Source organism: Hypanus sabinus, chromosome 6 (genome assembly GCF_030144855.1).
Source record: "Hypanus sabinus isolate sHypSab1 chromosome 6, sHypSab1.hap1, whole genome shotgun sequence".
Taxonomy (NCBI): domain Eukaryota; kingdom Metazoa; phylum Chordata; class Chondrichthyes; order Myliobatiformes; family Dasyatidae; genus Hypanus; species Hypanus sabinus.
This window is the reverse complement of record NC_082711.1, coordinates 95337810-95404605: the sequence shown is the minus strand read 5'-3', so window position 1 is coordinate 95404605 and position 66796 is coordinate 95337810. Positions and strand designations below refer to the sequence as shown.

General features: G+C 41.8%; 1 long non-coding RNA gene across 1 annotated transcript; it reads right to left on the bottom strand.

The window, feature by feature from the left end:
- Positions 1–11552: 11552 nt before the first annotated feature.
- On the bottom strand, positions 11553–37685 carry LOC132395034 (uncharacterized). The gene is made up of 3 exons (XR_009512500.1): positions 37583–37685; positions 32490–32589; positions 11553–11794 (listed from the first exon to the last, which is right to left on the bottom strand). It is a non-coding gene; the product is annotated as an uncharacterized LOC132395034 (long non-coding RNA).
- Between the last annotated feature and the right edge of the window lie 29111 nt (positions 37686–66796).

Below are 66796 nucleotides of genomic sequence, written 5' to 3'. Positions count from 1 at the left end.
CCTTTTTAAAAAAGTGGGATAACATTAGCCATTTTCCAATCCTCAAGAACTGATCCTGAATCTAAGGAACATTGGAAAATGATTACCAATGCATCCGCAATTTCCAGGGCCACCTCCTTTAGTACCCTAGGATGCAGACCATCTGGACCAGGGGATTTGTTAGCCTTCAGTCCCATCAGTCTACTCATCACCGTTTCCTTCCTAATGTCAATCTGTTTCATTTCCTCTGTTACCCTATGTCCTTGGCCCATCCATACATCTGGGAGATTGCTTGTGTCTTCCTTAGTGAAGACAGATCTAAAGTACTTATTAAATTCTTCTGCCATTTCTCTGTTTCCCATAACAATTTCACCCAATTCATTCTTCAAGGGCCCAACATCGTTCTTAACTATCTTCTTTCTCTTCACATACCTAAAAAAACTTTTGCTTTCCTCCTTTATATTCCTGGCTAGTTTGCATTTGTACCTCATTTTTTCTCCCCGTATTGCCTTTTTGGTTAAGTTCTGTTGTTCCTTAAAAACTTCCCAATCATCTGTCCTCCCACTCACCTTAGCTCTGTCATACTTCCTTTTTTTTAATGCTATGCAATCTCTGACTTCCTTTGTCAACCACTGTGGCCCCTTCCCCCCCCCCCTTTGAATCCTTCCTTCTCTGGGGGATGAACTGATTTTGCACCTTGTGCATTATTCCCAAGAATACCTGCCACTGTCTTTTCTGCTAGGATATCTGTCCAGTCAACTTTGGCCAGCTCCTCCCTCATGGCTCCATAGTTTCCCCTATTCAACTGCAACACTGACACCTCTGAGCTGCCCTCGGAGGAGGTACAGGATCCTGAAGACACACACCCAACATTTTAGGAACAGCTTTTTCCCTTCTGCCAGCACATTTCTGAATGGACATTGAACCTACGTACACTACCTCAATATTTGTTTGCTTTTTTCACTCTTTTTGCACTATTTATTTGATTTAATTAAAGGATATATCTTATTGTAATTAATAGTTTTTTCTAATTATATTTTGCAATGTACTGCTGCTGTAAAACAAGTTTCACATTATCATACGAGAGTTATAATAAACCTGATCCTAATTAAAATCAGAATCAGAATCAGGTTTATTGTCACCGGCATGAGTCATGAAATTTGTTAACTTAGCAGCAGCAGTTCAATACAATACATTAAATAGAAGAATAAATAAATAAATTACATATATGTATATTGAATAGATTAAAAATCATGCAAAAACAGAAATAACATATATTGAAAGTGTGAGGTAGTGCCCACAGGTTCAATGTCCATTTAGGAATCAGATGGCAGAGGGGAAGAAGCTGTTCCTGAATCGCTGAGTGTGTCCCTTCAGGCTTCTGTACCTCCTACCTGATGGTGACAGTGAGAAAAGGGCATGCCCCGGGTGCTGGGTTCATTAATAATGGATGCTGCCTTTCTGAGACACCGGCCCTTGAAGATGTTCTGGGTACTTTGTAGGCTAGTACCAAAGATGGAGCCGACTAAATTTATGCCCCTTTGCAGCTTCTTTCAGTCCCGTGAAGTAGCTTCCCCACCCCCATATCAGACAATTATGCAGCCTGTCAGAATGCTCTCCACGGTACACCTATAGAATTTTTGAGCGTTTTTGTTGACATACCAAATCTCCTCAAACTCTTAATGAATTATGGTCACTGTCTTGCCTTCTTTATAACTGCATCGATATGTTGGGACCAGATTCGGTCCTCAGAGATCTTGACACCCAGGAACTTGAAACTGCTCACTCTCTCCACTTCTAATCCCTTGATGAGGATTATGACATTATACTGTGTAATAACTAATTCAAGTGTTCATTTTATAATCTACATTCATGTGTTGAAAATGTCTTCTAATTATCAACCATTTTAAAATGACATCTTTTAGTTTAAGTAGAGTTTTGTAAACTGACACATATCTGGGATACAAATTTAAGAAGACAAATTTAGAAAAACTGAAAGAAAACCTCAAGCAAATGAACAGCCTCAGGGAGAATGATTGCAGATTGGTGACCAATTATTTCTCATTTACTCTTTATATATGCATTACTCTACACAATACACTTTAATTTTTAGTAGTAAAAGCCCTTCTTTTATCAGAAGGAGTTGCTGCAGTTTTTTTTTAATAAAACACTTCTGGTTGCTGTACAGTTGTTTGCTGTGAGTTTTGTGCCCCAGCCCAGCTGCAACTGGTTAGATGAGCTGAGCGGGTCAATAAATAGTCAGAATTTCAGCACATTAGACTTAGAAGGAGCTATCAGGGAAAATCTGTTTTAAAAAAACAGAAAGTGGCATGGGTCATTGAACGTGATGTCCCTCCAATCATTCAGTTGGTACCAAAAGGTACCCAAATTCATCCCAAATTCCCCTCGAAGTATAAGAGTCTAAGCTGTGCAATGGGAGCATACAATTAATGGACAATCAATACCATAGGTTCCTTCCTGTCCTAATCCCCAGCTAGCTATTTTATCTGCCCTTCCACCAATGGTGCCGGGTGGTTGTAGTGTATATCATCTACATAGGATGTAGCTGGAACTTGCAAACACTTAGAAATATATTGTCTGAGAAATTTTTGCTCTATAATGGATTAATGCCTTTGTTTTGCACTAATCTAGATCAAATCCATGGGTTAATAAATGTCTTAGGTGCAAGTCTATGTTAGCAGAAATATTAAGATTCTCTGGCCTCCTGCAGTTGGAAAACCAGCCATATGTAAAATAAGAAATATGTCTCTGTATTCCTTCTTTCTCTAGAGTGTTGGAGGCTGAGGAGTGACCTTACAGAGGTTTATAAAATCATAAGTGGCACAGATAAAGAGAATAGGCAAAGTCTTTCCTCAGGTACATGGGTTTCCATATTCAGAGGGCATAGACTTAGAGTGAGAGGAAAAGATGTAGAAAGGATCTGACAGGCAAATGGGATCAGATCAGTTAGGCATCTTGGTCAGTACAATCACACTGAGTCAAAGGTCTTGCTTCCACTCTGCATAGCGTTATGACTCTATGGCTCTATATTCTTGCTTGTAATTATGAGGCCTGTTTGGGACAGGTTTGACCAGCTAAATGATGGGAATGTGATCTATGATGCCAAAAGGCACTGAAGATACAGTATTGTTTGCCTCTAATCTCTAAAGAAAGGAAAGACTATCAAAAGCTTGGTTGGGGCCAGAATAGGCCATCATCCTGTGGCAACGGTTGCTCCTGCACTTAAGGCCCGCATAACTTCTCAAGCCAATATTTATGTCACAATTTTGCTGATGCCAATCAAATCTTCTTGACGCCTTCTTGGGTCCTTAATGATAAAGTGTGTTATGTATATGGAAGTACGATTTATCTCAGGGTAGAGACTCCCAGCAGTCTAGTCCTGATTTTAAAGTGATTGTATTAAGCAACATGATAGAGGTTCTGGTACCCTTACATTAAAATGTGATGGAAGGTCTACACCCCATTTACCTAAAAGCAAAATACTTTCAATGCTCAAAATCAGAAATAATAAAAGAACAGAAAATTTTGCAATCAGAAATTCAGGCAAAAACTGAAGAGAAGGAGAAAAAAGCAAATTCAGCATCTTAGATAGAAGATCATCCTGATGAAAACTCTCCCCATTGATGCTGATTGAGGACGAGGTAGTTTTTTTTTTGATTTCTATTATTCATGCATGATATTGCACTCTGTCTGGATAGAGATAGCATAAATTTACACATGATATTTCACAAAGAAGGTTCTGCTATAAATCAAGCAAAGTTTAAAGTATTACCTAAACTAATGTTGACAGCTTTTGATGAGCAATACTGTGTGAGCAGCTTGATTACACCATTATGCTAAGTATGCCAGACAGTCCTCCTTTTTTATTCCATGAAAGTTGATAAGGCTTATTTCTCTACGGAATTGTGTGTAAACTATCTGTGGGAAGAAATTGTAATAGCAGCCAAAGGCAGATATTTGAATTTGTTTGAGTTGGATTAACATTCACAAGATGCTGTTGTTCTACAGTTATTCTGAATATTGGCAATGTGCTGCCCATAACATTTGTCATTGAAAACTGATAACTGGATTCCAAATTCCTGGTGCTATTTGGAAGTATTCTTTTGTTATTGTTTCAAATAGAAAACACCACTCTCAATAGCTCATAGAAATGGACTGATGATGGGCAAAGAGTTAAAGATTGTATCATACAATTTCATTCATTTAGGTCGATTGTCAACCTGATAAATCATAATAGCAGTGGACAAATTCATGTGATCAAAATTAGACATCGTAGTGTCCTCCTGTCCCCATCTTTCTGGTGGGCCTCTAAAAGCACAGTGAGGAACCCTGCTTAAATTTACAACAAGTCTGAACCAACATAAATGGCCACTTATGCAGGAACTCTGTGTTAGTCAAATATTTGTTGTTTCAATCTGCTACTTCTCTCGAGCTAGAGGATAATTTAAACGACAGTCAAATGCAGTGAAGTGCAAGAATGTGGGAATGCCCATGTTTTAAAGGTAGAAATTCTGCAAAAAAACCAGAAATCCTTAAGAAAAAATGGTGTGAATTTCAGGTTCTGCAATTTTCTCAGTATTTCTACTGATGTTACAGAATTCCCCAGATGTCAGAGAACAGTTGCCAAAGTGATCTGTTTACTTCTTTTTTTCTCTCTTTTCTGTAATATGGATATGAATTATTCTCATAATAAGTTCTGGAGCAACTCTGTTAATAACTTTGTCCAATCAATCTTGGGAACTGTGAAGCCAGTAGTTGCAATTTTCACCTGAATACAGGATTTACTCCCAGAGTGGAAGACTACCTATACTTTCTGCAGCCTTTATATGTACTTATATGCAATGCCATGGTAACGTACTAGTTAGCACGTGCTATTACAGCTCGGGTAATCAGACTTCGGAGTTCAATCCTGGCATCTTCCTCCCCATGTATTGTAAGGGATTCCTCCAGGTGCTCTGGTTTCCGTCCACAGTCCAAAGATGGTTAGTAGGTTAATCAGTCATTGTAAATTGATTTCTGGTTAAGTTAGAATTAAATCAGGGGTTGCTAGCAGCATGGCTTGAAGATCCAGAAGGGCCAATTCCATGCTGTATCTCTAAATAACTATAAATGCGTAAATAGATTTGTGTAGTGATAAACCTTTACTTGCAGACGGTCCACCATTTCATTGACCCTTCTTCTAATACCATGTCCTGGGAGGTTGCTATTTGTCATTTTGCTTCTGGTGAGACGTTTTCCACCTTTCATTGGGAAAACCCTTTAAAATCAGAACCAACAAGTAAGTCAGATTTTCACACACTTTAAATGTTGATATGCCCAGGGGTTTGGCTGTCCTTGTGCATAAGTCAATGAAACCTAACATGGCTTCAGGTTTAACATGGTGTTACTGAAGAAAGGTGACAGCTTACTGGTGGTTCAAAATCAAGAAATACGACTGAATACTTTATTAATAACATTTTTTCTATGGAAAATTGTGGTAGATGATCTCTGCAAACAATGAAGAGGTGAGCTAAGGCAAGAATGATTTGAGGACTGAGGTGTAAGGGTGCAATGTGTGAGGTGTAAGTGGCAGATGGAGTTCAACTGGAGAAGAGTGAGGTGGTATACTTTGGAAGGACAAACTCCAAGGCAGAGTGGAGGAGCAGCGGGATCTGGGGGTACATGCCCACAGATCCCTGAAAGTTGCCTCACAAGTAGATAGGGTAATTAAGAAAGCTTATGGGGTGTTAGCTTTCATAACTTGAGGGATGGTGTTTAAGAGATGCGAGGTAATGATGCAGCTCTATAAAACTCTGGTTAGGCCACACTTGGAGTACTGTGTCCAGTTCTCATCCCTCACTATAGGAAGAATGTGGAAGCTTTGGAAAGGGTACAGAGGAGGTTTACCAGGATGCTGCCTGGTTTAGAGAGTATGCTTTATGATCAGAGATTAAGGGAGCTAGGGCTTTACTCTTTGGAGAGAAGGAGGATAAGAGGAGACATGATAGAGGTGTAGAGGTGTATTAAGAGGAATAGATAGAGTGGATAGCCAGCGCCTCTTCCCCAGGGCACCACTGCTCAGTACAAGAGGACATAGCTTTTAAGATAAGGGGAGGGAAGTTCAAGGGGGATATTAGAGGAAGGTTTTTTACTCAGAGAGTGGTTGGTGCGTGGAATGCACTGCCTGAGTCAGTGTGGAGGCAGATACACTAGTGAAGTTTAAGAGACTACTAGACAGGTATATGGAGGAACTTAGGGTGGGTGGTTATTTGGGAAGCAGGGTTTGAGGGTTGGCACAACATTGTGGGCCGAAGGGCCTGTTCTATGTTCGAATGCAAAGTTGGAGTGTGGTCGAGACATAGCCAAGATGGAGTCAGGGTATGTGAAGCTGAGAAAAGTCAGAGGAGAGGAATCTCACAGCCTGTCTGCCTAAACTGTAAGTGAGCTTGAATTAATCTAAGCGCCTGGCCGATTTGGAAAGGTCGGACACAGGTGGAGTCAGGTCCAGAGCGTACTGAAGTGACAGGGCAAAGATCCTAAAGTAAGAGACAACCTGGTGTGTGGACGAGCCAAATGGATTGAAAGGGCAGGGTGCTGGGATCGGAGGTGAGGGCCAGGTTGGTTCTGCTTGCTCTTTCGTAATGTATATACCACCCTCTGCTACCTTGAGGCTGAGACTGTGGGCCTGCTGCTCCGAGCTTCATGTCTGCAATCTCAACGCCACCTTGCTTCGCTATGTGATGAATTGAGGCTGAGGGCCTGCTTCCGCTGTTCCACGCCTCATGTCTATGGACTCACTTTCATTCTGAATGCTGTTTGCTTACTTTTACTGTTTGCATGATTTGTGTTTTTTTTTAATCTCTGTACATTGGGAGTTTGTTGGTAATTTTTTCATGGGTTCTTTTGGGTTTCTTGTTTTGTGGGTGCCTGTAAGGAGACAAATTGCAAGGTTGTATAATTTATACAAATTTTGATAATAAATGTACATGAACTTTATTTAATGGCAGTACAGTCTTGGGGGGGGGGGGGATGGTATCAAAATAATATATTCCTGCTGCTTTTTTTTGATGGTCTAATGACTGACATTATGAGATGAGGTCAGTTCCACATAATTAAGTAAAGATACAGGATGAGGAAGTTTTCTTAAACATCACACTTACACAAAACAGCACATGGAGCATATTAACTCTCTCACTCCATTGTGATGAATGAATAACACATATGTAAGCATAACAGACGTTACCTCAATCTATAACTTGACTGAGAACTCTTAAGTCACCAGTTTTCTGTTCTACTGATTTAGAGAGTTAAAGTGTATAAACAATGATGGAATAAAGCAGATCCATCAATATCTGAAGAGATAAGTCAGTGTTTCGTAGAGACCCCTAAATGAAATCAAAAATCGTACTTATCCTTTTACCTTTCAGAAGAAGATGAAAGCCTATTTGTATATCCTTATTCTTTTAAATTACAATTCTAGCTTTTAGTTTCACGAATGTAACTTTGAAGGCTTAGATGCACAGTTCAATGATTGATATCAAGTGTCTGTAGGAAGAAATGTATCTGTTTATCTCTGATATTGCTGCTTTTAGAGATAATCAAGTCTTACAGAACAAAATAAGCAAATGAAGACTTGCATTAATGTCCTCTAGAATGCTTTTTAAAAATGACTGGTGTAAGGCTGTTGAACATTTAAAGAGATTATTTCAGGATTTGTACAGGGAAGAGCTGAACAACTGAAACACTGCCAAGAAATTCAGCTGTTCAGGTTTTTTTATGACAACTAGGTTGCACGGAATGAGAGAGCCCTTCCCAGTTGGAGTCACCGCATCTTCTCCAGAACCATCAAATGCAACAATCCCTATCACCAGCAATATGACCACATGAAAGTAATAACTAAATGCAATTCAGGGACAATAAGGATGAATTTTGCCGCACCAATTATTAGCCAAACAGGCATGTCACAATATCCCTCAGAGTCTAAAGGTAATTTTGTAATAAACTATCTTAATTGATTGCAGAATGACCAGAGCCCAGTGCAACAGCATGCAGGAAAATGGTCATGGGATCAGCAATAGTTTTCCTTAAACTGAGAGTGCCTACCAATGTCCTGATGTGCTTTTTCTCCTTTCATCATGTTGTTAGATAGGCACATTATGTTGAAAGTGTAAATGTGTGTGCAGTTCGGCAGTCCAGTATTCCAGATGTCTCAGACTATTAACTTGATCAATAAAAGCCAATGATGGAGCATCACCTCCCCTCAAGACCCTGTGACAAAAAATGAAGGCAGAATCAGAATTATTGATGAATGCTTGACAGGATATCATTAATAACCTGAAAATGAGATCTTCACACTGCTGGAAAAATGTTGCATATCCATGAAATCAAAAGTTAAATGGTGTGCATGTTTGGTTCACTGTCTCTTAAGCCTTACAATCTAACATTATCTCACCATATTGAAATACAATCAATGGTCATGGGATTTGAAGGTGGAGAAGTAATTGGATTACTTCTCCAAATGCATTAATATGCCTTCTGCTGAATGTAAACCAATGACAGTCCAGACACTGCTTCAGACTTCTGAATCCCCTAAAGATGAGGAACAAAATAATGGTGGCATGATCCAAATCAAATGGTCCTTGTTCCCTTTTTCTATCTGAACCATTGAGAAACAGAAATGAAACTTTCAAATTTCTGTAGGCTGAACTGGATGTCAGAACAGACACCCATAAAACAATGCTTGCATTAAGTATAACAAAACAATATCAAGAACACTTATTAGTTTGCAACACAAAATGGCAACAAATAGCAACCTCCGGATGTTATTCGTTTAACGTAGTGGAAGTGTGGTCCATGTGAGAGCAAGAACCATTGAAAACAGCAAGTCTCATTTAGACTAATAAAAAGAAGAGAGGTTTAATCTGTGCGGCATTCCGGAAGAAGCCATTGTTGGAGTGTGTAGAATTAGAGTTTTGAACTGAGGCTTTGGCTCAAGAGGTTTTGGCAAGAAGAGGCAGAGGTCATTTCGGTTGTCCATTGTGTGATTGGGCTGGTGAAGCAGTTCAAGACCTAAGGCATTGGCAAGGAAGTAGGTAAGCAGCAGGTAAGATCAAGTAAGCGTGTTTTTATATAGTAGTTAACAAAAAAAATACCAAATTACAACAAATTAAATAAATAGGGATGCAGGAGATATGTTTTAACTGCATTATGTGGGAGCTGGTGGGCCCCATTTTGGTTCCTGGTGACCACATCTACAGTAAGTGTTGGTTCCTCGAGGAACTGAGGCTCTGATGCACCATCAATAACTCACTCTGAGACGTAAAGGCGAGATATCGGCTTTTATTGACTGGAAGAAGGAACAAGCAGTGAGTGACCACCATACTACTTCCTGGAAACTGAGAGGCTGGGCTCAGGCCTTGATCGCCTTTATACAGGGGTCTGTGGGAGGAGCCACAGGAGCAGTCAACAGGGGGCATGTCCAGACAGGTATATGTAGTTCACCACAGGCTTAAAGCTGATGATTTAAAAATCTGAACTTGAAACACTGATGCATCTGGGAGGGGGAGTGTTATCTACACATTGTGTACGTATTAAATGAACTATTTCCAATTCAATCTGTTGCCAGGGACAAAGGAGTGTGGCTGCCAGTGAGGCAGGTAGGGGGTCCAAGAGTAAGTACTGGAGGAACCTCAGTCCTTGAGCTTGCCCAGCAGGTCTGAGATTGTTGCTCCCTGTGAGGATGAGCAACCAAACCATTCCACTATGGTTCAGGAAACCATTTGATGGTGGGGGAGGGGAGAAAAGTAAAATGTACTTCTAACTGTATAGTGAAAGGTAGAGACACAATTCTCTGTCAGGGGAGGAGAGTCCCGAAGGCTGTGTTGCCTGCCTGGTGCCAGGATGAATAACATCTCATTGACCTGCAGAGGAATTTGGAGTGGGAGAGGAAAGATCCTGTTGTTGTCATCCATGTGGGTGCCTAAATTAAAGAAGACACTAAGCTAAAAACACAGAAACAAAAAGATAATAATGCCTGGATTTTTACTTGCGACAGGCAAATTGGCTCAAAGATTGGAGTGGGAGAAGTGGGTTTGAATTTGTAAGCATTGGGGAAGCAGGGAGATATTCCAGTGGGATGGGCAGCAGCAGAAATGTGCCGGGGCCAGGATCCTGGTGAATCATGTAGCTAGGGCTGTGGATAGGGTTTTAAACTAAGTAGGAGGGATGTGGGTTCAACAGGTTGGAAAAGTATGGATTAAGTAAAAGGGATGGAGTTACAGGAAAAGTCACAAAAGTCTATTGAATAAAGATACCTCATGAAATCTAATCACTCATTTGTATGCAGTTTATTACCTGGTTTTAAGCTGGTGGGCTTTAATTACCATAGTCCCTTTGCTTGCCTAAACCATTATAATATATTATGCAATGTTAAAGATTAAAGTTTAGATTTCTGTTAACCTAGACCAGCATGAATCCTTTTGATTCTCTGCTATCAAGTCTCTCAATCAATTGTTCCTTTATAATTACTTTTATAATCAAAGGATGAAGAAAAACTGGGGTATTGTACTAAATTTACAATACTGACTTTGCTGTCTAATTATCTAAGAAAACAACGGGAAGAGAATGGTAGTCAATGGATCCTTTTCTAACTGGAGTGATGTATTTAATGAGCCTAGGGATCAAAATTATGAGCAATTTTAGAAGTATAAATCACCAGATATTTCACAATTCAATACGTGGCACATTATAGGAAAAGGCAGCTTTCAGATGACTTACCAATATGAAAGAAATGACTAATTTCATAATGGTTGCTGCTTGTTGTGGAAGAACTGTGAAATGTTGAATGTTAGCGGGAATAATGTGGGGTGGCAATATAATCTATATAATGTCACAGTGAGGAGTATTATCTGTTGATGTTCGCTAGTAAGTTACAAATCTTTTTTCATATTCTTCCCAGACAAAATTTTTAATTTTTCCTAGCTCTTTTTTTCTGTATCTCAAAGGTCTGAAGCTAAATATAATTTATGGTTAAACAGTTCATTCTTACGGGTTAGTGTGGGAAGTTTCAATGTTTTCTGTAGAGCCCATCATTTTGTTTTTTGATAAGCTCAAATGTCCTGCCTTTGCCCTCCTTTTTCCCACTTCTGTAATGCAAGTTCTGTGCTAGGAATGCCATTCTCGTAATTATCCGTTACCTGCCATTTTTATTTTCAATCAGTGACGTACTTTGGAGGTCCTATTGGTATAGAACGCATATGCATTGATATGCTCTTGCCCAAGGGTTCCCGTTCACAAATGCAAACTGACACGGTAGTTAACAAACTATATGGTGCATCTGGCTTTTTTAAATGGGGGATTAAGTGCAAAAATAAGGAAGTGTACTTGTTATATATAGATTGATATATCTTTAAGAATAATAGCCTGAAAGTTTTATAACCTGCCAAATTCAAACTCTTCCCAGAACTCTCTACAATCCCTCCCAGCAGGGTTATGTACCCGCTGCTGTATCACTGCAGTTCTGGTCAAGGACACAACTGACAGCATATGTCAGAATCAGAATCCAATTTATTGTCACTAGCATACACGACGCTATTGCAGCTCAGGGTGTTGGAGTTCAGAGTTCAATTCCAGCGTACTCTGTCAGGAGTCTCCGTGAATGTGTGGGTTTCCTCTGGGTGCTCTGGTTTCCTCACACAGTCCAAAGATATACCAGTTAGTAGGTTAGTTTGTCTTTGTAAATTGCCCCATGATTAGGCTGGGGCTACATTGCTGCGTTGCTGGCACGGCTCCATGGGCCAGAAAGGCCTGTGTATCTCTGCAAAAAAAAATTAATAAACATGTCATGAAACTTGCCATTTCGTGGCAGCAGTATAAAAGAATTACTGTAAGTTATAATCTTTCAATTGGTGCAATAAATAAAGAAATGAATGAATGAATAATAAATAAATAAACAAATAAACAGTGCAAAAGATGAATAGAAAGGAAGTGTTCATAGGTTCATGAAGAATTCAGAAATCTGATGGCAGAAGGGAAGAAACTGTTCCTAAAACATTGAGTGTTGGTCTTCAGGCTCCTATACCACCACTCTGATGGTAATAATGATAAGAGGCATGTCCCAAATGGTGAAGGTCCTTTATGATGGGTATCACCTTCTTGAGGTATCAACCTTCGATGAGGTCCTCGATAATGGGGATAGAACTGGCTGAGTCTACAACCTTCTGCATCTTCTTTCAATCCTACTCACTGGAGGCTCCTTATCAGGCAGTGATGCAACTAGTTAGAATGCTTTTCAGTATACATCTGTAGAAATTTGCTAGTCCTTCATGGCACACCAAAATCTACATCCTCTGTGATGAGAGGCTCCGAGAGTATGGTCATGAAGCATATTGACTCAGATTTGTGGAGTGACCTTGGTCCATTCCAATTTGCCTACTATCCAACAGGTCAACAGCAGATGCCATGTCATTGGATCTTCACTCAGCTCTGGAACATGTGGACAATGAAGATGCACAAATACTTCACCAGCTCAATATTCAAAGTTCTAAATTCTAAGTAAATTTTATTATGAAAGTACATATATGTCACCATATACAAGCCTGAGGTTCATTTTCTTGTGGGTATACTCAATAAATCTATGGAATAATAGCCATAACAGAATATTCAACACTACCATCACCTCAAAACTTATTACCAAAATCTAAGTCCTGGGCATCAATGCTTCCCTGTGCAAATGGATCATTGATTTGTTCACTTACAAAACCCTCTGAGTATGGATTAGCAACAACATCTCCTCCACACTCACCATCAGCACAAGTGCAACACAAAGCTGTGTGTTTAGCCTCCACTTTACTCACTTTATACCTATGACTATGAGGCTAAGTACAGCTCCAATGCTGTATTTAAGTTTACAGATGACACCACTAATGTTCACCGAATCAAATCAGAGATTAATTGGTGTATAGGATGGAGATTGAAAAACCTGGTTGAGTTGTGCCACAACAACAACCTCTCACTCAGTGAAACCAAAGAGCTGATTTTTGATGATAACACGAGGAAGAATCTGGAGAAGCATGAGCTTGGAAATTAGAGATAGAGAGGGTCTTTAAATTCCTTGGTATTAACTCCTCCTGGGATCAGTACATAAATGTCACAACAAAAAAAGGCACAACAACACTCCTACTTTCTTAAAACTTTGGGTAGACTTGACAAGTCGTCTAAAACTTTGATACATTTCTATAGGTACATGGTGGAGATTATTGTGACTGGTTGCATCATGGTCTCCTATGGAAACACCAATGGCCAAGATCAGAAAAGTCTACAGCTCTGTCCATACAAGAGTTTTGGGCACAAAATGCTGTCACTTGATTTGTATGAGGCCCAGTTTGCACTGTGAGGAATCTCTACCACCAACACCAAATTCTACAATGTGGTAACTCCACGGCTGCGAGAGTGGTGAGTCTGCTTGATCTCCCGCCTGAACACGATAAATACCCATCATTGAAAGCTCACCTTTTAGAGACTTCTGGACTATTGGAGTCTGAGCAAGCCAAGCAGTTACTCTTCTTACCTGCTCTCGGAGATGGTCAGCCCTTGGAGCTAATAGACCACATGCTGTCCCTCCTGGGAAATTACCATCTTTGTTTAATTTTTAAAGAACCCTTCATGCAGCAAATGCACAGAATGAATGCACATATCCCTTGCTGATGCAACCATGAAGGACTAAAGGGAGCTTGCTCAAATGGCTGACAGTCTATGCTCAGCTAGGTAGTGGTGAGCCATTCCTCCTCCATTCTCTACCTGAATAAGCCCAGTAAGCAAAGTCCCCAACGTAAGGATGCCCACAGCTGCGAAACAGACAAAGCTAGACCTGTGCATTTATCATGCTCCCTTTGGTATGAATGCTAGGAAGTGTCAACTGCCTTACAGTGTGGACAGTGCCAGCACATCAAGACAGCAAAGGTCCGTGAACACCATGGGTTCCGGCTGCCAGAGATGTCCACTGTTCATTACGACCACCCTTTCAGGGCAATGCTTCCTGTGTGACACAGGTGCTCACATCAGCGTGCTGCCAGCATCGTCTATTGATGAGAAGGCAAAGAGCGACGAATCCTCACTGTCATGGTACTTCTGTTTAACCATTCCGTGGGTTAACAATAAAGAATCATCTTCTGGAAGAATTAGAGAACCTTTATTTACAGAAATAAACAAACACATCTTAACCCTGCCACATGCTGCTACATTCTGGCAAACCCCACGCATGCTCAGTGCTTTCCAATCAGGAACTGGCACTGGGATCTGTTTTGGGGTAAGGATGAATTGTACAAAGGAGACGGGTTGCACCTTAACAGGCGGGGGACCAGCATTCTAGCAGGCAGGTTTGGCACTGCTACACGGGTGTGTCTAAACCAATGTGGGGGGGCGGGGGGGCGGGGAGGAGATGAACTGGAAATATAAGGATGAAGTTAAAGGGAAAGCGAGAATAAGAAAAGTGAAGAAAGACAACAGAATTAAAGGGGCAGAAACCTCAGGAAGGGATTGGAGAGTATGGCCAAGTGCAATAGGGATCGATGTGAGAAGCGAGGGGAGTAATGGATCAAAAGTATTATATATAAATGCACCAAGTATAAGAAATAAAGTGGTTGAGCTTGAGGCTCAGTTGGAAATTGGCAAGTATGATGTTGTAGGAATAACAGAGACTTGGCTGCAAGAGGAAAATGAATATTCAAGGGTCTATGTCCTATCCAAAGGACAGACAGGTGGGCAGAGAGGGTGGGGTGGCTCTGTTGGTGAGGAATGAAATTCAGTCCCTTGCGAGGGGTGACATAGAATCAGGAGATGTAGAGTCAGTATGGATAGAACTGAGAAATTGTAGGGGCAAAAAGACCCAAATGGGAGTTATCTACAGTCCCCCAAATAGTAGCCTGGATATAGGGTGCGTTGAATCAAGAGTTAAAATTAGCATGTTGCAAAGGAAATGCTACGGTTGTAATGGGGGATTTCAACATGCAGGTAGACTGGGAAAATCAGGTTGGTACTGGACCCCAAGAAAGGGAGTTTGTGGAGTGCCTCCGAGATGGATTCTTAGAACAGCTTGTACTGGAGCCTACCAGGAAGAAAGCAATTCTGGAACTAGTGTTGTGTAATGAACTGGATTTGATAAGGGAACTCAAGGTAAAGGAGCCATTGGGAGGCAGTGATCATAATATGATTAAGTTTTAATCTACAATTTGAGAGGAAGAAGGGAAAATCAGAAGTGTCAGTATTACAGTTGAATAAAGGGAACTATGGAGCCATGAGGGAGGAACTAGCTGAAGTTGACTGGAAGGAGACCCTAGCAGGGATGACTGTGGAACAACAATGGCAGGTATTTCTGGGAATACTACAGAAGGTGCAGGATCAGTTCATTCTAAAGAGGAAGAATAATTCTAAGGGGAGTAGGGGTGACTGTGGCTGACAAGGGAAGTCAAAGACAGTATAAAAATAAAAGAAAAGAAGTATAACATAACAAAGATGAGCAGGAAGCCTGAGGATTGGGAAACTTTTAAAGAGTAACAGAAGATAACTAAAAAGGCAATATGGGGAGAAAAGATGAGGTACGAAGGTAAGCTCACCAAGAATATAAAGGAGGATAGTAAAAGCCTTTTTAGGTATGTGAAGAGGAAAAAGTTTATTATGGGGAACAAGGAAATGGCTGATGAGTTGAACAGGTACTTTGGATCCGTCTTCACTAGGGAAGACACAGACAATCTCCCAGATGTGATAGTGGCCAGAGGACCTAGGTTAGTGGAGGAACTGAAGGAAATTCACATTAGGCAGAAAATGGTGTTGGGTAGACTGATGGGACTGAAGGCTGATAAATCCCCAGGGCCTGACGGTCTGCACCCCAGAATACTTAGGAGGTGGCTCTAGAGATTGTGGACGCATTGGTAATCATTTTCCAATGTTCTATAGATTCAGGATCAGTTCCTGAGGATTGGAGGGTAGCTAATGTTATCCCACTTTTTAAGAAATGAGGGAGAGAGAAGCAGGGAATTATAGACCAGTTAGCCTGACATCAGTGGTGGGAAAGATGCTGGAGTCAATTATAAAAGATGAAATAGCGGCACATTTGAATAGCAGTAACAGGATCAGTCCGAGTCAGCATGGATTTATGCAGGGGAAATCATGCTTGACTAATCTTCTGGAATTTTTTGAGAATGTAACCATGAAAATGGACAAGGGAGAGCCTGGACTTTCAGAAAGCCTTTGATAAGGTCCCACATAGGAGATTAGTGGGCAAAATTAGAGCACATGGTATTGGGGGTAGGGTACTGATGTGGATAGAAAATTGGTTGGCAGACAGGAAACAAAGAGTAGGGATTAACGGGTCCTTTTCAGAATGGCAGGCAGTGACTAATGGGGTACCGCAAGGCTCGGTGCTGGGACCGCAGCTATTTACAATATACATTAATGATTTAGATGAGGGGATTAAAAGTAACATTAGCAAATTTGCAGATGACACAAAGCTGGGTGGCAGTGTGAAATATGAGGAGGATGTTAGGAGAATGCAGGGTGACTTGGACAGGTTGGGTGAGTGGGCAGATGCATGGCAGATGCAGTTTAATGTGGATAAATGTCAGCTTATCCACTTTGGTGGCAAGAACAAGAAGGGAGATCACTATCTGAATAAAGTCAAGTTAGGAAAAGGGGAAGTACAACGAGATCTAGGTGTCCTTGTTCATCAGTCACTGGATGTAAGCATGAAGATATAGCAGGCAGGGAAGAAAGCTAATGGGATGTTGGCCTTCATAACAAAGAGAGTTGAGTATAGGAGCAAAGAAGTCCTTTTGCAGTTGTACAGGGCCCTGGTGAGACCACACCTGGAGTATTGTGTTCAGTTTTGGTCTCCAAATTAGAGGAAGGACATTCTTGCTATTGAGGGAGTGTGGTGTAGGTTCACGAGGTTAATTCCCGGGATGGCCGGATTGTCACACGTTGAAAGATTGGAGCGACTGAGCTTGTATACACTGGAATTTAGAAGGATGAGAGGGGATCTGATTGAAACGTATAAGACTATTAAGGGATTGGACACACTAGAGGCAGGAAATATTTTCCTGATGTTGGGGGGGGGGGGGGGGGTCCAGAACCAGAGGCCATTGTTTAAGAATAAGGGGTAGGCCATTTAGAACGGAGTTGAGGAAAAACTTTTTCACCCAGAGAGTGGCGGATATGTGGAATGCTCTGCCCCACAAGGCAGTGGATGCCAATTCTCTGGATGCTTTCAAGAAAGAGTTAGATAGAGCTCTTGAAGATAGCGGAGTCAAGGGATATGTGGAGAAGCCATGAACGGGGTACTGATTGTGGATGATCAGCCATGATCACATTGAATGGTGGTGCTAGCTCGAAGGGCTAAATGGCCTACTCCTGCACCTATTGTCTATTGTCTATTGTCATTGCACGTGATATCACCACATCTTCCCTTCCTAAAAAGAAGAACAATTAACATTAATCAAAACAAATGCGTAATTCAACAAGTCCCTATCAGTCTCTCTTTGGGTTTCCTTGTTATAATTCACATAGTTTGTCTCATCTTGCATCCTTTAACTGAATCTCTGAAGATTCACATCTTCTTTTCCTTAAAAAGAAAAACAAATAACAACATTAACCAATAAACAAATCTGTATCAGCTAATTGAAACTCTGAAGTTGGCTCTTCACTATCTCAGCCATGACACTTCTGGTGCTTCTTCTTTTTCGTCTTCTTTTCTGCTTTAAACTTTTCTTCATGTATCTCAACTAAACTTTTTGGTATACTCTCCTATGTCTCCTGGTTAGAATCTGGAATTTCAGGGAAACAGTTCACACTATCCTCCTCAGCAATCTGCTTCCCTGCTTCTGTTTGGACTGTAACTTCCCTAATTCCTTCCACTTCCATTTGTAATGAAATACAAATTTTCTTTTCTTCATCTAATTCATTCATTAACTGTAAAGGTTTTTTTCCAATTTCTCTTTATAATCGATCGCCGATTAGTACAGTTCAAATTGTTGCTTGAATATCCTCTGATTCTCAGCTACATTCCCAGTCAGCTGCAGCTTTTGTGGGGGTTGTAAACCTTCCATTTCACCAATTACTTTTCAAACTTTTTCTTCCTTTTTTTCCGATTATCTTTAACTCTCGATTCTCGATTCTCCTGTATTATTCTTCCAAAAGCACTTCTGACACCATGTTATGTAACATCTGTTTAAGCATTCCATGAGTTAACAATAAGGAATCATCTTCTGGAAGAATTAGAGAACCTTTATTTACAGAAATAAACAAACCCATCTTAACCCTGCCTCATGCTGATACATTCTGGCAAACCCTGCGCATGCTCAGTGCTCTCCAATCAGGAACTGGCACGTCATTGCACGTCAATCAGGAACTGGCACGTCATTGCACGTCATTGCACGTGATATCACCACACTCACTCACTGGAGGCCGCCAGTGGAAGCAGGGTCCAGATTTACGAGACATGACAGATGGCGCTCTGTTTCACTGGGCGATGTTGCAAATGGGACTTAGTTGTGGCTGAAGGGGCTGGACCTCTGCTCGGTGCAAAATTCCAGTGTTCCTAAGGAGTATTAGGAAGTCTTAAGAACTGCAGGCTTGTGGATGTCAAAAGCTTTACGCTGTTACCCTGGTCCCCTGCCCCCCTGGTAAGTTCCCCTCAACGACTCTGTCAAGTACATACACCACTTCATGTGAGTTTACTTGACTGCTGGCTGAATTCCCAAACCTCACCAAGCCACATTCTCCACTACAGTCACAAAACATGGGATCAAGCACCACATTTCTACACTGGCCCGCCAGTCCATGTCTGTGTGCGTGGACTGGACTAGAAAAGCTGACAGCCACAAAGGCTGAGTTTACTAACATGGAAAGACTTGGCATTAAACAACAGTCGAATAGCCTCTGGGCTTCGGCCCACAATATGGTCACTAATTCCAATAGTAGTTGCTGCTAATGCAGTGATTACCAATGCTTTAAAGATGTTACCACTCCTGATCATTATCTGGTCCTACACATCTAAAACTTCTAAAGTCTACCATCTGGTACCTGTGTGCTTGGAGGACATTCCCAAGACAGCAGTCATAACCCCATTTGGCCTTCTTGAGTTTCTGCGCATCCCACTTGGGCTGAAAAATGTAGCACAGAATTTCTGACAACTGATGGACTCTGTATTAAATGACATAGATTTTCTTTTTGTTCACCTGGATGTTATACTTGTGCTAGGACATCCAAATCTGAACATGTATCTCATTTCTGCATAATTTCCGAACACTTAAGCCTGCACGGGTTGATTGTTAACCCGGCTAAATTCCAGTTTGGGTTGTCAACCATTGACTTTCTCAGCCATCACATCTTGGCATTAAAAGTAGCTGCTATTATGAACTTCTCAGTGCTCTGCACTTCTAAAATGCTACAGGAGTTTTAGGCATGGTGAACTTCAATCACTACTTCCTTCTGCAAACTGCTGAACTTATGCTCCCCCTGTGCACCTAAAGGCAGTATCGCTAATCAAGCGCTTATCTGGCCAGTGGACATGACCAGGGTATTTGATGATACCAAATGAGCTCTTTCTAATGCCGCTCCCCAATGCATTCATAGCCGTTACTACTGACACTTCAGACTATGCTGTGGGTGCTGTACACAAACAGTTGGTTGGAGGTGTGTGGCAGTTGTTTGCCTTCTTTAACCGCCAGCTCTGCCTTCCCGAAAGGAAGTACAGCACGTTTGACTATAAGCTTCTCTGTCTCTATCTGGCTGTCTGCCATTTTCATTTTCTTCCAGAGGGCTGCCATTTCGCAGTGTTCATTGACAACAAACCTGTCGTGTACATGATGGCCAAAATATCAGACCTTTGGTCTGCATGGTAGCAACACCAACTGGCCTACATTTCAGAGTTCACAACAGATATGCAACATATCAATGGGGAAAACAATGCTGTGGCTGACTGCCTCTTATGGCCAGCCGTTGAGGGGTCGACATGGCAGCCAACAAAGTTACTGACCCAGAGGTCAGGGCTTACCAAACAGCAGTCACGGGCCTGCAAATAGCTGACATTAAGTTCCGGAACTTTCTTTCCTATGTGACTTCACAACTATTCGCCTTGCACCATTGTGATGGATTGTTTTTGACTCCATTCATGACCTCTCGCATGTGGGCTGGGGGCTTCACAGAAACTGGTTGCTCTAAAGATTCTGTGGCAAGGGCTTTGAAAGGATGTGGTTGCTGAAAAGATTTGACTGCAGTTTGTGTGGAGTACCAGCAGGCAAAAATTACCTGTCATGTTCAGGCGCCATTGGCACCTTCTGAGGTCCCTGAGCGATGGTTTGACTATGTTGATGTGGATCTTGTTGGTCTTCTTCTCCCCCTCCTACAGTTTCACATACCTTCTTACCACGGTGGACCGTGCCACCAAGTGGCCAGAAGTTGTCCTGCTAGCATCGAGGGTGGCCACAGACATGCTTCGGGTGTTCATCAGCGACTGTGTTGCTTGATTTGGCACACCATCTGATATTTTCAATGACCGTGGTCCCCAATGCGTATCAGTCCTCTGGACTGTGATAGTCCAGAACCTCAGTGTTAGGCTACATCACACCACAGAATCCACAGTCCAATGGCTTATGTGAACAGATCCTCAAAGGCTGCTCTGAGGGCTCCCCGATCAATGAGTATTGGCATGATCGTCTCCCATGGGTCCCGTTGGGACTCAGAACAACTCCAAAAGAGAACCTGCAGTCGTGTTGTGGCTGTGCTGGTATACAGATAGGTGTTATGAGTGCCAGACGATTGCATTCCTGACACCAGAACCACTTGATACGTATTTCAGTAGCACTCCACTCACCTCAGTAAATTCAATTCCTTTTCACCTCTTCCTGCCTCCCAACATGCCATACAGCTCTCCTGGGTTCCTGTTGGCCTACATTCTACCTTGTTTGTTTTCGATGCTCACATACATCCCTTAGGACCCCTTACAATGGCCCGTTCTGCATTTTGGAAGAAAAGACTCTTATCATTGATAAGAGGGATGAACCTGAACGGATTTCTGTAGGTTGCCTTAAACCAGTACACCAAGATTTTAGGGATTCCACTACAATGGCCCTGATGCCACTGTGTGACCATGAACTTGTCAGCACAGCTCTGGATGAGCCAGAGTCACCTGCTGTTCTTCCACAACAGGAGCCAAACTGGACAGCTCATCCGAATTCCAGACAGACTCAATGCTGGTTTTCCTGAATTCTCCGGAGGCCGAGATGGGTAATGTATTCAGTGAAAATATACATAACTCACAACCATTGACATTGAGTTGGGGTTCACTTTAAAAAGCTGCTCTGACATGTTAATGCAATTACATAAAGGGTTTTTTTTAATGTGCTTTGGATTCAGTTTTAGGTTTTCAATAAATGAATTGCTACAGCTTTTCTGAAACGTAAAATATCTGCTTCTTTATTGGTAAAAACCTACAGAGTTGAGCACAGAGCTGTATTCAATAAATACCAGACTGTTGTATACTCCAAAGCCAAGTAGAGGGCTAGTGATAAAAGATAATCTACCCCAGTCTGTCTTCTAAATTTCTCTACAGCCATCAATATGGTCAACAATGCTATTTCAGTCTGCAATTATCACCTGATTAGATGGAACCAAAGTTGCCTGATTCCATTCTTACTTGTCCTAACTTTATGCATAATCACTGGCAATGGCTTCTCCTCCCTCACCTGTACAGTTAACTCAGTGGTTCAGAAAGACCATAAGCCAAAGGAGCAGAATTAGACCATTCAGCCCATTGAGTCTGTTCTGCAAGAACTATTGTTTGATTCCTTCATGACTTTGGCCATCACTATCTCTGAAATTTCTACTGGAATTAGAATTCTCTGAGATTATTGACTCCTTCAATTCAGGCCTCCTGAAAACCCTCAAATTTAGAAAATTCTTTGCTCAGTTGCCAAGGCCCTAGGAATAGAATTCCTTCCTCTCCACCTCCCTCTCTCTTTCTTCCTATAAGATACCCTTAAGACTGGGTCCAAAATTTGCTCATCTGGCTTAATATTTTGTTTACATGTCATGATGTCAATGTTTATTTGACGGCATTCCACTGAAATAACATGGCCTCCTTATTGCTGCTCGAAACATGCGAGTAGAACGTATAACTTTAGAAGAGGGCTCACTTGGTAAGTTATGGGGTAAATGTTAGAATGTGTGTCTAAACTGAGTAGTTGTGTCATAAACTTGGCAGAGATATAATACACCAAATGGTTTTCTTCAGTGCTGTATAAATCCATGATTCTACAGTATAAATATTTCCTACAGTTATAATATTGTAAGATTGGCTTGAATGATTACATTTTTCCTGGTTGTTAATGCAGTCAAAGTCATGCCATGGAGGAGTTAAAAATTCCACTACTGAATGAACAAGGACTTAATTCAAACTAGTATTCACACATTGCCAAAACAGTCCAACACTTCAGTGTGTTAAACAGGAAATCTGTAAAAATTTATCCTGGCATTTGGTAATATAATCCAGCTGGTTTCAACTGGCCCTTATTGCCCAACTGGCTGGGTGAGAGATAAAAAGTTTCTGCCAACTATACCTCATCAGCTGACTTAGAACCTTGGATGGAAAGACAAAAAAAAAATCTACTATGTTTTAGTGATATATTCTTAATTCTTTTAAGCATATCAAGAAAAAGCAGAAGTTTCTGGCTCCTTAAATATCTCCAGATTTAATCAATTCACACTGAAATTTATGTGTTTAGTTATCAACATTCCAGGCTTTAAAACTGGGAGGGGAGTGGGTGTAATTCAAGACAAGTGACCCAAGTGACCTTCTCTCAGACTTACTAATTGTTATGGGCAAAATCTTTATATTACAACATTAATAATGAACAAGTAATTACACTGAGTACACCAAGAAATGAGGTTGTCTGGCAGTTTCCTATCTAATAATTGAATGGTCATCAACTTTTCAATAATAACTTAATAATGAAGAAATTACCAAATTTCGCCAAGTATCTCCTGAACCACACCAGCTTTAGCAGGAGAACCGATGGATAGATATCACCAAACCTTCAACCCATCATGTCCATGCCAAAGTTCTTGCCCCTTGGCAGTAATCCCATTTACCTTCATTAGGACTGCATCCTTCTATGCCTTGCCTATTTAAGGGTCTCTTGGACAAAGTAATTGGATAGGACGGTGGTGAATGTAGGTAGCTCTGGTTGAGGCATTTGATGTTGCAGCGTTCGGCAAGCTCAGTAGTTGGCTTGTGGACATTTCATGACCAGCCAAGGTGAAGTCCTCAGTGCGCAGTTGTTGTTGTTTCTCTCTTAGAGTGCTTGCCTCGGTCCTGATTGGCTACCCCTTCAGTTGACCTTTGAATTCTATTGGCTCACGTTTCTTTGGCTCTTAGGGGTTCATAAATGGCATTTATTTTGATACTTATGTGTCTGATTCATCCACTTCCTCTACATTACTGGTATCAACCACTCTTGTATAAATCTTACTCTTCTGATCTCCTTTAACCCACTATTTTCTCAAATTAACACCATATCAATGGGTCTTTGATATTGTTATCAAACCCATATCACAAAGCAAAAGTCTATAATTTTATGTACACATATCAGCTCACCACTTAGCCCAAGAAAACAAGCCTAGTCTGCTCCATCTCTCCTTGTAGCTAAAGTCCTCCCATCCAAGCCCCAGCTTGGCAAATCTTCTCTACACTATCTCCAGTTTGCTTTTACAAATAATGTTTATATATACTTATTCTCTCAGGTATTTCAAGTTCCTTATAGCTAAGTTATTTCAGTGTCTGTTGTATTTCAGTCAGTGCTTGGAGGAGTCCATTCTCTGGTCATGTCTTACTTTATTCTTTACTGACTGCTGAGGGGAAACCTGGTGAAAAACTACCATCTGGGATAGCCACTTGTTCCATAAGGAGGTGACTGCCCAGAGTAAGGAAGGCAAGAGAAAGGAAGGTAATGATGTCTAATCTAAAGGCTCTCAGACCTCTACAACAGCTTTTGCAATGTCATATGCTTTTTCTTTCAATGTGATAGCAACAGATTGTACATCCTCTCACAGGCATTTCTTTCTCATTCGAATTTACCTTTGCTCAGAGTTATGAAATATTTCTTTAGTTACCTGTCACCGGTGACCCACTTTTTGCTCTATAATCTGTTTTCCAATTCACTTTAGTGATATCAAGAAACACTTTGGCTCTAGTGAAAATAATTATATTAGTTTTAAAATAGCAATGGAAAAGATTAGAGCAGGTCCACAGGTTAAGTTCCAAACTGGAACAGGGGTAATTTGTGGGAATTAGACAGGATCTAGTAGAGGCCGATTAGCTAAACCTGTTTGTAAGGAAAGAAATGAATGGCAAGTTTGAGGTTTTTAAGAGTGTGACATCAAATGTCCAAGAACAGCATGTTCCTGTTAATGATTAGCTTTATTTATTACATGTACATTGAAAAATGCGCCATTTTGCATCAACTATCAACACTGTCTGAGAATTGTGCTGCAATTGACTGCAAGTGTTGCGACACCTCCAGCGCCAACAAAGCATGCCCACAACTCACTAACCCTAACCGTAGTTCTTCGGAATGTGGATGAAACTGAACCACCACTTATGGGGTGAACATACAAACTCATAATTGCTGATCGCTGGTACTGTAAAGCTAATGCACTAACCGATAAGCTACCGTAGTGAAAGGTAAACCGGGCAAGGTTAGGGAACTTTGGCTGATGAAAGGTATTGAGGCTCTGGTCAAGAAAAAGAAGGAAGCATACATTGGGTTTAGGTGGTTGGGATTGAATGAACCTTTTAATGATATAAAAAGGTTAGAAATACTCTTAAGAGAGAAATCAGGAGATCAAATAGAAGATATGAGAACAAAGAGAGGCTATAAGATAGCTCTGTCAGGTAACATTAAAGAAAACCCTAAGCATTTCTATAGCTATTCAGAGTGAAATGGTGGCTAGGGAGAGAGTAGGTACCCTTAGAGATCAGTAAGGCCACCAATGTCTCGAGCCACAAGAGGTGGGTGGGATTTTCAATGAGTATTTCTTCTTAGTGTTTGCAGGTATTTACAGTAATGTCACAGGTAGACAGAGTGGTGAGAAAGGTGTTTAGCACTCTGGCTGTCATCAGTCGGGGCACAGAATAGGGATTGAGACATTAATTACATTGCAGTTGTACAAGTTGTTGATGAGGCCACATTTGGAATACTGTGTAGAGTTTTGATCCTCTGTTACAGGAAGATGTGGTTAAACAAGAAAGAATGCAGGGAAGATTTACAAGGATGTTGCCTGCATTATCATGAGAGGTTGGCCAGACTAGGTCTTTCATCCTTGGAATGTATAGTAATGATGACTGACCTTATTGAAATGTTTAAAGTTATGAGAAGATTAGATAAATTGGACTAACAGTCTTTTCCCCAGGGTAGGAGGTAAGAAGACTAGGGGGTAGTAATTTAGGGCAAAAGGGAAAAGATTTAAAAGTGAATTGACGAACAAGATCCTCATGCAGAGGGTAGTGATTAATTTGAATGATCTGCCAGCGGAAATGCTTGAACCAGGTATAATAGTATCATTTAAGAAGTACTTGGATACTGTAAATACAGGGATTAGAGGGGTATGGACCCAAAGAAGAAATTGGGACTTGCTGGATGGACACCATGGCTGTCATGCACTCATCAGACCAAATGACCTGTATCCAGGCTGGATTGCTCCATGACTCTATAATTCTGTGACTCTGTCCCATCCTATTGTAATTGTCTTTACTTACACAGAGACACATGAGACTGCAGATACTGGAACCTGGAGCAGAAATGCATGCTGCTGGAGGAAGTCAGCAGGTCATGCAGAGATTTGAGGAGGCAAAGGGATAGTCAAAGTATGGGGTCATCATCCTGAAGCAAATTTTTGACCACAGACATTAACTATCACTTTGTCTCTATAGTTGCTGCCCGACCTGCTGAGTTCCTCCAGCAGCTTTTATGTTATCTTTATTTAAATTTAGGACACTAGACACACATTTCTAACTCTCAAACTGAATTTGTAATCCAACCATTTATGATCACGCTTGCACAGAGGATCCTTTACAGTGAACTGAGTAGTTAACCCTGTCTTTCGTGCACAATACCAGATCCAAAATAGTCTGCTTCCTGGTTTGTCCTCAGCTGGAAAGACTAACTTCTGTAATCCAAAAGTGACAGTGGTTTTTGTTCATAAACCACTGTCATCTGTTTAGTGGAGACAGCCTGCAATGGAGTAGGGAGGGGAATTGGAGAATTTTCCCACTGTGTCAGCAAGGGCAGAATTTGCACCTGTGGGTCAAAAAATTACCAATCTGAGCCACCATACCAGGTGGAAGCATACAAAATTATTTCAGAATTTTCAGTACTGCATCTTCAGGGCTTTTGAACAGGTAACAAAATGCTATGCTTTCCTGTTGTGGAAATATTAGGACCTATAATTAGCAGCCAATGAGGAACCAGCTTTAGATTAATGAGATTGAATGGATGTTCATCATTAAAACAATTCCTGTGATTTTCATTTTCTCAATGACAAAATGAAGACTGTATGTATTGTAAAGTTGTTGGTATATATTCAAAAGTAAAACACTGCAGATTCTGGAAATCTGAAATCAATTCAGAAAATGCTGGAAGTACTCATTTAAATCACTCAACATTTGTGCATAAAACCTTGCTAATGTTTCATAATTGAGAACCTTTATTAACCTGCAATGTTAACCTTGTTTCTCTCTCCACAGATGCGACTTGTCCTGGTGACGTTTTCCAATATTTTCTTTCTCTAGACTAATATACATTTCTTGTTCAGGGCATTCAGTCTTTGTGGAAATCTCTGTCTTCTGTTGATTGACTCAAGATATATGTGCATCAAAAAGGATACATCACTCACTGGGCTTTAAATTTGTTGTCTATTATGTAGAAGCTGCTGAACAGATATCTTTGATTGGATATGTCGTTCAGCTCACAGCTTAAACGATGCCCATAATCTCTTGCTGCACCTTGCCAGGCACAATGAATTATATATCCAAACTGGCCAGTCACAGGCCAGTGAATTTTTATTACTTAATAATATTGCTACAGGGCAAATGATGACAGTATGGAACTGTACAAAAGCCAGCGATTCAACTATAGAGCATGTTCAACCAATATGCTGTTAACTTCTGGAACTGAACATAAATTCTGCAATTCAAACAGATATTTAATGACATTTTTTGGAAACTTAGATCTTCATATACTGACCACATGAGATGTTTGGTTATTAAAATGATTGGTTTCTGTAAATTTCCTATTGTGTAGATTGGTGGAGGCAAGGGAATTAATGTGATTGGGTGGATTATATACCAATAACTGGGTAATAAGATAGCTTCTTGACTATTAGCATGAACTTAATGGTCCAAATGGCCACTTTCTAAATTGTAAGGAATTATGAAACAAATAGAAAATCCAAAGTAGGTCTTTTCTATTCTTTTATTTCTTTTGGTTGAGATGCTTTTGACAAATGGTCACCAATTAAGTGTAGAAAGTTCTTAGAGCAAGAATTCTATGTGATATTTTTCATCATAGATTCAGATTCAGCTTTTTAGTTTAATTTATTTATCACATGCACATCGAAACATACAGTGACATGTGTCATTTGCATGAACAACCAACACAACCCAAGGATGTGCTGAGGGCAGCCCCCAAGTGTCGCCACACATACTGGTGCCAGCAGAGCATACCCACAACGTTCAGCAGAACAACACAAGCAAGAACAATAACAACAAAACTACATCAAAAAGTAAAACAAGTTATTTTCCCCTCTCCTACCCACTCATATACAAAGACAGGGCTCCAACCCCAGGACCGGTCACCTCTTCAATCTCCAATGGACTCAGAGACTCACAGGTATCAGGCCTCTGATTTCCCCCAGTGGACTCACAGACATCAAGCCCCTGACTTTTGGACCTGCAGACCCAGAGGTTACAAGCATCAGGCCTCAACTCTGGACTCACCAACTTTGGATTTTCACCTTCAGGTTCCAAACATCAGATCTCAACCCTGAGCTCACTAACTTCAGACTTTGACTTTCAGACTTCAATCTTCACTATCAATAATTGAGAGAAAGCATTGTTTAACAGATGAGGGAATAAACATTTCAAGGTGCAGAACTATGGGGAGAGTGCAGGACAGTGGGATATTTCAGTGCTCATGCCAAAAGCTGACAAAGGCGTGAACTGACTGCTTATCTGCTGTAGGTTTATACAGTTCTTTAATGCTACAAATTCAGACCCCATAAGTTTCAGGACTAAAAATATAACATAAGAAGCAGGGGTAGGAGTAGACAGTAAAAACATCCAGTCTACTCCAGTATTTAGTATGAATACAAGTGAGCTTCCACAAATACACTGTTTTCTGTGGATCCACACATTCCTCTGTCCCCTTGGTCCCCACCCATCCATCCATTGATTCAATGACAGACTGGAGTCAAGCATTGCAATGATGACAAGTAATCATGAAGATTTTTTTTCTTCTTGATCCTGAATAATGATAATGATATCCAAGGATTATGATCTTCCCTTCTCCCATTCCCTTCTCCCTCCAATAATCAAAAGAAACTTCACAATCATCTGCTCTATCAACTCACTCTGAGGTATGTAACACACACATAACAAACCACACCCCCCCCCCCCCCCAAACCCCATTATATATTATTACCCCCCAAGATTGTGTGTATTATCAATAACTAGTGTTATTGATAACACACACAATTAACTAGTGTTATCAATAATTAGTGTAAGTTAACACAGCCTCAATCAATTGATGGTATATTAAAGAATACTAATTATTCTTGCATATTCTTTATGGGTTTGGCTTTAGAAATGTGGTGTTGGATTCAATCAATGAAAGGAGTTCTATTCATCTCCCTTGCAGTCTCTCCTCATACAACCATTTGGGTGTTTCTGCCATCTACATCTAAGGTGATTGTGCCTTCACTGGATGAAGGACTGCTCTTGTTGCTGCATGACAAATTGTTGACAACCAATTAAAAATTGCAGTGCTGCCATCTGAACCTGTTCTGGTTACAATACAAGGAAGAATTTGGCCCTAGTGCTGTTGCACAACCATGACCAACCGAAGTCTGGACCTTTTCAGAAAGATTACCTCTTAACAAAACTTGATTCTCCAAAATTAGAGCAAAGGAATCTCTAAGTAAGAATGTCTTGTAGTTTATGACTGATGATCTCTCTTAATTTGTGCAGAAGAAAACTTTAAAATGATAAAATGATAACACAAAAGACAAAGGTGGTATAGTGATAATGATTGCAACAAATAGTACAGAATATGTTTTAGGCAAGCTGTGAAATTAGATACTGAACAGGTCCATTACTTCAGGTTGTCATTGTTGGACTATTTTCCATTTCTCAAGGCAAACTCAAAATGAAAGTTCTATTAGACAACGTGCAAATAACTGGCATTCTCAATGAAACCCCAGGTGGCTGAGGTGTGAATTAATTTATAGTAATGCACTACTTTGACAGGACATTGAAAGTACTCTCAAGATGGAAAAATAATGAAACTCCAGCAGCATGTCATAAGAATAGATTAGTCTAGTCTCAAGTACTATTGTCAATACAAAGGCATGAACATGAGCTAACTACAGTATGGAAAAGGATTAAAGCAGATAGCACTGATAAAGTCATGTGTATTGCACTTATGAACTGAAAATTACAACTCAGGATTTGCTAGAGACACCCAGCAAATTTACTCTTGGTGGGTACCTTAGCCACTCATCCACACTTGAATAGTTCTTCTAATGAGAATATACTTGCAAAAACCATCCCAGTCCTCATCACAGAGGCACAATCTGTGTAAATGGAATCAAACCATTCAAGAAAATGCCAATCACATAGAGAAACCCTCAGAAACAAATAAAGATTAATCAAAAGATCAAAAAGTTAAATACCATTAAGCACTAATTGAAAAAATGCTTATTACCTACCACTTTCTAACATCCAGCAGAGCTGTACATCTCCATTTAAGTGCATATAAATGCAGATTCCCCACAATCAGTGCTGTCTGATTGAAGGAACAAATGCACTCCATCACTGTATTCTTTCAGAAGCTTGGTGGCCAAGCTTACTTTGTATAACTTTCATGAACTCGTGTGAGGAATTTCAATACAATAGAAATGCTAGTTGCTGGTTTGAATTCTTTCTAATTTCATTAAAAATTATGCCACAAGAAATTCCATCCAAGATATCCATCATACAGTCCTGACAATTCACCAAGAGTTTTGTTTCCATGACTGTATAATTGAAGAAAGTTTTCCATTTATGGAGCATCTTAGCAGATCCTCAAGGTGCTTCACTATAACTCACATCCAATAAATTCACTTTGAAAAGCTGAGCTCACTGATATATTGATAGCAAGATCCCACTCATTCTAAATGAGGTGGAAACTTAATTAACTTTACCTTTAGCGGTGGTAATTGAGGAAACAATAATAAAACAAAAACTCAGATATATTTTTCAATTGGTATCACTGAATTTTTTACATCCAGCTGAATAGACAACTGATATCTTTGTTTGGGGATGAAATTCACTTTTGGTCTCCAATGAGAATTAGAGATGTACTTTCTCCTCCAATTTCAAAATTTGGTTTCATTGAGTTCAGTTGCAGGAAAATGCATTGTCACCAGGATACATTTAACATCAAAAGAGATGAATTTCTAGACAAATGCCTCATTCAAAAGGCAGGATGTAGATGATTCATCACTCCTTCATCACTTACAAAGCTGAACAAGATTGAGTCAACAAGTGGAAGCTGCTGTAAATGATATCATAATTTTGGTACAACTTATTTGAAGTAAATCCTTTTTTTATCATCATAAAAATATAACTTATTTGCATTTATATTTACTAATAGATTTATTTATTGGTCAATCCACTTTCCAGTATGAAAAGTTATACAAATAAGTTTCAAACAGTTAATTAAGTTAAGCTGGTATATTCTATGTTTGGTTTTATATCAAATAATTGAAATATTTAACCATTAATAATGTCTGTATTTTTAAAATCATAGCCATAATTTTATTTTTTGGATTAAATTTCTTTTGTGTGAAATTGGTTATCAAACAAAATAAAATTTATAGCATTACAAATGTCTAATAATAAAAAAAATGCGCCCATTCAATTGTATTTTGTATCTTTTTCCTATCACCAATAAATCTTTGTTTCAAAGTTTGTCTGTACAATATGTAAGCTTTAGCTGGTTATTTTACCCAAGATAGTTGAATCACATTAACAATCACATCCTTGCATTCTGAGTATTTATATTTTGTAATGTCATCTAGCAAGCACCAGTTTTGTTGGATTCATGTTGGTATTATAGGCTTCAAATTAGATGAAATACTTAACTTCAAATTCATTTAACATTTTTTTTTCTTTTCTGTTCTGAGCTATTCAATTATACCCTCGGTAACTTAAACAGCATTTTCTGTTGAAATGCTTCGAGGCAAACTTTTCAGTGGCCGTGTTGTAATTAAAATTTTTATAAAAAGGTTTAAACTTATTTATATTTAATTCATGATTAATTTCTTATGAGTTACTTTGTGAATTTCACAGCACTTTGGTGAAGTTTTCACTACACAAAATCAGCTTTGAGGCCTAATTTTGGTTTGCAAGATTATTTTAGATTTTCTTTGCTGTGGACTTCTTCCCAAACTGATCCCATTCTCTTGGATTCATTTTCAAATTATTTTAGATCTTGTAAGTAGTCCTAATGATGTCTAGGTTATTCTAGCTCTTGTCAAGCAGAGTTTATTAACATATGCACGAATATGGAGAGGTGGAGGTAAAATGCAAAACTTGCTTGAGCAGCATCATAGGCACGTGGATTCAGTCAAAACACAGAACATAAGTTGCAAATCAATTAATTAAGCATAAACTCTAGAAGACGGTGAAGAAAAATAATTGCAAAACTGGTTATTAGTGCAAAAGAGAACACAATCAGAGACAAAACCATGGTGGTGCAAGAGGTGGTCTGTGGCATTCTGTTGCCAAATTAAGATTAGGGTTGTGCAAGTCAGTTCAAGTATTCTCATGGTTGTAGGCAAGTATCTGTTCAGGAACCTGGTGGTATGGGACTTCAGGCTTTTGTACCTCCTGCCCACTTTAGCAGTGAGAAGAGAGGCCAATCATAATATTCTATGTTCCATTTCTAGTCTCCTCAATATTACTAAATTTAATCACACAAATGAGCCTTCAGCTGTCAATCCCTGAGTTCTGCAGTTCCTTCTAAAACAAAGCTGCCTTTTGTTCCTTCCACAGAACACCTTTTAAAACTTAGCTCCTCCAGGTATCCCCCCCCATGTTAATCCTTCTGCAAATTATTTATCTATACTTGCGTTCACAAAGGTAGATATATAAATAGATGTTGTTATAGTAGAACAACACTTTCCCATCTCTAATGACTCACCTTTCAGTGCTCCTAGTCCACTTTAGTTGATCTTCAGAGCACTTCCCCTCTTCTTGTTGCCCAGAGTTCGAGACATGCTTTAGGCCAAGATTTATAATGACTTGAACAGAAGATTAAAGGTAGGTTTAATATGGTAGTTACAGATCACTTATGAATTACATTATTATGAATTATAACTTTTGGTACTGCAAAACATTACAATAAATGAACAATGGGATAGAGTTAATCAGGTGTCATATTCTTTATAGATGTTTATGATTGGTATTTGAGATTATAATAACTGTTAAGTCAAAATTAATATAGAAGTTAATAACATGGAGGTCAACCACAATTGACTACCATTCAGACAAGAAGATTCCTTTCAGTAAACAAGAACAGAAAGTCATCATGTAACTGTCAATTTCAACATCTCTGATATAAAATAAGAATTTGAAAGTATAAGCATTTTCTTGGAAATGACAAGGGCCAGGAGTAAAAAAAAACAATAACCGTAATCCACTAGAAATGACTGGACTTGTGAATTCTAGAAAAAAAAATATGACAATATAGTAAAATCTTTGGAAGGAAACATTACATTTATTTGAACTGAAAATAAATAAATTCCATAAGATCATGAAGAAAAATAGCAGAAAGAATAGAATGGTTGAGAACATTAAAAAATTATAAGTACTATTTTGTAAGATGGGCAGTACTAGAAGTTGTGAGAACTAGGACATATGAAAGCAGTTGCAAAGGATTAGGAAAGTGAACATAAGAGTTTCTAAGGCATTAAGTATTAAATTTGAAGAAACATTTTAGCAATGAACAAAGTAGAAAATAAAAGTCAGATCTTTGGAAATTGAGTGGATGATATGAATAGCCAACTAATAGTTAAAATACTAGCTTTGTGCAACTTGTTAAACAACGTTGCAGTAAAATAAGAGACTGATGAATATTTTGCCACAAATGAGGGAGAGTTATGAAAAGTCAATAATACCAATAAGTACCCAAAATTATCCATAAAATCCAACAAAGTATTATTCTCAGAATGTTTAAATCCAATGCCTGAAATTGAGATCAGCAGATTAGCCTGCAGTCAGGTTCTTAGGGAACACGTTTGTACTGATATTCGGATATCTGTAATTCAATGACATATGGAAAATTTTGGCTCATGCCAAAGGTAACAACCTATTCCAATTCCACAGTGATTCTTAGTCTAACAGAAAAAAAAACTTCTTAATATTTATTCAGCACATAAATAATATTCTTCCCTCACCTCTCCTTAGGTCAAAGTCAGTGCTTGTTCTACAGGGAGTTACACCAACTTGGATCAAACAAGTGATCATTAAATACAAATTAATTTGTTAAATAACAATTAAGAAACTAAATGTTTACTTCAATCAGATAAGACCATAAAATGTATAGATACGTTATTGATTCCAGAGGAAATTATAGTTCTCAGTAGCATTACAAGTGCACAGATATACCAATATTGGAACAGAAGTAAGAAATAGCAAACAAAATAAGATACCTCAAGCAGTCTAACAGGAGGGGCTCATCACTTCCCCAGTTATAGGTTGACTGATTATAGAGCCAAGGGTAGGAATGACCTCATATAGTGACCTTTGGAGCAACTCAGTTGTCTTAGTCTATTACTGAAATTGCTCCTCTGTTCAGTCAAGACTGCATGCAAAGGGTGAGAAACTTTGTCCAGAATTGCCAGGATATTATGTAGGGTCCTTTGTTCTACCACAGCCATGAGTGTGTCTGGTCCGACTCCTATAATGGAGTCAGCCCTTCTAATCAGCTTATTGAGCCTCTTGGCATCACACATGTTGATGCCATTGCCCAACACACATACCATTTAGAAGACTGTACTAGTGACAGCAAACCGGTAGAACATGTGAAGGAGAGACCTGCACACTCCAAATGACCTCAGTCTCCTCAGGAAGTAGAGGTGACACTGGCCCTTCTTGTAAACAGCCTCAGTGTTGGTGCTCCACTCAAGTCTGTCATCCAGGTGCACCACCAGGTACCTGTAGGTCCTCACCATCAATAGTTACAGGGAGCAGTGCAGGCTTAGTTTTCCTAAAGTCCATCACCATCTTGTTTTTTCACTGCTGTTAGGCTGCAGACCATTCAGCCTGCACCATTTGACAATGTTCACCATCAGGTCCCTAAATTCATTCTCCCGACTTCCCTTTATACACTTAACTATTGCTGAGTCATCAGAGAATTTCTAAAGATGACATGATTCAGTATTGTAACTAAGGTCCGAGATGTACAGGGTAAACAGGAAGGAGCCAATACAGTCCCCTGTGGGGCTCCAGTGCTGACTATACCCATGTCTGACACACAGCTCTGAAGTCGCACAAACTGTGGTCTGCCAGTCAGGTAGTCCATTATCCAGGATACAATGGAAGTGCCAATCTGCACTGAATGGAGCTTTACCCCAGCAATGAGGGCTTTATGGTTTGAAGGCACTTGCAAAATCAGAAATCGTGATCTTCACAGAGCTGCCCTGCTTACCCAAATGTGAGTAGGCTCTGTTCAGCAGGCAGATGATGGCATTGTCATCTCTAACATGCTCCTGGTAGGCAAACTTTAGGGGATCGAGAGCTGATCTGACCAGAGATTGGAGGTGAGCCAGGACCAGACTCTCTCAGTGTTCATGATGCCCTGGCCTCTGGACGGTAGTCATTCAAGACTTGCAGTTGGCACTTCTTGGGTACTGGGGCCACACATGATGTGTTCCACATAGTCGGCATCCTTTTCAGACATCCTGGAGAAGTTCACACAGCTGCTCAGCACACTCCTTCAGGACCATGGGGTTCACACTTTCTGGTCCCAATGCTTTGCCATGTCTAATTTTCCCCAGAGCCCTTCTCACCCGCTCAGTAGTGACGTTGAATCCATGATGACTGGGGAGTTGGTTGAAGGTGGGGGCTGGGGGAGGTGAAGATTGGGACGATAGGATTTGGTATGTGGAGGTGTGGATGATAGGTGCAGGACAAGGAAGGGTTGTAAACAGCGGTAATCTGTGTTATTCATCCATGTAAGACATAGAAACAAAATTAGGTCATTCATCTCATTGAGTCTGCTTTGCCAATCTATCATTGCTGATTTATTACCCCTCTCAACCCCAATTTTCTCCCTTCTCCCCACGACCTATCAACTTCCACTTTAAATATACCCAATGACTTGGCCTGCACTGCCTTACGTGACAATTCCATACATTCACAACCCTGTGACTAAAGAAATAGCTCCTCATCTCTGTTCTAAAGGGACGTCCTTCTATTCTGAGGCTGTATCCTCTGGTCCTAGAATTCCCCTGCTATTGGAACATTCTCTCCAGGTGCACTCTAACTTGGCCTTTCAGTATTCAATAGGTTTCAATGAGATCTCATTCTTTCAAACTCTGACAAGTACAGCCCCAGTGTCATCAAATGCTCCTCAAACATTAACCCTTTCATTCATGGGATCACTTTCATAAACCTCCTCTGGACCTCACCCAATGTAAGCACGTCCTTTCTTGAATAAGAGGCCCAAAAGAGCTTTCAATATTGTGTGGTCTGACCAATGCCTTATAAAGCTTCAGCATTACATCCTTGATTTCACACAGAGAGCGGTGGGTACGTGGAATAAAGTCTTTTAAGAGCCTCTTAGGTAGGTACATGAAGCTTAGAAAAATAGAGGGGTATGCACTAGGGAAATCCTAGGCAGTTTCTAGAGTAGGTTACGTGGTTGGCACAACATTGTGTGGGCCGAAGGGCCTGTAATGTACCATGGATTTCTATGTTCTATATTCTAGTCCTCTTGAAAAGAATGCTAACTTTACATTTGCCTTTCTTATCTGATGTCTCTATTCTTAGGCAAAATCAATTCTGACTCTTATAGGTCCATTATTGCAAAGGACCACATAACATATAGTAAAGTAAGGAATCATGTCGAGCTGCATACAATCCAACACACCTCTCCACTCCATCTCAATGGCAACATTTCCCTTTATCAACCGATTGACATGGTGGTTTGAATTCCATGGGGCAAGGGCCCCAAGTAGCAGGCTCTATGATCTCCAGTTTGCTCTGAAGGCCTTTTTACTGCTCATTGTAGCCAGAGACATTTAAAACAGTTCAACAGATTTAGTAAAGCCAAGTAAAAGATGCATTTTCTATTATGGTTAGGAAAATCGATCGAAAGAAAGTTCATATGAAGCATGAACACTGACATATAGCAGTGAACAAAATTGTTTGTTTCTGTGCTCTAAACTCTAATGCTGTATGTGTTACGGCATTGAAGAAGACCGCTGAAGTTATTGTACCCTGTGACATGGCTAATCTCTTCAATTAGAGCTGTCGATTCTAATGTCATTTCCCTGCTTTTTTCCCCCATTATGGCTGTCAATGTCTTTTCAGAGAGAGATAAGATGTAATGTATTTGTCTTGCCAATGGTTAATATAACTGTGAGTTCTGAAGCAAATCATTCAATTTCCACCCTCCCCTCCCTGCTCTCGAACAAAACCTAAAAGGCCACACTAAAAAAAAGCTGTTCAAAGCAAAGTATTAAGGAAATTGCTGCGTTCAGGTTCTTAGAGAATTTACATCATTGCAAAACCTATAGAATCAGGATAAATGGCCATAATGCAAGGAAATGGTTAAGTTTGTATACTTTACTGGTGGAGGTTAATGGTGGTGCAGGGAGAGGTGGAAGAAGGGTAACAAGGCTCAGTGTGCTTGATTTCCTAAAATTACTTTCAAATAAATTTAGTACCTATCCTATAACTTAAAAAAAGTCCATTTATTTTAAGAATAATAATCAATTTGAGGTGCTTGGAATTAAGGAACAATAGTTTACAGCCCACAGAGGAGTCAAGTTCAAAGATGTTCCAGGCACTTCTGCAAGAGATCCTACAGAAAGCTGGAGAGCACATTCTGACTCTGTTATCCAGAACTATAATGTGTATCACTCAGAGAGTGTTGATACCAGTGTAGCAACAAACCTGTAAATCCTTGCAAAGATAGCAGATCCAAAATACTTCTCTCACTGCCTCACATGGTAGTCAGGAGGTAGGTCAGGCTTTGGAACCTTGGGATCAGTATTCGTGAAGACTTACCGTGTATGAAGTGCTTTCAAGGAACATTAGATGAAGTGAAAACACCTGCAGATTTTGAAAACCTAAAGTCAAAATGTAAAATGCAAGTCAGGCCACATTTGTGAAAAGAGAAGCAGGGCTAATATTTAAGTTTGGAGATCCTTTGTCAGTGATCAGCATTTTCTGTTTTTAATTCAAGGGACACTACGCTGAAATGCTAACTCCAAGTTAATGTTAACTCCTGGTTAATGTGCAGTGAGAAAACTGATGTAATTTCTGAAACTATATCTGTACTTTGTGGCAATCCTACAGGCACGTGGATCCTCTCATATGAGAGAGAGTGTGAATGTGAACCTGGCCAACATAGAAGAGTAGAGCAAAGGACAGACCGTTCAGCCCACAGTGCTGTGCCAAACCAGCTAAAAAACCTAATCCCTCCCACCTACACAATGTAAATATCCCTCATCTTCCTCATATTCATGTGCCTATCGAGCATCTCTGAAAAATCTCTAATGCATTTGCCTCTGCTATCATTCCTGGCGTCCACCACGCTCTGAGTAAAATACATACTCCTCACGTCCCCTTTGAACCTACCCCCTCTCACATTTAATGCTTGCCCTCTGGTATCATAAATTTCTCCCGTGGGAAAAAGATACTTCCTATCCACCATCTATGCCTCGCATAATCTTATAAACCTCTACCAGATCTTCCCTCAGCCTTTGCGGCTCCAGAGAAAATTACCCAAGTTTGTCTGTACTCTCTTGAGAGCACATCCCCTCTAAATCAGGCAGCATCCTGGTAAACCTCTTCTGCACCCTCTCCAAGGTCTCAACATCCTTCCTATAGTGGGGTGGTCAGAACTATATGCAATTCTCCAGGTGTGGCCAAGCCACAGTTCAATAATGTTCCTAGTTCTGAATTAAGGAACTGCAAGGGAGCCTTCAGCTGCTTTGCTCTTGTAGAAACAATCTGCATCTCTTGTGCATGAAGGTCAGAATGAAGCGTACTATCTGTTGTGGGCTGCACAGTGAAACAGTCAAAACCTGGCACCAGTCATAAACTACTCTCCGTATGAAGGGTCCATGTTATTTTAATGTTGTACATCTGTTATTCATGGTCAAGAGAACCATATTACCTATTTGCAAAAGTGCATTGAACCAACTGTTTAAAAAGATAACCTGGAGAATATAAAGCTACATTATCTTCATCTTTATTTTAGATGCAAGAGTTATTATACAATTTGTAAATAATAAATAAATTAAGATGTATTTTCCAATTTTACATTCCAAAATTAACACTATCATGAAGATGCAATAATACTTGACCAGCTTTCTACTCATAAGATTGCAAATTGTAACCTCCCTTGCAAAACAAAAGACAAATTTGAACACCTTCAGATGTCAAAACTACAATATTTGTTATTGTAATCCTATTGGTAGCCCTTTTTTTATTTTGTTTGGCATTATTACTTATCTTATGTATTTTGTCACCATTCTGTAGAGATTTTTACATTTTGGAAACTTATTTATTGGTGATTATTGCCAAGAAATTTCCTAGCTCCATGTTTGTTGACATTATGGTAGATACTTCTGAAAATATGTTTCTGGAGCAGGAACTTGTACCTCTTACCCATGGCTTCAGTTCCAGCTCTCTTTTTCCTTCCCATGGCAGGAAACTATTCCAAAAAGGTTCATTTGAAGAGAGTAAGCAACAGAAAATACAACCCACATGTCAGCTACATGATTTGTGAGTTGATGTGTATTTTGTCAGTAAATACTATTTATGCCAAAATGTCATAAACCCGGTGATCCAAAAATAGGATTCAATTGGTTTTGTTGACCTTTCTGATGTTCATTTTAATTTTAAGCAGACTTGGGAAGCTGTAAACTGGAATGAGTTTCCAAAGGGAAACCACGCTTATGAGTTAATTTGCTGTCTTCAGACACAAGAAGTCATGTGGATATTAATCAGTGGGTCTTATTTAAAAGCCACTGGCCATCAGAGTGCAAATCACTTGGGAGAAAATGGGTGGCCTAAAGTAATCTATCAACCTCCAGGGCAGGTCTTGTGGGAAGGGGAAAGCAAAGGATGGAATAAAAAATACTAAATCTTGTATGACAGTCCTGCTGTTCTTAGTTTGTTGAAGGCATTTTCAAATTAGTTGGAGAGCCTGATAATTTTCTTTGTTTGTACGTCTGGTTGAAAAGCTCCATTCTTGCCCGACTAAAATCCCATAGGGTTCTTTGGAAATGCTGATCTTCCTACATTTTTGACAGTCATGCTCGGTTTATGTAAGTATCTTTTCTGTCAATTGGAAATGTGGGAATGAGGCTAGATTAAGTTTATTATAGCAAGTCATTTATTTTTAATTGTACACCAGCTTATTTTTCACTGAGCATGATTCACATTCAAGCTGTTTAGAAGCTGCCAGCATGCCATATCATCTTATGACAATGGGACTGGAGTGGGATTGGAGCTCGACATTACAACTCAGGCATTTGCCATATAGGGTTAAGTTGGTGTTAAGGACAGGTGCATTGATCAATTCACAGACCCATTTGAAATGGCCATAAAGTCAAATGCCCCTGTCACATGCCTCTGATCTGTTGCTCATGAAACTTGCTGGGCCTGCAAAGCACTGACTACAACCTATATGTAATTGAGTCATTGTACGCTCAATTTCAAGGGGAAGTGATGTAAAAAGGTACATTCCATAGCCAAATAACAACTTCTTGTAAAACAGAGCAGACCCGATCTCCTTTGCAATGGCTACAATTGACTATCATTGTCCTTTTGAAGCATTTGTCACCATGTTGGCAGAGGCAAAGTGCAAACAAAATCATTTCCAAAGACTAAAACAGCAATGCAAATTTACTGACAGGAGAAAATTTGCGGATGCTGGAAATCCAAGCAACACACAGAAAATGCTGCAGGAACTGAGTAGGCCAGGCGGCATATATGGAAAAGAGTACAGTCGATGTTTTGGACCAACACCCTTCGGCAGAACTGGAGATAAAAAGATGAGGATTAGGTTTAAAAGGTGGGGGCAGGGAAGGGAGAAACACCAAGTGATATGTGAAACTGTGAGGGGGAGGGGTGAAGTAAAGAGCTGGGAAGTTGATTGGTACAAAAAATACAGGTTGGAAAAGGGGGAATCTAAAAGGAGAGGACAGAGGCCATGGAAGAAAGAAAAGAGGGAAGGAATGCCAGAGGAAGGTGATGGCGGGCAAGGAGATAAGGTGATAGAGGGAAAAGGGGATGGAGAATGGTGAAGAAGAGGAGGGGCATTACTGGAAGTTTGAGAAATCAATGTTCATGGCATCAGTTTGGAGGCTACCCAGACGGAATATAAGCTGTTGTTCCTCCAACCTGAGCTTGGCCTCGTTGCAACAGTGGAGGAGGCCATGGATTCACATATCAGAATTAAAATGGAAAGTGGAATTAAAATGAATGGCCACTGAGAGATCTGGCTTCTTCTGGCAGATGGAGCTTAGGTGCACAGTGAATAGGTCCCCAATCTGTGTCGGGTCTCACCCATATACAGGAGGCCACACCAGGAGCACCGAACACTGTATATAAACCCAACAGACTCACAGATGAAGTATCACCTCACCTAGAAGGACTGTTTGGGTCCCTAGATGATAGTGAGGGACAGGTGTAGCACTTGTTCCTCTGGCAAGGGTAAGTGCCAGGAGGAATGTGGGAGATCAGTGGGGAGGGACGAATGGATAAGGGACTTCCGTAGGGAGCAATCACTGCAGAAGGCAAACAGTTGGGTGGGGGGGGGGGGGGGGGTGGAAAGATGTGCTTGGTGGTGGGATCCCATTGGAGATGGTGAAATTTCTGAAGAATTATGTGTTGGACACAGAGGCTGGTGGGGTGCTAGCTGAGGACAAGATGAACTCTATCCCTGGTGGGATGGTGGGAGGATGAGATGAGAGCAGATGTGATCTTGTAGCACAGTTAGAGATTGGCAGGTATGATGTTGTGGGCATCACAGAGTCGCGGATGAAAGAAGACTATAGTTGGGAGCTTATAGTTGGTGAAGAGGCAGGTAGTGTTGAGGAAACAGATAGGCTGCAGAAGGACTTAGACAGATATGGAGAATGGGCAAGAAAGTAGCAAATGAAATACAATGTTGAAAAACGCATGGTCATTCATTTTGTTAGACAAAATTAATGTGTAGACTATTTTCTAAATGGGTAGACAGTCCAAAGATCGGAGATGCAAAGGAACTTGGGAGTCCTTGTGTCAAACACCCTAAAGTTAACCTGCAGGTAGAGTTGGTGGTGAGGAAGGTGTATGGCATGTGATGCTGAGGCTTTATAAGGCACGGGTAAGGCTTCATCTTGAGTATTATGAATAATTTTGGGCTCCCCATCTAAGAAAAGATGTGCTGGCATTGGAGAGGGATCAGAGGAGGTTCACAAGGATGATTTTGAGAATGGAAGAGTTATCATGTGAGGAACGTTTGATAGCTCTGGGTCACTACTCACGGAATTTAGAAGAATGAGGGGGATCTCATTGAAACCTTTCAAATTTGGAAGGCCTAGACTGAGTAGATGTGGAAAGGATGTTTCCCATGGTGAGGAAGTCTAGGACAAAAGGGGCCAGCCTCAGGATAGAGGGGTATCCATTTAAAACAGAGATGCAGAGAAATTTCTTTTGCCAAAGGGTTGTGAATTTGTGCCATTTATTACTACAGGCAGCCGTGCTGGCCAGGTCTTTGGGTATATTTAAAGCAGAGCTTGATAGGTTCTTGACTGGACATAGCATCAAAGGTTATGGGGATAGAGCCAGGTATTGGGGCTGAGGAGCAAAAATAAGAATCTGCTATGACTGAATGGTGGAGCAGACTCCATTGGCCAAATGACCTAATTCCCCTCCTGGATGATGAGAGGCATTGATTGTGTGCATAGTCAGAGGCTTCTTCCAGGGCTGAAATGGCTAGCACGAGAGAGCACAGTTTTAAGGTGCTTGGAAGTAGGTACAGAGAAGATGTCAGGGGTAAGTTCCTTTATGCAGAGAGTGGTGAGTGTGCGGAATGGGCTGCTGGCTACAACGGTGGAGGCAGATACAATGGGGTTTTTTAAGAGACTCCTGGATAGATACATGGAGCATAGAAAAATAGAGGGCTATGGGTAACTCCAGGTAATTTCTAAGGTAAGGACATGTTCGGCACAGCTTTGTGGGCCGAAGGGCCTGTATTGCGCTGTAGGCTTTCTATGTTTCTATGTCTTATGGTCTTATTGTCTTAATATCTTTGGCCCTGTTGGTAAAAGATGAAGTCAAATCCTTAGAAAAAGGTGATATAGGACCAGAAAATGTAGAATCCTTGTGAAGAGAGTTGAGAAACTGTAAGGGCCTGTAGTTCTCTGAACAGTAGCCAGGATGTGAGCTACAATTTACAATGGGAGGTAGAAATGGTACGTCAAAAGGCAATATTATAATAGTAATGGGGGGTTTCAGTAGGCAGGTAGATTGGGAAAATTAGGTTGGTGCTGGATTTCAAGGAAGGGAATTTGTAGACAGTCTACAGGATAGCTTGTGATTGAGCCCAAGAGTTGATCAGCTATTCATGATTGGATGTTGCATCATGAACCAGATTTGTTTTGGGAGCTTAAGGTAAAGGGAAAGCTAAGGATGCAGAAATCATAATATTGAGAGGGAGATAAAGTTAGATATATCAGTATCACAGTGGAGTAAATAGAAATACAGAGGCATGAGAGAGGAGCTGCCCAAAATTGATTGGAGGGGACCCTAGCAGGGATAGCAGCAGAGCAGTAATGACTGGAATCTTTGGGAGCAAATCAGATGTCGTAGGCTAGATACATCCCAAAGAAGAAGTATTCTAAAACCAGAATGATGCAATCACAGCTGACATGGGAAGTCAAAATTGACATAAAAGCAAAAGAAAGGGCATATTAGAGAACAAAAATTATTAGGAATTTAGATGATTGGGAAACTTTTTAAAAACATGCAGAAGACAACTAAAAAAGCCATAAGTGGGGAAAAGATGAAATATGAAGGTAAGCTAGCTAATAATAACAAAGATATTCAGATATATAAAGAGTAAAAGAGGGGTGACAGTGGATATCAGGTCACTGGAATATGCCAATGGAGAGATAGTAATGGGGGATAAAGAAATGGTGGATGAACGAAATAAGTATTTTGCATTAACCTTCACTGTGAAAGACACTAACAGCATGCAGGAGGTTCAAGAGTGTCAAGACCATTAGGCCATGAGCATAAGATACAGGTGTAGAATTAGGCCATTTTGCCCATTGAGTCTGTTCTGCCATTTCATAGTGGCTGATCCAATTTTCCTTAAGGGGCAGAGGTGAGCACAGTTGTAACTACAGGGCAGAAGGTGCTTGGGAAACTGAAAGGTCTGAAGGTAGATAAATCACCTGGACCAGATAGACCACACCCCAACATCTAAAAGTGATAGTTGAATAGATTGGAGGCATTAGGAATAATCTTTCAAGAATCAATTGACTCTGGCATGGTTCCAGAAGACTGGAAACTTGCAAATGTCACTCTACTCTTCAAGAAGGTAAAGAGGCAGAAGATAGGAAATTATATCTCAGTTTGCCTGACTTAAGTGCTTGGGAAGATGTTGGAGTTGATTGTTAATGATGTGGTTATGTGCTACTTGGAGGCACATGGTGCAAAAGGCCAAAGTCAGCATAGATTTCTTAAGGGAAAATCTTACCTGACCAATCTGTAAAAATTTCTTGAGGAAATAACAAGCAGGAGAGACAAAGTTGAATCAGTGGATCTTGGATTTTCAGTACTTGGATTTTCAGGCATTTGATAAGATGCCACACATAAGCCTACTTAACAAGATAAGAGATTATGATATTACAGGAAAGATATTAGCATGGACAGAACATTGGCTGATTAGCAGGAGGCAAAAAGTGAGAATAAAGGGAGCCATTTCTGATTAGGTAACAGTGACTAGTAGTGTTCTGCAGGGTTTGAAGTTGGGACCGTTTCTTTTTACATTGCATATTTTGACGAATTTAATGGCTTTGCGGCTAAGTTTGCCGATAATACAAAGATAGGTGGAAGTACAGGCAGTGATGCGGAAGCAGGGAAGTTGCAGAAGGACCTAGACAGATTAGGAGAATGGTCAAAGAAGTAGAAATAGAATGTAATGTCGGGAAGTGTATGATCATGCACTTTGGTAGAACAAATAAATGCATAGGCTATTTTTTAAAATGTGTTGAAAATTCAAAAGTCTGAGGTGCAAGTGGACTTGGGAGTCCTCGTGCAGGATACCCGACAGCAGGGATGAAATGCTAAGTCTTTATAAGACGATGGTAAGGCCTCACTTGGAGTATTGTGAGCAATTATGGGTGCCTTTTTAAGAAAGGATCTGCTGACGTTGGAGAGGGTTCCAAGGAGGTTCAGGAGAATAATAACGGAAATAAAAGGCTTATTGTATGAGGAGCAATTGAGTCATTACTTCCTGGAATTCAGAAGAATGAGGGGAGATTACATTGACACCTGTCAAATATTGAAAGGCTTAGATATATTTTGTGTGCAGAGAATGATTCCTGTGGTAGAGGAGTGTAGGACCCAAGGGAACAGCCTCAGCATAGAGAGATGACTATTAAGAATGAGATGAGGAAGAATTTCTTTAGCCAGAGGGTGGTGAATCTGTGAAATTCATTGGCCAGGTCATTGTGTATCTTTAAGGAAGAGGTTGATAGGTTTTTGATTAGTCAAGGTGTGAAATGTTACAAGGGGACTTCGGGAGAATGGGGTTGAGAGGGAAAATGCATCAGCCATTATGAAATAGCTGACCAGACTCGATGGACTAAATGGCCTAACTTTGCTCTGATGTCTTACGGTCTTATAAACTTTTCTTGCTAAGCAGCCTCATGTGGCACCTTATTTAATGGCCTCCTGCAAATCGAAGTACACAATATCCACCAACTGTCCTTGGTCTATCCTGCTTAACAATCGACTCCAACATTTTCTCAACCACAAAGATCAGACTTACTGGCCTAGAATTTCCTTTCTTCTGTCTTCCTCCCTTTTTGAAGAGTGGGTGATATTTGCATTTTTCTAGTCCTCCAGAACCATTACAGAATCAAATTATTTTTGAAAGATCATTACCCATGCCTCCACAATCACTGTGGCTACCTCTTCCAGAATACTTGGCCAAGTGACTTACTTACCTTCAGACCTTTCAGTTTCCCAAGCACCTACTTCCTAGAAATAGCCACTGCACTCACCTATACCACCTGACACACTCGAACCTTGTCTATAATGCTAATGTGAAGACAGATGCAAAATACTTATTCAATTAATCCACCATTTCTCTGTCCCCGTTCCCCCATTAATACCACTCCAGTGTCATTTTCCAGCAGTTTGCTATCTTCTCTCACCTCTCTTGTACGTTTTTGGTATCTTCTTTGATATCATTGCTAGCTTACCCTCATATTTCATCTTCCCCCCCCCCATGGCTTTTTAATCGCCTTTTGTTGTTTTGAAGTTTTCCAACCCTCTAATTATGGCTCTATTATTATATGCCCTCTCTTTTGCTTTCATGTTGGCTTTGACTTCCCTTGTCAGTCACAATTGTATCACTTGCCTTTAGAGTACATCTTCTTCTTTGGGATGTATGTAACCTGCTTCTTCCAAATTGCTCCCAGAAACTCCAGCCTCTGCTGCTCTGCAGTCATCCCTGCTAGTGTCCCCTTCCAATCAACTTTGGTCAGCTTCCCTCTCATGCCTCTGCAATTCTCTTTATTCCACTGTAATACTGATACATCTGACTTTAGCTTCTCCCTCTCAAATTGCAGGGTGAATTCTATTTTAAGACCACTGTTTCCAAAGGGTTCCTTTACCTTAAGCTCACTAATCAAATCTGGTTCATTATGACACCAAATCCCAAAAACTGTAGCTGATGCCTGTGTGACCTCAACCACATTGCTCTAAAAAGCCATCTTGTAGGTATTCTACAAACTCTGTCTGTTGGGATCCACCATCAACCTAATTCTCCCAGTCTACCTGCATATCGAAATTCCCCCATTTCTCTTGTAACATTGCCCTTTTGATGGGCCTTTTCTATCTCCCATTGTACTGATTTTGTTGCCCACATCCTAGCTACTGTTCAAAGTCCTGTATATAATGTGCATCAGGGTCTTTTTACCCTTGCAGTTTCTTGGCTCTGCCCGCAAGTATTCTAAATCTTCCAATCCTATATTACTTCTTTCTAAGGATTTTATTTCATTTTTTATGAACAGAGCCACACCACACCCTTTGCTTACTTACCTGACCTTTTGATACAATATGTATCTTTGTATGTTAAGCTCCTAACTATAATCTTCTTTCAGTATCACTCAGTGATGCCCACAACATCTGGCACTGCATGCATTCAAATGTAATTACTTCAATCCTGTACTCAATACCCTTTCCAATTTTGTCCCCCTTTTACACACAGCTCATCCACTGACTGCAATTTTGCCCTATCATCTCCCTGTACATCCTTCCTGACAGACTCACTACACACTGCCTCTGCTTGTAAACAGCTCTATCCTCAGCCCTATCATTCTTGTTTCCATCCCCCTACCAAATTATTTTAAAATCTCCCCAAAAGGTCCAGCAGACCTGTCTCCAAGGATATTGCCCCACCCCCCTGATCCAGGCGTAAACAGTCCACTTTTTACAGGTTGTGCATTCCCCTGAAGGGAACCCAATGATCCAGAGATTTGAAACTTTGACCCCTGCACCAGTTTGGCAGCCACAAACTCATCTGCCTCAGACAAGAGGGACATCTATTCAGAACAGAGATTAGGATTTCTTAGCCAGCGGGTGGTGAATCTGTGGAATTCATTGCCTCAGCTGGCTGTTAAGCCAAGTCATTAGGTGCATTTAAAATGGAAGTTGATAGGTTCTTGTTAATCAGGGCATGAAAGGGTATGGAGAGAAGGCAGGAGAATAGGGTTTAGAAGGAAATCAAACAGCCATAATGAAATGGCAGAGAAGACTGGATAGGCTGGATGGCCTAATTCTGCTCCTGCGTGTTATGGTCTTATGGACCTAGAGGGCATTTGGTTTAAGGTGAAAGGGAAAAAAATTAAAGGGTAATCAAGGAGCAAGATCTTCCTGCAGATCCTGTGGAATGAGCTGCTGGAGCAAGTGGTAGATGTGGGTACAAGTACAATGTTTAAAAGACATTTAAGGTCAAATATGTGGATAGAACAGGGTTAGAGGGATATGGGTCAAGCACAGTCGGATGGGCCAGCTCACTTAGACAATTTGGTTGGCATGGGTAATTTTGGCTGAAGGGCTTGTTTCCATGCTATGTGATTCTATGACTGAATAATGTGACCCACAGTCCAGGATGTTTAATTTCAAGCTTTTTGCATGAGCAAGGTAACCCGCTGGTTCAATCATGAATATCATAGCTACCTAATCTCCCACATATAGATCTTTGGAAATGTAGCCCAGGTCCTGATGTGCTCACATTGTGGACAAGAAATTATACTTACATGGAACTATTTGACCCCGACAATATGTTTGGTTATTTGCCATTTCTCAAGTAGTGTTCTTTTGATTAAAATCACGACTGGCTCAGAGCCTGGAACTATGTCTGTTCATCATTTCAGCTAAAGTTTAATTAAAGGATTTGAAAGAATGAATTGTTTTCCTTAAATGATCATTCCCATGGAAATTAGAACAACTGTGAAGAATACTTTATTACAGGTATTTACTTTTATGTCCAATAGCCTCACACACACTTCATCAATGAAAACTCCAGTCAAAAATGTGTGGTGTTTTATTAAATTCTTGACATATTTAGAACCTAGCAAGTTAATCTATTGGAGTAAGAAGAAGTGATCCTGCCTGTTGCAGAATTCACCTTTTATTACACGTAACTTAAATGAGGTTCTCCTCTTCACCATTTTAAGCTTAACCTTGAAGCATTGAAGGCAGTAAGTGACTCCTGTTTTTTTTTATGTTTGTTCTTAATAAAGACAAACAGTGTAGTTGAAAATGCTGGCACGTATTTATTTACAGTAAAATAGCTTCAGTTCGACACGTACGACCAGATCACCAACATCACTTCTGGTTCCAGTGAACTGCCTACATTACACACTGGGAACTGATATTCTTTATTTTGTACACACATAGTAACACATCTTCCCTCTTCAAAAGTAAACCAAACACAATACCATGACCTCATCATCCTGCAAGAAACAACAATACTTTCCAACTTAGATATTTACATTAGGTTCAATTGTGATAAGCAAATACAGTCCCTTTAAATTCTCAATCAGTCTCTGAGTTTGATGATCCTTTTTGGTCTGCTCTTTGTTTCCATAGATGTATTGCTTTCCTTTGCTGCATTAATATTAGTGTCTTTCTAAGACATCTGATCACTGAGTTTATTTTTCACTTCTGCTGGCATCTTAGATGTACTGACAGGTGATGTATCACATCTATGGTTTGGAGTTTGTGGTCGTAGATCCACACAGTTCCTTCCCAGAAGTGTTCCTTGCTCTATTTGGACCTAGTAGGAATGTGGAGCAACTTCCTCTTGTATATGTCCTTGCATGGACCATGTGCTGGAATCTTAGTTTTGCACTTGATCTCCAGGCTTCAGGGCTGGTATGATTTTCGCAGTCATGTCGTGATATCATTTTTGTTTTTCTTTCCCTTTCTCTTCAGCCAATGTGTACTCCTTTAGGTGTCAACAGGTTGTCATGCGCTGGAAGGTTAGTGCATATGCATTTGAGCCGGTGAAAGGCTGTTCTGCGGTCGCACACCTCTATAAGTTATTAGACTTTTGTGGAAATCCTCTTGACAATATTGTGCTTTCTTCATGAGGCTTTTCACTACTTTGATCAAACTCTCTGCTAGGCCATTGGATTTTGGGTGTTGAGGGCTTGAAGTTATGTGGTGAAACCCCTTATAATTGGCAAAGGACTCAAATTCACAGCTCAAAAATTGTGGATCATTGTCGTATGCTACCTCATGCCTCATAAACACAGATCTCAGGAAGGTAATGACTGCTTTGTTGAATGTTGATTGCAGTGTTGCAACCTCTGGGTATTTTAAAAAGTAATCTTTTACAACAATATGACTCTTCCCATTACAATCAAACAAATCCACTCCAACTTAGAAGTTCGGCCTGCCCTTTACAGGGTGTGGTGTAAGCATTTACTGCACCAAACTGCAAGCAGAACTCCATCTCCATCCAGACACAAAGACAGTCTTCTGTTCCAAAAGGCATAGGCAGCCTTACCAATCATGGAGCAAGAGCCAGATCACCTGCAATAAGCTGGTGTGTTCAAAGCTGTGCTCACGTTGGGCAGCTCCTATAGTCATTATCAAGAAAGCCAATGGTATAGTGAGGTTGTGTGCAGACCTCTCAAGAGGTTTCAATGCTGCTCTGTAGGTACACCCGTACCCTTTACCAGTACCACCAGATCTTTTCACAAAATTGAATAGTGTTTGCTACTTTGCAAAGTTGGACTAGGCTGAAGTTTACACCCCGGGCAAAGTAGCAGAAAATTCATGGGAACTTCTCACCATTTCAACACATAAGGTGGTGTTTTCCTTCTTCAATCTGCCTTTTGGAGTAAAGGACCTTTTGGTCCTTCAATTTTCCAGCAGCTTATGGACACCATGGTGTGTGGTATTGGTAGTGATATCTCTTCCTTCAATGACATAATTGTGATGAGCCCAGATCAGACAGAACTATGGTAATGCCTGAACCAAGTTTTGAACATACTACAAGACTTTAGATTATGACTTCTGGCAGAAAAATGCAGCTTAATGTTGTCTTAAAAGGAAATTCATGAAAATGATTCCAGGGTTGAATGGCTTGGCCCATGAAAGGTGTCTGATGGCTCTGGACTGTATTCACTAATTGAAACCTATTGAATGGTGAAAGGTCTTGATATAGTGGATGCGGAGACCTTGTTTCCTATGGTCGGAGAAACTAAAACCAGAGCACACAGCCTCAGAATAGAGTGGGTGTCCTTTTAGAATGGAAATGAGGAGGAATTTCTGTAGCCAATCTGTGGAATTCTTTACCGCAGGCAGATATGGAGGCCGTGTCTTTATGTATGTTTAAGGGAGAGGTTGATGGATTCTTGATTGGTCAGGTCACTGGTATTTTGAAAATGCTTCTACCATCAGATGTCAGCACATCACAATCATTTTTGGGCATGATCAGCCATTATTCAACATTTCTCCCAGCAATACACCGGCTGAGAGAACTACCAAATACCCTTCTTATCAAATGCTAAACAATGCCAAGAAGTTTTTCATAAGGTGAAGAATATGCTTTCATCTGACCTTCTCTTAACTCATTTCAATCCAGAATTGCCAATTTTTATTGTGACAGATGCAACCAGCCATGTGGTGGCAGCTGTCATACCCCATATTTTTCCTGATGGTCCTGAAGAATCTGTTGTGACTGCAGCAGAAAGGAACTATGTACAAATTGAGAAAGAAGCCTTTGGAATCATCTTTGCTGTGAGGAATTTCCGCAAGATACTTTATGGCAGATGCTTCACTCTCCTTACCGATCACAAGCCATTGTTATCCATCTTCAGGTCTAGGAAATTTATCTCAGTGTATACAGCCAACCATCTGTAAAGGTAGATAATGAAGTTATTAGCCTATGATTTTGAAATCAAATGCACAACAACACAGAGACTTGGTCAGGTGGGTGCCCTCTCCAGACATATGAAACAAGAAATTAGAGAAAACAAAGATACAGTTGTGGCTGAGATTTCAAGTAATTGTGAAGTCCACTGGGTTGTATTGGATGCTGCTGAAGGTCTTCCAGTCAGGGTCAACAAAATCAGAGCAGGAAGAGCTGCAGATCCTCTTCAGCATATCTCTAGATAACTCATTGACAGATGGCCAGTCAAAGTTGAGGAAGATGTACCCTTCTAATCGACATCATTTGTCACTCTCAAATGTGGATTCCTGACAAATGTCTGAAGAAAGAATAACAATTACATGAATACTTCACCCAAAAGAACTGAAACAATTCCACCATGGTCACCCGAGCATCAAGCACTGGAAAGAAACTATGTGGACTGGTTGGGTAAAGATGGAGATATCACATCTATAAGCAAAGCTGTGCTCTATGGCAGAAAAGAGTCCAAGTAGAGCTGATCCAGACCTTGGAGTTGAGTACATATCGACTTTGCCCTCCCAGTCAATGGGTGTGCCTACCTGATACCTATTCCAAGTAGCCAGAAGTATTACCTATGAAGTCACAAATGACAGAAGCTAGCATTCAACAACTGCTGTAGATCTTCAGATGCTTTGGAATTTCAGAAATGCTTGCTTCTAGACAACGTCACTCAATTCAATCCACAGCAATTTGCTGCGTTCTGCCAGTACAGTAGAACTATCCATGCTATCTACAGTCCTACAGACAAGCAGAGAGATTTGTGGATACCTTCAAACGGCCACTTTGAAATCAAGAGGGGAAGGAGCATCCTCTGAGGCTCTCAACACAGTCTTGCAAACCTATTGAATTACATTGTATCCAGGCCGTTAGGGAATGTCTCCCGCTGAAGCACTTTTGGGAAGAAAATTGTGCACAGTGTCGGTGCAATGCTGCCACAGTGTCCAACATTTGAGACAGCAGATGTTCAGGTGTACAAAGAGAGCCACATCAACCTTGGTCAATGTGTGAAATCCTTCAAACCTGTAGCTACAGTGTGGGCCAGGCAGTATCACAATGGGCACTGCCCCTGGGTATCAGGTCAGATTGTCAAACGAATGGGGAAAGTGCTCTACGATGTTATTGTAGACAGACATCGTTGGCACTGCCACATCAACAAGTTATGGCCACATGCTCCTGAAGGATCAACAAGTTTGTTGGGCAGATCTTCAAACAGAGAGTTGGACCTTCATGTCTTCTGGGAAGATTGCGGTTTGAATGGCCACAATTGGAACAACAACCAGCGCCAGCACAAAGGCATGCTACATCGTGACAAAAAAAGTAGGTGGAGCTTAGGGGACAATGGTACCTAACAGTGACTCCTTTGCTTGCATCTTCAGAAACAGCTCTATTTCTAGCTTTAATATCTCTACTTCTCCCTTTCAGGGTTCTTTTGAAGACCCTGACCTGAAGTTACACACTGACTTTGGTTCTTTGCAGGGATGGGATCCGCTCTCGGAGTTTCTTGACTTGCTGCTATTCAGTATACCAAGGATGCAGCCTAAGAGATTAGCTCGACTTTGGAGTTCGGGGATATCATGGTTCAGGGGACAGGCAGACCGAAGGTCGGTGTTTCTGCAGGAATCCGGTGTGTTGTGGGAGATGGAAGATCGGAAGAGCGAGCTGGCTGCTGGCTGTGTGCCCAGAGTTCTTTGGGCACCAAGCTCAGAAAAAGTGACACAACCCACATTTAACATTGTAAATCAATGAGTTGTTCATCATGTCTCCCTTCTCGCTGAGAAATGGAGTCACATCTTTTTCCCTTATTAGGGAGAGACAGAAAGAGAGCCTGTGGTATGTCAAATACTGGATGAATGAGTAGTCTTTGAGGTTCTGCAGATCTGTGTCTTTGCTGCGTACTTGAGCACTTGGTTGTGGGTGCAGATGCTTTTATTGCTGGTGGGGAAGGGGGGGATCGTTGCTTTGCTGCTGCTTACGCAGGGGGAGCTGGTTAACTGCCATTCATTCTTTGGGGCCACTCCTCTGTTTCTGTGGATGGTTGCAAAGAAAAAGAACTTCAAGATGTATATTGTATACATTTCTCTAACATTAAATGTACCTTTGAAACTTCTGAAGTCATTACCTACAACCACTCAGAAGGACTAATCGTCAGGATAAACTGGTTCCATTCCAAATCAACACTCATCTCAAATCCTCTAGGTAATCGTTTTTTAAGGGGGTGGAGTTATAGCAAGCCAAAATAATCAGCACCTGGTGGTCAGCTGAAACCAATCCCAGGCTGACTGTCACTGATTGGTCATTGTCCCAATCAATGACTCAATTGTTCTGGCGTAAACCATTTATATAGTCATACTGGGAAGTGTGAATTTGTGTGGAGTTTTGAGATTGGCATAGTGTTACTGAATAAAGGGTTATTTTGAACTTCAGCAAGTTCTATTGCCTGGCTTTGTGGCTCGTCTGTAATTATAGGCAAGCAAACACAACGGTAGCTTATAATGTATTGCACTGTACTGCTGCCACAAAACAACAGATTTCATGACATTTATTGTTATAATAAACTTGATTCTGATTCTTCAGATATAGTGAAATTATTCTTTGAATGCAGAGCCCTGGAGATTCTGCTGAATTTCTTTGTCTTTTTTCAAGATTTGTGAAATTAACACAAACAACTTTAGCTTTTCCTGTGGGCAAGACATTCAGAGAAGTTCCATTTCTATGAACAGGTTTCAAACACATTGTTCAGGAAGTAGATCCTTGTTGACAAAATTTGACAAGTAGCTGCATCAAAGAAACAACCACGGTGTGTCATCGAGAATTTCAACTTTTTAATGGATTTGTACGTAGAATTTTCCTGTTAAAAAAGCAGGCCATGATAAAGATACATAATAATGTAGTGGTTCAGTAGAATTTTTAAAAATGATTAAACTATGCCTTTGTATGCTGTAACTAATCCAACTTTCACCTGTAGTTAAATTATACTGTCACTTTCCTTATATCTACAAAGGTTTATTTCCAAAAGCAGTTTTAAAACATGCTTTAGAGTATTTACTGTTCCTCTGGTTTGTGTCCAATCTTTCAATAATGCTACTGAGTTTGCACAGAAGCTGAAAGATAAGGGAAAAATTCACAAGCATCTTTTCGTCCTTCTTAATCCACTGAGCTCAAAGCAGAAAATTTCTTGGTGTCATATGTAGTTGGAAATTGTCTACCTGTGGCGACCCACTTCCTAGCGCACTCAAAGCGGCTCACAAATAGCCAGCGCCGGCACATAGGCCAGTCCCAAAAGGGCGCCAGGTCTGCTTCACCGACAAAGGGTTTGTGAGTACGTGCCCCCTACAGCATCCGCACCCAGGGAGGGTGGGATCTGGGAGGCTTTAAAGCAATGCTGTGAAGTTTGAATAAAATCTTCTTTAACTGTAGTTTACTGACTCTGTGTGGTTATTTTAGCGCTGCGTGTAGCACACTGCTACAATTGGTGACCCCGACGGTCCAAACTATTTTTGGACCGGCGATGACCGACGCCGCATCTGTTCATGCGGTTTCGTTGAAACTGCTGGGTTTCTGGACGCTGCGACCTCACCTATGGTTCCAGCAAGCAGAAGCCCAATTCCACGTTCGGCAGATAGCCTCAGAGGACACACGTTGCTACTACGTAGTGAGCTCCCTCGACCAGGACACAACGCCCCAGGTTGAGGAGTTCGTACAGTCTCCCCCAGCGGACAGCAAATACATGGAATTCAAAGCCCCGCTCATAAGGACTCTCACGGCGTGAGCAGGCTGCCCGTTTACTGCACCTGGATGGTTTGGGAGATAGACCTCCATCGGTTTTAATGAATGAGATGTTGTCTCTGGCCAGCGGACACAAACCCTGCCTCATGTTTGAGCAGGCATTCCTGTAGCAGCTGCCCGAGGACATACGCCTGCTGCTGTCCGACGCAGATTTCAGTGACCCCCGGAAGGTGGCAGCCCGGGCGGACTTGCTGTGGAACGCCAAGAAGGAGAGTGGGCCGTCCGTCGCACAGATCACCAGGCCACGCTCCCAGCAGCAAACCAGACCAGGCCCGGCCACAGAGCCCGCTAACCCCAGTGGCAGGGGTGAGGAGCCCAATGAACAATGGTGTTTCTACCACCAGCGATGGGGCGCAGAAGCCCGCCGCTGTAACCCGCCCTGCAAGTTCCTGGGAAACACCAGGGCCTGCCGCCGCTGATGGCTATGGCAGCTGGCCATCGGATAGCCTCCTGTATGTGTGGGACAAGAGGTCAGGACGCCGTTTTTTGGTCGACATTGGTGCTGAGATCAGCGTCTTACCTTCGACGAGTTACGACACCTGCAACAGGGCACCGGGTCCCCCCAAGGGCCGTGAACAGCTGCCCGGTAAGGACCTATAGCACCTGTACGGTGCAGCTACAGTTCGGCTCCAGCCGGTTCACGTGGGACTTCACACTGGCCGCCGTAGCCCAACCGCTTCTGGGTGCGGATTTTTTGCGGGCTCACAGCCTGCTGGTCGACCTGCCGAGGCAGAGACTGGTCCATGCCGAGACCTTTCAGATGTTCCCCCTGGGAGAAGCCCAGTTGCCAGCCCCACACCTCAACGCCATCATGCTGTCCGACAACGACTTCACCAGAGTCCTGGTGCATTTCACATCGGTTCTGGCACCGCAGTTCATGGCAGCCATGCCCCGACACGGTGTACAGCACCACATCTTGAACCAGGGACCACCCCTCCACGCCCGTGCTCGAAGGCTTCCCCCGGACAAGTTCCGACTGGCGAAGGAGGAGTTCAAGAGGATGGAGGAATTGGGGATCATCCGGCGGTCCGACAGACCATGGGCCGCCCCCCTGCACATGGTGCCCAAAGCGACGGGAGGCTGGAGACTGTGCGGCGACTACCGCAGGCTGAATGAGGCTACCACACTGGACCGCTACTGTGTGCCGCATATTCAGGACTTTACAGCAAACCTGCACGGCGCACGGATCTTCTCCAAGGTAGACCTCGTCCGGGGATACCATCAAATCCTGATGCATTCAGACGACGTCCCCAGAACGGCTCTCATCACCCTGTTAGGCCTTTTCGAGTTCCTCCGCATGCCGTTCGGCCTGAAGAATGCCGCACAGACGTTCCAGCGGTTAATGGATGCGGTAGGACGCAACCTGGACTTCACTTTCATCTATTTGGACGACATCCTCATAGCCAGCAGCAGTCGTCAGGAGCATCTGTCCCACCTCCGTCAACTCTATGCCCGACTGAGTGAGTACGGGGTCTAACAATCAACCCGTCCAAATGCCAGTTCGGGCTCGACACCATCGACTTCCTGGGCCACAGGATTACTAAAGACAGGGCGACCCCTCTGCCCGCTAAGGTAGACGCGGTCCGCCATTTCCCCCGACCCACCACAATCAAAGGCCTTCAGGAATTCGTAGGTATGGTCAATTTCTACCACCGCTTCCTCCCTTCAGCTGCCCGAATCATGCCCTGATGTTGGGTCCGGGCAAGGACATTACCTGGGACAAGAAGTCTGCCACCGCTTTCATTAAAACGAAAGAAGCCTTGGCAAATGCCATGATGCTAGTGCACCCCAGAATGGACGTCCCTATCGCCCTCACAGTGGACGCATCCAACACGGCAGTCGGTGGGGTACTGGAGCAACTCATCGTGGGTCACTGGCAACCCCTGGCATTTTTCAGCAAACACCTGCGGCCACCCAAGCTCAAATACAGTGCTTTCGACTGGGAACTGTTGGCGCTATACCTGGCAATCTGGCATTTCAGGTACTTCTTAGAAGGTAGGCCTTTCACCGCGTTCACGGACCACAAGCCACTTACCTTTATGTTCACAAAGGTGTCCGATCCAGGGTCGTCCCGCCAGCAATACCATCTGTCCTACATCTCTGAATACACGACGGATGTCCGGCACGTCTCGGGTAAGGACAATGTCGTGGCAGATGCGCTCTCTTGCCATAACATTCATGCCCTTTCCCCAGGGGTAGACTTTGAGGCGCTGGCAGAGGCGCAGCAGGCAGACGAGGAGATCCCGAGTTACAGAACCGCAGTCTCCAGTTTGCAGCTCCAGGACCTCCCTGTAGGCCCGGGTGAGAGGACCCTACTCTGTGACGTCGCCACCGGCCAGCCCCATCCCGTCGTCCCGGCACCTTGGCGGCGATGCGTTTTCGACTCCATTCATAACTTGGTGCACCCCTCCATCAGGACAACCATCTGGATGGTCGCCAACAGGTTCATTTGGCACAGACTCCGCAAGCAGGTCAGTGAATGGGCCAGAACGTGCATGCACTGCCAGACAGCCAAGGTGCAGCGGCACACCAAAGCTCTGCCGCATCATTCCCATCCCACCCACCGGCGTTTTGACTACGTTCATGTGGATATCATGGGCCCCCTGCCAATGTCACGCAGAGCGCAGCACCTCCTGACTATTGTGGACCGGTTCACAAGATGGCCGGAGGCGATCCCGCTCACTGACACCACCTCCGAATCTTGCGCCCAGGCACTGATCACCACCTGGGTGTCCCGCTTTGGTGTACCGGCCCACATTACCTCCGACAGAGGCGCCCAGTTCACCTCCAGCCTGTGGTCAGCTATGGCCAGCCTTTTGGGGACACAGCTGCACCACACAACTGCCTACCACCCACAGTCGAACGGGCTAGTGGAGCGTTTCCACCGACACCTGAAGTCGGCTCTCATGGCCCGCCTGAGAGGAGCCAACTGGGCGGACAAGCTTCCCTGGGTCCTACTCGGCATCCGCACGGTGCCCAAAGACGATCTGCATGCCTCGGCGGCCGAGTTGGTGTACGGTGCACCCCGGTCGTCCCTGGGGAATTCATACCAGCCCCAAGGGGGCAAGAGGAAAAACCCGCAGCAGTCCTGGACAGACTACTTGAGAGGCATGGTGACCTGGCCCCCATAGCCACTTTGCAGCATGGGCGGAACCCGACCTGCATACCCCAAGACCTGCAGAACTGTAAGTTTGTGTTTGTATGAAGGGGCGGGCATTGGCCACCGCTGCAACGGCCCTACGATGGGCCGTTTACGGTGCTCAGGAACAACAGGTCCACATTCATGCTGGACGCTGGGGGGAGAGAGGAGGTTTTCACGGTGGACCAACTCAAACCGGCCCAGGTGGACTTGACGCAACCAGTTGAGTTTCCGGCACCGCGGCGCAGAGGCCAACCTCCCAAACAGGGTCCAGGCCAGACTGTGGACATTGGGGGGTGTATTGCCGGTCCGTGGGGGGGGGGGGGGGGTTATATGGCGACCCACTTCCTAGCGCACTCGAACCGGCTCACAAATAGCCAGTGCGCCAGCACAAAGGCCAGTCCCGAAAGGGCGCCAGGTCTGCTTCACCAACAAAGGGAAAAGCCTGCGCGGGATTGTGAGTACGTGCCGCTTACAGCATCCGCGCCCGGGGAGGGTGGGATCAGGGAGGCTTTAAAGCAAGGCTGTGAAGTTCGAATAAAATCTTCTTTAACTGCAGTTTACCGACTCCATGTCGTTATTTTAGCGCTGCATGTAGCACACCGCTACATAGCCAGACTTTTTCTCTGTAAGGGCCTAGTGCAGATTTGACAACAAAAAAAGTTGCCTGTGTATATGGCCAGTAAGTATGGTGTGATAGTTGAAGTCTGTCAAGTTATATCAAAGGAATTAGGAACAACCTACAATTTAAACTTTTCAGACAGGAGTTTGTACATGAGTCACTGATGACTGTTGAACTTACGTTGAGAATATCTTCACGAAATGTCCAGCCACACAGCAGTCATTTTGAAAGAAATTTTTGGATATCATGCTTATGAATTTGAAGCCTTTGAATGCAACTCAGTGTTTTGGATATGGATTGAATAGCAGTTAAACCAATTGCTAGATACGATTGGTTCCTGATAGAGCACATACTGTACGATGAGAGGATTGATTGCACGGTTCCATACGTGCCTGAAGTGAGTGGAACATGCACAGTGATGTCAATCCCTGTGTGATACCCAATAGAGATATCCTCTGTGAAATTGATTCATAATTACCACAAAGTGTAATCTATGAACAGGAAATCTGCTCTAAGCAGCAAGGGGAAGACCTGCACCTTCTATATTCAAAATGATTATTAGTTACTAGCTGGTCTTCTGGGGAACAGAAATCATGGGGCTTCGTCACTGTGGAGATTAGAATTGCAGCCTCTCTGGACATCTGAGAGACTTAAGAGAGGAATGTCATTAATTTCAAACAATGGGCTCTTTAGTTGTGAGGTAGCCTTCTGGAGCAAGCAGAAATAGAAGGAAAAGGGCCACGGACATAGGAATAGCTGCCCTCTTGGAAAATCCTGGAAGAGGGTTAAGAAGGCCATTGACAGAGAATTATTTGGGATTTGTGTCCGCACCTTGATATAATCAGGGGCAATGTACTTGAAGAGAATTGTCTGAGGCAGAAATAGCAGAGGTCTGTCACATTTTGCAGGCAGTGTTACAATATGCATCTGTGCCTGGGCGACTCTGCCTGGGGAGGTGAAGGTCAGCATCACCCTGAACATCTTAGCTCTTAAATCATTCCAAGCAGAAGGGGTTGACAAATGCCACGTCTCCCAATTGGCAGCATGCTGCCAAGTCTGAAATCTCACAGACGCTGCCTAATCATGGAAAAAGAATATTATCTCTTCATATTGGATCACTCATAAGTACATGGAGAAGCCCAGAATATGACTGGCTGAGCCTTTAGGGAGTGATAAGCAATGCTCATGTGGCACTCTGGATTTCATTTATTAACCTGCACCTACTCATCATTGAATTTGGCTGTACATCCTAAACGTTGAAAGGGTTTACATTCCAGTCCAGTGCTGCAGTATTCTTCAAAATGGGGAATACTTCCCAGTCTGGCCACTGTGAGGACACAGACCTTGCTCAGTACACTATAGCTGTGACAGCAAAGAGAATACTTCTCTGAATCTTCTGCTACATGGCTAATTTGGTATTGTAAGCAGCAGCTTAACATTAACCACATCAGTGTCTGGAAATGTCAACCTCCATCAAATAGTAAATGTCCCAGTTAAACTTGATATTCAACAACCATTGCACATTCATTGGGAACATCACTTATCAGAAACTGAGCTTGACTGGGCACCTGGTTACTGAAACTTCAAAAATATATCTGAGGCTGAAGAGGGCTCATCTCTGAATGTAACACAAGCATATCATAACCAACAAAATATGAAAGAATTCTGCCATTACAAGGCACAAATCAGGCTTGCAACAGAAGTCCTCTGCAGCTCCAGGGACTGACAAAAGGCCTCCACCTGGCTCTTGAGTGCAGTTCCAAATACACAGAAGATGCTCAGAACAAGTACCTGCAGCTGCAAACCACCCCTTCACTCTCTGACCTAGACCAAGGCATGCATCTCCATTGTGCTTTTTTCTTCAGACTGTATGGAAACATATTTGTAGTATTCATGTTAAGCTGTGGGCACCCTTAGGGTGGTGGAACAACACCTTATATTTGGTCTGGGTAGCCTCCAACCCGATAGTGTGAATATCCATTTCTCCTTCCGATAAAAGAATTCTCCCCCCCCCCCCCGCTTTCGTTTCACACTTTGGCTTTTTACTTCATGTCACCCGCCTATCATTTCCCCCGGCTCTTCTCCTCCTTCCCTTTCTGCTATGCACCACTTTCCTATCAGATCAGATTCCTTTCTCTCCTGCCCTTTACCTTTCCCACCCACTTGGCTTCACCTATCACCTTCCAGTTATCCCTCTTTCCCTCCCTCCCCATATTTTTATTCTGGAGTCTTCCTACTTTTATTAAAAAAATTGATGTTTCAGGAAGAAGAAGGGTCTTGGCCTGAAACATCGATTTTTTTTTCATTTCCTTAGGCGCTGTCTGATCTGCTGGGTTCCTACAGCATTTTGTATGTCTTGCTTTGGCTTGGGTATCTGAATGAGATGAGTTGAGAGTGTGGTCATGGTGAGTATAGAGAGGAAGGTTTTTTAAACTCTTTCCTTCATGGGCTGTAGATGCTAAAGGTATAGCTGGTGTTTAATACCATTTTTAATTACCTTGGACCTGAATTCCTTGCCTGTTCATTTCATGGAATTGTTAGGCATCTGTAACATTGGTGGGTCTGAAGTCACATAAAGGCCAAAATAAGGGCCATTAGTGAATCAAATATATTTTAGTGATACATTCCATATTTGAATAATCACCATTACCAATGGAATTTTTAAATTCCAGATTCAAATTATTTATATACACTGGCTGTCATAGTGGGATTATCAGAAAATTGATTAATAATGTCTAGCCCAATGACATACCCAAAAAGCTATTATATACTAAGATGAGAAGAGTGTAGTTAAGCCATCTGGATATTATAAAGTGGAAGAGACAATGGGATGAAGGAGTGATAAAAAGAGGACCAATGATGAGCACACATCAATGGTCACTGATCCTCTGTTAACTCCTAGAGCAGGGTTAAGGCTGACTACAGAGGCTGTGCTGAGTGGTATGCAGTTGGTAATGGCACTCACCACTGGACGAAAGCCAGTGGACACCATAGTTGCCTGTCACTCATTTGGTGCAGTTGTTTAACTACATAGCACTTCCTGCAAGAGAGAAAGAAGGGTGTTAATGAGTGTATTATCATTTGTCTGAAGGATACAAAGTTCATAGTTGAAGAGCTCAGGGTGTAGGTGTGTGTTTTGGAGTAGTGGTAAATGAGTCAGAGGAATCTTGTAATTGTTGATAGTGTGATCTGTTGCTTTTTCCACTGATCATGAAAAAGAAAATTGAGCTTGTGAAACCCTCGCATTAACTGGGATTTTTCAGGTCCTCAACACATGCGATGTATTAAACTGACTTCTTGCACTATGTTTGGTGGGTGGTTGTCTCCTGGGTCGCTCAGCTCCGCAGAATTCCCCGCCAGCCCTCTGATCTTCAGGCCAATGACAATGAAATAAGCCTGAGCTGGATATTGTGTATTAGAAGAGATGATGGGATAAAGGTCCCAAAGCTGCACAGGGGCTTCCACCATTGATTGGAATCAGTGCCTGACAGGTGTGATGTGAACTTGCAGAGGATGGTGTGCTGCAAAATTGTTCTTACTTAAAGTGGACTAGTAGGTTCAGGTTATTTATTGTCGTCCAAACATACACATGTATACTGCCGAACGAAACAATCTTCCTCCGGACCAAAGTACTCAGCACAGTACATATAACTCACACATGCAACACATAAAGTGAGATTACCACAAATAAATTAACAAATAGTAAATTGTACTTATGATACAAGTGAAAAAGTAAGCAGTATAATTCTACTGGCACTTAATACTTGATGAGACCTGGGTGGTGGCAGGGAGTTCAGTAGTCTTACAGCCTGGGGGTAAAACCGGTTTCCCATCCTAACAGTTCGTGTCCTGTTATGGTGCCTCCCACCTAATGGTTGAAGGACAAAGAGATTGTGCATTGGATTGGAGGGACCATGGCTAACATTGAGGGCCCTTGGTATGCAACACTCCAGATAAATATGTCTGATATGTAGAAGAAAGCCCCTGATGAACCTCTCAGCAGTCCTCACAATCCTTTGTAGTAGGGGTCAAACCTTTTTTCTGCCATGGACCAATACCATTAAGTAAGGGGTCTGTGGACCCCAGGTGGGATTTTGGTTACCCCTGTAAAAATTGGTTAGAATGGGGGAGGGTGTGAGCTTTGCTCACTTCAATATCCTCAGGAAGTGAAGATGTTGCTTTGCTTTCTTGACCAAAGAGGAAGTGTTGAGAGACCAGGTGAAATCATCCATTATCTGCACGCCCCGAAACTTGGTGCTCCTAACTCTCTCCATGGAGGAGCCATGTATGTGCAGTGAGAAGTGGTCAGCCTGAACCTTCACAAGTCCACAATCATCCCTTTAGCCTTGTTCACATATGGCTCAAGTTGTTGTGCTCACACCATTTTGCCATCTGCTCTACCTCCTCTCTGTACAAGATGCCATCCACTGTTGCATCATGATTCAGTTTGAGCTGGATCTAGGAGTGCAGTCGTGCGTCATCAGTGTGAACAGCAATGGGCTGAGCATGCAGCCCAGAGGAGTGTCGGTGCTCAGCACGATGGAGCTAGAGATGTTTCTGTCAGCACGGATTAATGGTGGCCCTTCTGTCAAGAAAACCAAGATCCAGTTACAAAAAGAGGTGTTGAGACCTAATGAGGATGGTTTACTCACCAGCTTCTGAGGGATGATCTTATTAAATGCAGAGCTGAAGTCGATAAACAACATCCTGGCACGTGCGGCACCATTTTTCGGGTAGGCCGAAATAGAGTGGAGTGCAGAGGCTGTGGCATCATCAGTAGACCAATCTGAGTGATTAACAAACTGGAGAGGGTCCAATGTAGTAGGGAGATGAGATTTAATACAAATACAAATACTTTATTGTCACTAAACAATTGATACTACAGCGTACAATCGTCACAGTGATATTTGTTTCTGCGCTTTGCGCTCCCTGAAGTACAAATCAAAGTAAAAATAATAAAAAAATAAATTATAAATCATAATTAGAAAATAGAAAATGGATCCATAACAATATATATACATATCCATATACGATCCATAACCAGCAGCTCAAAGCACATCGTTATGGTTGACTTCAGTGCCACTGTACAGTAGTCATTAAGCAGGTTACTGTTGCCCTCCTGGGCACTGGAATGATGGTAGCCACCTTGAAGCCTGCGGGGACAGTTTTCTGTTCCAGAGAGATGTTGAAGATGTCTGTTAGAACCTCTGTTAACTGGGCTGCATAGTCCCTCAGCACTGACTAGGTATGTTGTATGCTATCAGGCCCCAAAGCTTTACCTGGCTAGGACTTTCCTCACACCAGCTGTGGCCAGGCAGATTGTCTGCTCATCAGGGAAAAGGGGCCAACATATTGTTCTGTGCATAAGTGACATTCAAAGTTCAAAGTACATATATGCCACCTTACACAACACTGAGATTCATTTTCTTGTGGGCATTCTCTGCAAATCTAGAGAATAATTGCCATGACAGGATCAATCAAAGATCAACCAGAGTGCAGAAGAGAAAAAACATTGCAAATGAGAGTATAAATAAATAGTAATAAATAACGAGATCATAAGATAACAACATAAAGATTCCTTAAAGTGAGATCATTGGTTGTGGGAACATCTCAATGGAAGGACAAATGAGTGTAGTTATCCCCTTTGGTTCAAGAGCCTGATGGTTGAAGGGTAGTAATTGTTCTTGAACAGTCTGTGAGAAAGGGAGGCATCACTGTCATGGTTGACTTGCAGCCCTTTATGGTCTGGATCCCCTGCCACGTGAACCTCGTGCCTCTGGTGTCACAGAGGTGGCTGTATATTCTCTGTGAATAATCCTGTTTTGCCTTCCTGATGGCATGGGAGGGCACAGCTCTTGCTGACCCGAGAGCTGCCTTATTCCCCCAATCTGAAAGCAGCACCCCACACTCTCAGCCAGGCCCGGATATCTGTTGTCAGACGTGGCTTCTAATTTGCCCTCACATTGATGTGTTCAATAACGGTGATGTCCTCAGTGTGCTTCTCTATGTAGCCAGTCATAGATCTTGTGTATTCATCAATGTTAATGCGATGGTCATATGTAGCTGCCTCACAGAAAATGCTCCAGTCCATGTTTTCAAAACAGTCTTGTATCGTAGTGGTTGCTCCTTCCGGCCATGTCTTTATCTCCCTTTGAACTGGTTTGACTCATTCAATCAGTGGCCTGTATGCAGGAATTAGCAGAATAGATAAGTGGTCAGAGTATCCGAGTTGGGGGAAGGGAGCTACTTTGTATACACCATAGATGTGGCTAAAAACCAAGTCTGATATGTTCTCACCTCTGGTAGCAAAGCCAAAATGTTAATAAAATGTAACCAGAGCTGTTTTTAAGTTAGCATGGTTGAAGGCACCAGCAACAATAAAGGAATCGCCGCGGTGTTGCGGTCTGCAGATCTCTTGCAGTTCTTCCCAAGCACCAGCACAGCAGAAGGTGTATCACAATCACAACAGCAGCAAACTCCCTCGGTAACTAGAAGGGTCTGCACTTCACCATTAAGAACTCTACCAGAGGTGAACAGTAAGTCACACAACACCAACTAAATGCTTAAATATTAGTATGGACTGCCAGCAAGAAAATCACACGTTAATGCAATCAGCACAATCTTGTGCAAATACTTGTGCCAATCCATTTTAGTTGGTTGATTAAAATAATTGATCTTATCTTGGAGTTATTTGTTTGCTTCAGATTTCCCTATTTGTTCTCACACCACATCTTGAAAGTGGGAGCGTGTGTTTATATTGCAGTATTAATCCTTCACCAGTTAGTTGCTCAGTTTCAGTGGATTTGAAAATGCTACATACATTGTACTCAACGTTGGAGAAGCAAACGCAACATTTATTTATTGTTACATCATGTCTTTTATGTGTTTGACCAAAGGCTAATTTCTCCCCCCCGAGAAAGGTTCATTTATTATCGAGGTATGTGTGCAGATTCTTCTGAGATTCTTCTTCCCCAGATAGCCACGAAACAAATAAAAACAATGGAAGTCAGTTCAGAGGGAAAGAGCAAACCCCCCCCACACCGCACAAAAAGAATGGCAACACAATCATCAACCCCCCAAACCCTTCCCCCACGATACATAACAAGAACATCGACTGCCAAACACCCCTCCCCTACATGAAACACAATAGAAACATTGACCCCCAAACCCCTCTCTCCCTGCACAAAAAAAACTAACAAAAACACGCAACACCACAGGAACATCAATTCACAAATCCCCCTTCTCACGCACAAAGAAAACAAGAACAGGTGAAAAAACACAGAATATAAAAGCTATAAGACTGAAAAAAAAACTAGATAGTCCATAGTCCAAATCCATAATGTATTCCTTGGTAACATTCTCCGACATCTCGAAAGAGAGAGACCAGGAGGCCTACCCTCTGGGCACAGCAATAGGCCACACAGGCTCTCCTTTCCAACTGCAGTGATCCCACCAGCGATCAGAAGGCAGGCAGTTGGTGCTTGCCCTCCTCATTCGTCTCAATGTTTCAGTCTTCTCGTCACTTTAATTGGCGAGCAATTGAAACTTTAATCAGTGAAATGGAGTCGGACAGCCCGTCCTGAAGACTCCAAGTTTTGAAACTTGAGCCCCATTTAACAGTGGGGGCCATCACAGTTAAGGCCAGCCAATTCAGCTGTTGCAAGCAATTTTCTTTCCATTCTACTTCACGAGCCCAATTCAATTTACAGCATTCACTGTTTCCTGTGAATTGTTAAGAATAATATTATTTATTAGGGAATAACCCCTGGCTAGACTGGAGTCCATGACTCAGCTATTTTTTTTCTGAGTCTGCAAAATAATCCCAAGTTTAATATACCTGAGATAAATACTTTGTGGAGATTTGTGATATATATGATTATATGATATATACAATGTCTGAAATACATCCTATGGAAATGTTTGTTTGATGATGAACTTCAATAAAAAAATAAATTACGAAAGAAGAATTTAAAACATTGAACAGTACAGCAAGAAGCAATTGCTTCAGCCCAC